Source organism: Bidens hawaiensis, unplaced genomic scaffold, assembly GCF_021521415.1.
Source record: "Bidens hawaiensis isolate Kalapana, Puna unplaced genomic scaffold, B.hawaiensis_p1.1 tig00002323_1, whole genome shotgun sequence".
Classification (NCBI taxonomy): Eukaryota; Viridiplantae; Streptophyta; class Magnoliopsida; order Asterales; family Asteraceae; genus Bidens; species Bidens hawaiensis.
Genome location: NW_027491125.1, coordinates 1,887,055 through 1,959,143, shown reverse-complemented (window position 1 = coordinate 1,959,143; position 72,089 = coordinate 1,887,055). Strand labels below are relative to the sequence as shown.

Genomic DNA, 72,089 nt, shown 5'->3' with positions numbered 1-72,089 from the left:
ATATTCATAATCATGTGATTGTTCGATCTATAAGTCTGCGATCACATTTGCATCAACACTAGCAGTGATCTGTGATACGACATTCGGTATCATCATCTGCTATCCTTGAGCAATCAACTGAATCATATCAATCTCCATCATTGAAGTTACTCATTTTATGTCATTCTGCCGTACTCATCCCGTACGCAGTAATCAATACTAATCTCACCATATAACTCGTTACCAGCTCAATCATAACAGCAGGTACACATACACACCACATATTATCATACATATTACACATACCAGTATCTAGTATATATATGTCCCACAAATATAATAACACATGGACTTAACCTGACGTCGGTTAACGTTTAAATATGTTTCATAACCCTTGTCACCAACTGACATATAGATCTTTCTCAATAAGGATTAATGTTTTAGTATGCTTGATTTCAATATCCTTCTGCATGTCAGCATAACCGATACATGCTCACCGTGAGCACCAACGATTACGTACCACGGAGTTATACTATCCGTGTCTATTTGTATAACCGGCATACACGGTATACCACCTACGAACGAACAACCAACTATGCTATAATGATTCCCACACCTCTTTGTGTATGCGTAATCATTCTATTCGAGAATACATAGGTATAGACATCTAACGGATGTAAGGATAACATAGGGAGTTACAAGGTTCAAGGTAATCGATCAACATGGGTTGCCTTCAAATATTATCAATTATTATTATGGGAAACTCTATCACTTGCTCAGTCAATGTCCTCAGGCGTTCTAGGTTTGCTAAAATTGGTAATTCTCGATCTGAAGTTGGTCTGTCTCATATGTTTGTGAGTGAGCAATACATATATATATATATTTCAATATATTATTTTATTTAATTTTATTTTATTTACTCCTTTACCTTAATGGAATAAGAATGGGTTCAGGTACGGATCCATTCGTACGTGAGGGTCGACGGTTCGGGTGAACATCTGGGGTTATTAGGATATACGGTACCGGTGTTGGTAGGGTAAGGGATTCATCAATTTTGGTTGGGAGTGACGGTTACTAGATATTTCTGGTTAATGTCAAACGGGAGATCTAACTTGGTACTATCATAATTATGACCCGATAAGTCAGACTCATCATCAACCGATGCTCTTAGAAATTTCGGCATCCTCGGTACTTTTATTATTTCATCCCCCGGTTCCTTATCCGGGCCCCATTTCTCAATACATGTACCCACAAGATATGCACGTATATATATATATATATACACATTAGCACACATAAATAATATTATATACTTTACACATATGTTGCCATTTTTACCTATTAATGTACCCCGTGACTTCCCCTGAATTCCCTCGTGCGGACAAGTCTGTTATTATGTTCCGGACCATAACAACTCACTTGTCCATCCAAGTTCATCCAGACCTCGTCACTATAAATTATTAGTTGATATTCAGATCCTATAATACTTGAGCTACTGGTTATATTTTAGGTATCTTTTAAAGACATCCTAATTCTTTATAACCAATGGCTCTGATACCAAGTTCTGTAACACCCCGTAACCGCAGCGGAAACGTAAACGGGATGCAACAGACACCTCTGATATCAACCACATTGTTTATAAAGAAAACTGAATGCATTAATATACTTCAAATTACATTAACTTGTATTCCATTACCGTCTAGGTGATACACACATCACACACTACGATGCATAATTCTATTTATTATAATGTATCCTAACATCCCGCACGCAAATCTTACACACAACAAGCACTTAGCACATAAGCAATCACTTCATCTTAGTTGTACCAGAAAAGCATGTGAGAAAACGGGTCAACTACGAATAGTTGGTGAGTTTCACAATTTTAGTAAACCATGATAAATCCATATCATAATATAATATTATCTGGGGACACTGTTAACCCAGTAACACATTTAATAACCTCTGGGGAAACTGTTAACCCAGAAACACATCTAATAACCTCTGTGGACACTGTTAACCCAGAAACACATTTAATACCCTCTGGGGACACTGTTAACCCAGAAACCCATTTAATAACCTCTGGGGACACTGTTAACCCAGAGACACTGTTTCGGGCCTTACAATGTTAGCAACTCAGACAATTACCATCTTAATACATTACCGTACGATTCCCGTACAATAAACATTATATAAATACATTCATTTCCATGCGATCAGCATGTACTTAAACATTTTGATAGAAACATGCTTCCCGCCCCGGGAAAATATTTAAAACAGTTCAGTAAAAAGGGGCTCGTGAAACTCACCTTAGCACATGCAAGCAGGTAATAACAATCATTATCAGTTAACACGTCCAATCTGTAATATGATCCCTACGATCATTACTATACACTTATCATTAATATAACTTTAACCAAGTTAACCGGTACATCTGGGGGCACTGTTAACCCAGTCCTGTACTCATTCCGGGGGCAATGTTAACCCAGAAACACTTTTCCGGACTCAGATTGTGATATCGTTTAGAGTTCCATGGTCACAATTGCAATTAGTCGTTTTTCTCGTTTTGCGTGCCTAGCACGATTATCCGTTTTTATGTTTCAAAAATGAGTTTGGTCACACACGACCCGAAAATAGTGGTTGTCTGATAATTTAATTTAAAATGTGAAATTATAGCTCGGTTTAGACGTCCCGATTGGCCGCGGGACCCGTTTCCGTCTTTGGCGTACCGGAAACTGTTAAAATAGGTTAAAATTACTCAAATCATCCGAATTATTTTCGGATGATTTATTTTTACTTGTTTAACTCATTTATATGAAAATAGTTCATTTTTAGGGTTTTTATACACCAGTCAGCTCGCTTAAGCGAACTTCACCGGTTTACGCGTTTTAACTTTAAAAGTTTGATAATTAGCACGATTAATTATCCGTTTACTCTCGGATCTTGAAATTTTGCACAAATCACTTTTTAACAGTGGGAATTTTATAAAAATATTTCCAGAATTAATTCTTATAATTAAAATTTATTTATCTATTTTTAAACACCATTTAAACACTAAATATGTCGTAAATACCAAACGATCTTAGAAAAATCCCAAATTTTTCCTGGATGTCCCCTGCCATCCACATAGTCCCCTGTAATTTTTTCAGAACCAAAATCTTCTTTTACATGCCCTTTTTACTAAAACCGAGCTAGAAATCCCTAGAACTCGTTTAACCAAAAAGCCTACTTAGACTTCTCCAACGGACCTAAAATTTTGTGTGTGACTTATACATAATATGAAAAGCTTATCTGCAATTTTCCAGAATTTTTCATGATATTTAACTATTTTTCACCATTTTTGGCCAAAACCGAGCATTCAATTCACCAAATATTCATCATTTATCCAAAAATTACCAAAAATTCACAGAACTCTTATTTTCATGTGTAGAACATCCCTGAAAAATTTCATGACCTAACTCTAAACGACCAACAATCTGTCCAAAAACATATACACCGACATAAACCGAATATACCTTTCGTTTTCCCCCACTACAAGCTACAAACTCGTCTTTCCGTCTTATCTACCACTAAATATAGAACCTACAACCAACATATCACAATACCAAGCAAGTTACACTCACGATCAAGCCTTTTACACTATAGTTTCGGTTATGATATCAAAACAAAGATTTAACCGTAAAAATTGGTTTTTGACTCGTTTAACTCCTTTCTTGGACCAAGATCCCTTGTATAACTTGTATACATCACTTGATCATGCAAGAATCGGTTTCATCTCGGGTTTTCACCCATTTTTCACTTGAAACCTCATTTCTTTGCAAATAACTCGAAAAAGGAAGATGAAAATGATTATGACTCGATCTTTACCTCGTTGTTCTTGCTAGAAAACTCGGGTTTTAGTTTGTGAACTTGAGAGAAAGGATGAAGATGGATGATTGAGTTATGAAAAAAAATAAAAAGGAAAGGGGTATAACCCCAATTTCGATCGGCTCCCATGTGGGGGTGGGGTGGGACCCACAAGTTCATTTTTGGCCACTCATTTGGATATCCGCAATCCGGATAATGTTTTGGATAATCTGGTTCAGTTCGTTTCTCGGTTAAACGTCTAATTCGGCTTAAAACGAGGCTAAACGGTCGTTTTTCGGCTTAAAAATGAAATTTATATAAAATCGATTTAAAAACCTTATAAACATAAACCATGACATTTATTATCTTAAAACATCATATTATTAATAACTGCGCATCTTTTTCGGCTTGGTCGATCGTCTCTTGCTTGGTTTGGTATTAAAGGTTTCGTTTAACGTACCGACGTACTATTAAATCGAAATCCTTTTTCTGTGCTTTAATCCACTTATCCCGAAGCTTTAATACTTCGTAACATCACTAAATATCATATATCTCGTCTATAATTGAATTCTCGATCCATTCGGGTTTCAATAACTATCGATCGTTTGATCGCATATTCAATACGGTGAATTATATATTCACGTACAATCAATACAATGAACCATGTATTCTCATATGATTACCATGGTATCTCACGTACCCGACATTACATATGTCGTAACTAACGTCTATCGGTTAGGGTATACCTGATTTCGTCGGATCGTTACAATAAATCAAACACTCGAATATTTAACATTCGAGAAGCCTTTCAAATAAATTAATACTTTATTATAAATAAAGGTTTATAAATAAACAAAAGTTTCAAAAAGATATAATAATACTTTATTATAAAAATAAAGACTTCTGCTAAACTCTTATATATTTACAAAGCAGGTACCAACTTTTGGTCACACGCCTAGGCCCTAATTCGGGGTGTGACAATATATATATATATATATATATATATATATATATATATATATAATATATATATATATATATATATATATATATGGAAGGGTTATACTAAAAAGAAGTAGTTTTCTAGGAAGACTAGGAATAAATCATAGCCATTAGATCTTGTTAATCAATGGTTGAGATTTAAAATTACCAAAAACCGACATAGTTTCCTTTAATTACTCTTTCACCACTATAACGACATAGTTTCTTAAAATTGTTCTTTCACCATATATTGTAACGCCACTTGTCAAAAATTTATTGGTTCTTACCATTCTTAGGAAAGTCTTTCTTTTTATTTGAACCATTTTCTCTCTCTCTCTCTCTCTCTCTATATATATATATATATATATATATATATATATATATCTGGAAATGGGTTATGATGTGAATTGTCTAGGTGCTAAACCTGAAAGTCCCCACAAATATGAGTGATTAATCTTGAACCGGTGGCATGTGGATAGTACTATTGGTTTGACAAACCCAATTGACATGGCCGATGGGGTATGCCGGGACATTATACAATTGCGCATGACCATATAAACTTGTAGTAACATGCTATGTGGTGTTAGACATAGTACCTTTCGGGGCATGTGGCATTTGAGGCCACGGAAGTGCGTGCGCAATGGAGGCCACAAGGTATAACACGTCAAGGGTTTACTTGTGGCTTAGCATAATTACATGATATACATACATGTTGTGAATACTACGATTACGTATATCGATTTCGTACAAACTTATGAAACTCACCAGTTGTTCGTAGTTGACCCGTTTTAACATGCTTTTCCGGTGAACCGAAGTTGGAATAACGTGCATATGTGCGTTGTGATAAAGTTTGAGACCAACACTGCGTAGATAGATGCAAGTATACTATTAAGAATAAACGGCTTGAAGAACCGGTGATATGTATTTCATTTAGTCTGTAACATAGTACAAAACGATGTATTTCACTTAGTCTGTAAAAATAAAAACTATTGATCTACAGACTTCCTTAAGCTATGCGACAATAGGGGAGGCTCCATGTCACGTGATGCGATTGGTTGAGTTACCCAAGTTTTATTTTTGTCAATATCATCCCGTGCACTTTCTCAAAATAAGATTTTAGCTCAAAATAAACAATTTTAAGGACTATTTAACATGCTTAGACAACATAAAATGAATTAAAGACAAATAAATACTAATAAATACTCGATTTCATTGACAATGGAAGATCTGAATTACGAAAACAAGTCGGGTAAACAAATGCAACCAAAACCAAAAATTGACGAATGTCACAATAGTGATGTTGAGACATTTAACATTGAAAAATGTTATCTTTTGTAGCACCTTTGTTTTCCGAATGAACACCGAAAACTGTTGTTTGGAAGGGCGCCTGTCAACTGGATGAACACTAAAGAGTACTCCATCTATCATTTGTTATCCGAATGAGCAAGTTATTCATCCATAAGTATAAATGTTAGTTAGATGGATACTAAAAGTTTCATCCAAATTTTGTTTTCCAGATGAACATTTAAGAGTGATGCATCTAGAGGTATAATCATTAGCTAGATGGAGGAATACTAAGAGGTACATCCCAACTTTTGTTATCTGGATGAACACTTAAGAGTGTTGGGCATGTCTCTTGATTGGATGGACACTAACTGTAACATTAGATGAACACTAAGTGTAAAAATATATCTATCACTTGGCACAATTGGTGTGCTTCTTATTTTTCATATTATGGAGGTAGGGTAGCAAAAACACCCAAATACCCATAAATATCATCCATGGGTGGAAGAGGACTCCCTCAACAGTCACTCACAGGACATATTAATCACCCGCATAACTTAAGTCAGAGGAAGAATAAGTTAAGAATCCAGAAACTGTCTGCGGAGTGACCCAGACGTCCTCAGAAGTCATCCACAGGGTACTGCTCTCACCCGCAAAGGAGACTAGAGAGTGACGTCAGAGGGAAAGCTGCAATTAACTAACTTCTTTCTAGAAGATTTACAAGGATCTTTCCTCGGGAAGCATGAGACGTAACAACCAATGATAGAAGGACAACTTGAAAGGTTGTTATAACGGTACACATGGCCAAATTAGCTCGTCCTATCATATGCGGACACGTGTCCAGGTTGTTACAAGAGCATCTTTTGGAAATGGACAGCTGGACCAATCACATTCCCTTACCCTTCAGCTATAAATACCTCCGTCATCTTCATAAGGTATTCATTCACTCCCAACGATTACTCTCAATACTTTGTACTTTTCTCTCAATCAGATCAGTACTTATTCTCAAGCTGGAGGGTGGTTACGGGATGAACCCCCTGGCCTTCCCATAACGAGCTCATGATGGCTGTTTTGCAGGTTTCCGTCATTGGACTTAGAAGATTGATCGTGTATCGTTAGTTTGGTAATTGTATGACCCGTACCCTATGGACTTATTGATCTAACTCCTTTGGGATTAGATATGTGTTTCTTGATTTGCGCCATCCGTATTTTGTGCTAGAATTGTAAGAGTTTTGTTGTTCCAAACGATATGAGTCAATCTCTTCAAGGGCCGACGGAGACTCCAGCGGTTACCAGGCGTTCTACTGGTGTCACAGCGCCCTGAGGTCGAACTCCAGGTGATTTGGGACACGTAACGATGGAAACTTTCCAGATGCACCCGGAACCAGATCTGGAAGACAGATCTGATAAATTTCCTCCGGTAAGACCTTATCGTCATAATCTCAGATCTGAAGGAGTCCAATCTCCTGAAGAATGGTTGCGTCTGCAACAAGAGAGTGCGTTAGCTGAGTACGAACGCATGATTCGTGAAGAACGAATTCGTGCCCATACTCTGATTTATAATGAACTTCCTCTGAGATCTCCATCTCCTCCTTCAACAGTATGGAGGAGCCAGATGCTTGAGAGTCTTCGGACTGAGAGATTCTCTGAGGAAGAAATTGGAAGAATAAGACGTGACAAATATCGTCCAGTTATGCGGGAGTCCTCCCGCAGAATTGAGTACGATCTTAGTCATGACTCCAGAGACCCGACGTACCGCCGCGACGAGGTGAGTTACTTCAGCGGTGATAGTCATATCAATGGAAGAGAGGGAACTAGTCGTCCACGAGCGATAGTTCGCCATACGGAATATTGCGATGTTGCGGAAGAGGACTTTACAAAACCATATCTGCGCGCAGCTTTTGCCGAGAAGTCAAAGTTTATTCTGCGAATTGCCATTGCTCTGTTCCCAGTAAACGTGAACCTTCCTACTACTTTGGGGAAATATAATGGAATGCCTTATCCAAGTGACCACTTGCTCAATTTTGTTGCGGTCGGAGGAGTTAGTGTATGGACTCTCCCATACTGGTGTCACATGTTTGCATTGACACTAACCGGTGTGGCTCGTGAATGGTTCAAAAAACTACCGGACGGACAGATTAAAAGTTGGGAAGATTTGGTCGCCAAGTTTTCTCAACATTTCAGTCAGCAAAAGAAGCACACTCGAGACCCATCAAAAATTTTAGATGTTGTTAGACGAGACAAATGAGTCTGTTCAAGACTTAATTTCTTGGTTTAACAATGAAAGTCTAAACATTGGTGGGATCAGTGAGGATATGCTGCGTGGAGCTTTCCGCAAGAATGTGCAGAGTAACTCCTTGATCCGCTGTTTAACTGGAAAGGATGGAATGCCCAAAGCCTGAGACGATGTAATGTTTGCCGCAAAAAAATTTTAGAGAACCGAGAAGACCTTGGGATCTGACAGCCCTAAGCAAGCAACCAAGGTAGAGTTCCAAAATGCAAGAGGAAGCAAGCCAGCTAGAGGTTCGATTTGGTCGAGACTTCAACCGTTTGTAGAAGTTTCAAAGCAGCCAGACGCAAGAACACTAATTGGTAACAAAAACAGAGCAAGTACTTTCACGCTATTTACCAATAATTGGACTCCGCTGACGAAAACTCCCTAAGAAATCTTAACCACAGAAAACATGCACTTTAGGTGTACACCCTCTAAATCCACTAACAGGGTTTTACCGTCAGAGGATGTGAACTAACAGGATCGGAATCATTAGTTATATCAAACACCATAATTAAATTTTTCAAAAACAACTAAGACATACAAGTCTTAAGTAAAAATGCGGAAGCGAAAACTGTAAAGCAAATTGTTGCGCCACACAGGTTGTCTTAAAACACAGTTATCATGATAAAATTTAAAAGAAGTTTAAAACAATAAAGTTCAGAGAATGCATGTCCTATACTGCTCGCCCGCCTTAGCTACCTGAGATAAACATACTAAAAGTGTCAACACAGGGTTGGTGAGTTCACAGGTTTAAGCAAATTAAGCGTTTCGTTTTAGCGTTACCAGATAGTGTTATGTCAATTATATATCAATAGGTAGCTAACCTATCAAGCATGTATCACTAAGTGTTCGACATCGAAGATGACTATTTATACGATTGCCTTGCTACCATGTCAACCAAGACCATGGTAATGTGTTAGCCAAAATTACACCCACTCGACCTACAGTCGAGTTTAGAGTTGAGTGGGGTTTGTCAAACCCAGTAGTACTACTCAAAGGTGACTCGCTATTATCCAATATTAAACGGTTCGATTGTTCATAAGGACTTAGTTGGTTTGTTGCCACTTAGCCTTACAAGTGATATATAAAGCAATAAACAAAATCTAATGTGTTGGAGTATGTTATCTCCCCCCTAATAAAAGCGTTAAAGAGTAAAAGGGGCTGTGAAACTCACTATTTGCGAAGTTATCAAAAATCCGAGAAAAGCGTGCGTTAAAGAAATCCTCACTAGTGCTCTAAAAACAAATGAGAATTTCTAAGTGTTTGAACTACGTGTGAGTCTCTAGACTCGACACATAAAAGTTATGCATGAGATGTGTTCATTTGTGAAACAAGCGCGACTCGAAAAACACGTTGGTGATAAGTTACATGTGTGAACAAGTATAGTGTTAATTGTTACTATGGTACATCATCAGTAAAATATCTACCACAAGGGAAAATATGTCAAACACATAGCAAACATCGGTCAAATAATCACTTTTCATGTTAAATCAAAGAATTCAGCAGCTAAGTTACCGCGATAGATTTTAATACGTCAAGATTACTCTATTTAACTAAGCATACATATAGATAAAATAACCAAAAATTCATCACAGAAGCAAAACTGAGTTAGGTTTCTAAAAATAATTTTTTTAAATTTTTATTACATACGGTTTTCTCACAATGATCAAAACAACACAGTAAGCACACAGCAGTCATTATCATGCGCAACAAAACGTTATTTACTATTCCTATTACATGGTTAATCCAATTAATGCAAGGCCAATTGGGTTAGATTCCTCACTCAAATTATTAACTTCCAGAGGTGGAATGAACTCAATTGGTCTTGTCGTTTGTCAGATATACTAATTACAAAACAGCCTAAAAGAAGGCTTCCTAAAACAGGCTCGCGCCACAGATTTGTAAATTAATAAAAACTAACTTCCACACGTCTAAAAATTACAAACACAAACTCAGACTCTCTAGAAACTAGACTCGACCTACAATATCATAGAATCAATAATCACTTCCAAACACATCATTAACATCAACTTACAGTCTTTTTAACATGCAATTATGAATTTGTCCAGCATCATTTTTCATCAAAAACTCAACAAACTACTAATTTATGAACAAAAAATCATGCATACAACCCTAGCTCATCAATAATCAACATATTTAACAATTAGGGTTTATGATCATCATGTTAATCATGCAAACAAATTGAGGGAATGGATTAAGGGAGTGTTTAATTATCTAGTTAGTAACATTGGATCTTCAAACAACTTGTAACAATTCTTGTATGTATGTGTGTGTGTATTATTGGCCGGTCAAGGAAGAGGGGAAGGGGGTAGGGCTGCCGTCCCAAGGGAGAGGGAGAGAGGGGTGAGTTAGGGTTTTGGTTTATGTTGTTTATATATTAATTAAACAAATTACAAGTTACAACTTGCACCCTCAACTTCTATTTTGTATAATTCTAGCATAACTAGTTTATTTTCTTCATGATATGAGGTTGTACATGTAAGAACCAAATTACACATAAACGTAACACATAATTATATCAAGTACTTGTTTATAATATTTATTGTTTGTTCATAAACGGTTTGAGTCGACTCGTGTGTGTTTCGTTGAAACTCCGAAAGACTACTTGTGTAATGATTGTCATGTGTCATTTAACTCTAATTAAATGCAATTTGAAATGTGTTAACTGGAGTGACATAGTTCGTGTGATCTTGTATTTGAATTAACGGAATTCGGATTATTGGAGTTAACCTGAAATTGATGAGTGTCATATTAGGAAACCTCAGTTGATCACAAAGAGAACTTTTCTCAACCCCAAGAAACACTGTACGTATCATGATGATATTGGTCACGACACAGATGATTGTGTTATGCTGAAGAATGAGATCGAAGCAGCAGTTAAATCTGGAAAGTTGGAACATTTAGTAAAAAAATGTAAGGCAAGGGAATAACAAATCTTTTGCACGAGTCAATCTTGGTCCTCCTAAAAAGCAATTCAAGGATCTGAACGTTTACATGATCTAAGGAGGACGAGTCAGCGGATACAAAAGACAACAATTTGATGAAGAATAGTGGAAAAATGAACCCGTATTTTTCCCGCGGGTAAAAGGGGGCCCATGCAATAAAAGCGCGTTGGTAGTCACTGCTCCTATTGGTCACTATCTGTCACAATATGTCTTCTTCGATACAGGAAGTACATTGGATATTATTTATGAACAGTGTTTTGAGCAACAGAATGAGGAAGACAATGCGAGGCTGAGACCCATTCATGCGCCAGTGTCTGGTTTTGGTTATGAGGTCATGCACCCGCGAAGGGTGATTTCTTTCCCGGTTACACTTAGTGATGAAGTCCACTCCAGAACTGAGGATGTTGAATTTCTAGTTTTGCCAGCCAAGTCAAAGCATGACATAATCCTTGGGAGAGAAGCAATTAGAGACTTCAATGCTCATCCGTTAACAGCTCATGGCGCAGGAGGAGTCCCAACTCGTGCTGGCATAGCAATCATCCGCGTAAACAAACATTGTTTAACGACGGACAATTCGAAACCAAGCAAGATCCCAAAACAAGAAGAAAGAACTAAACCAGAAAAAATGGTACTTAACAAAAAATTTGAAGATCAGACTATCACGATTGGCCCTGCTATCTATGATATAGTAAGGACATTTTTGAAACAATTATTAACAAGAAACATGGATGTTTTTGTCTGTCAAACCGCGGACATGGCAGGTGTTCCGAGGAAAATTGCAAAACATAAGTTGCGGGTGAATCCAGCTTTCACATCAGTTGTCCAGAAAAACGAAAGATGGGTCCGGAGCAAACTAAAGCTATGAATGAGCAAGTGCAAGACTTACTGAACGCTGGAATCATCCGCGAAATTCAATATCAAACATGGGTTGCAAATCCGGTCATAGTCCCCAAAAGTAACGGGACATGGCGGATGTGCATTGATTTTAAAGACTTAAATAAAGCTTGCCCGAAGGACTGTTATCCACTTCCAGAGATCGATTTAAAAGTCAACTCAGTAGCTCCTTTCAAATTCAAATGTTTTCTTGATGCTTACAAGGGCTATCACCGTATCCGCATGGCGTCGGGTGATGAAGACAAAATCGCATCTCGCACTGATCAAGGCACATTTTGTTACAAAATGATACCCTTTGGATTAAAGAATGCGGGTGCCACTTACCAACATCTGATGGACGAAGCTTTCAAAGATCAAATAGGACGTAATCTGGAAGTATACATGGACGATCTGGTGATAAAGAGTATTGAGGAAGATCAGATGTTGTGGGATATAGAGGAAACACTTAATACCCTGAAGAAGATTAACATGAAGCTTAATCCTAGCAAGTGTTCTTTCGGAATGGAAGAATGAAAGTTCTTGGAGGTAATTGTCATAAGCGCGGGTTTCAAGTCTAACCCTGATAAGGTTCAGGATGTTGCCCGCATGCCTTCACCTTCCTCCCTAAAGGAAGTACAAACGCTGAATGGAATATTGGTAGCCTTGAACAGATTCCTAGCCAATCATGCGGCTAAATCTTTTCCTTTCATATCTACACTGAGGAATTGTTTAAAGAAAGCACAATTCAAATAGACCGCAAAAGCGGAACAAGCGTTTTTGGAAGTCAAGAAGTGTTTAAGGGACTTGCCTACCCTGACTGCACCACAGGCGGGAGAACAACTGACGTTGTATCTGTCAGCATCAGACATCGCCATTGGGGATGTGTTATTGACGGATAGAAAAAACCTCCAGATGCCTATTTACTATGTAAGCAGAACATTAACGGATGCAGAAACCAGATATTCAATGGTTGAGAAGTTAGTGTTAGCATTGGTTTATGCGGCCAGACGTCTTCGCAGGTATTTTCAAGGACACCCGATCAACATGTTGACTAGGTACAAATTGAAGAATTTATTAAGTAAATCAGAGTTGTCCGGAAGGTTAGCTAAATGGGCTATAGAATTGAGGGAACATTCAATCGAGTAAAAACCCAGACCGGCAATCAAAGGCAGGTGCTGGCAGACTTCGTCACTGAAGTCTTGCAAGAAAAAGAAAAAGATTATTTAATTGAACAACAAACTCCAATACCCCCTGAACGTGATCAGTTCATTATTCACGGATGGGGCTTCAAGCGACAAAGGGTCATGCCCAGGTCTTATATTGGTTCATCCGGAGGGCCATGAATTCACCTATTCCATAAAATTGGACTTTAAGAGTACTAACAACGAGGCAGAATATGAAGCCTTCTTGACAGGCCTGCGGATACCCAAAAAACTCGGAGTAAAACACTAAGAAGAAAGAGTAGACACGATGTTGAGAGCAGGACATATCAACGGTACTTAAGAGGTAAAAAAATGATGTGATGGCTACTTATCTATCGCAAGCGAAAGATCTTATTCTCCAATTCTCTTCTTGCAAAGTCAACCACATCAAAAGAAGTGAAAACAAGTCCGCAGACGCATTGAGCAAGCTAGCTTCAAAAAATTTCGAACATTTTGCAAAATACATCCGCATAGACGTCCTTGATCGTCCTCCGGTGCCGCAACATCAAGTAATGGTCATTCAAATAGGAGTCGAGTCCTGGATGACACCAGTTCTTGCTTACTTGACATCTGGAATACTTCTGGAAGAAAAGGCAGTGGCCCGAAAAATCAAACATAAAGCCTTAAATTACCAGGTGCAGGACGAAATTCTGTACCGAAGATCATTCCTTGGTCCACTCTTAAGATGTGTGGACGCCGAGGACGCAAACAATTTGATAAGAGAAATTCATGAAGGCATTTGTGGTCTTCACGCGGGTCCAAGGATGGTAGTGGCCAAACTCATGAATGGGGGATATTAATGGCCGGGAATGCATATGGACGCAGTAACATTGATCAGAAAATGCGACTCACGTCAGCGCCATGCTCCCAATTCCCTCAGACCAAATAAATGAATTAGTGTCAGTGTCCGCATGGACATTCCAATAATAGGCCATTGATATCATGGGTCCATTCCCAGAAGCCCCGGGACGCATCAAGTTCTTGATTGTGGCAATTGATTACTTCACTAAATGGGTGGAGGCTAAGCCAGTAGCATCCATTACTGCAGCCAGCGTCAAAAAATTCTTATATGAGTTCATCATCTGTCGTTTCGACCTCCCGCAAGAATTGATTAGCGATAATGGGACTCAGTTTGCGGATGTGGGGCTTCAAGCGTGGTTGAAAAAACTTCAGATTATCCAAGTGTTTACATCAGTAGCCCACCTGCAGGCTAATGGCCAGGTCGAAAGAGCCAATAGAACCATCAAGGATGAAATCAAGTCAAGATTGGGTACTAAATGGACCTGATGGGTCGACGAATTACCCCATGTGCTTTGGGCTTTCCGCGCCCAGAAAAAGATGAGCAATTCAGAGACACCATTCAGTCTGACGTATGGTACTGAAGCCATGATCCCAGCCGAGATAGGGGTTCCATCCGCAAGAATGACATCTGATAAAGATAATGAAATGGAGTTGCGGATGAACCTAGACCTCCTTGAAGAAAGGAGAGAATTAGCCTTGATCCGTGAACATAACTACAAACGACAACTGCAGAAGTATTATGATTCACGGGTTCAAAAATGCAACTTCGATGCGGGGGATTTCGTCTTCCGCAATAATGAGGCGTCAGGGAAAGAACCATTAGGCAAGTTGGCCCCGACTTGGTAAGGGCCCTATCGAGTGAAAGAAGTATTGTCGAAGGACGCCTACAAGTTAGGAAAGTTGGATGGAACAGAAATTCCAAGAACCTGGAACATAGCTCAGTTAAAGAAATGATATATGTGAGCCGCATTATCGATACTTTTATTTTTCGGCCTGCGTGCCATAATAGTTAGTGCAAATGACGTCTTATGTCATCGATTGTAATATAATTAGGCATGTGTGCCACATTTATCAAAGTAATTGATTAAATTGCAACACGCTATGTGTTCAATATAAAATTAATTCCTGGCTTGCGTGCCAGAGGTGAACCGTGTGTCACTAAAATATATTCATTGCCTGCGTGCCAGAGAGGACCCGTATGCCCTTAAACTTAATTCCTGGCCTACGTGCCAGAGGTGGCCCCTGTGTCACTAAACTTTATCCCTGGCCTGAATGCCAGAAAAGACTTGCGTGTCTTTAAACTTAATTCTTGGCCTGTGTGCCAGAGGTGACCCGCGTGCCACTAAAATCTATTCCTGGCCTGCGTGCCAAAGAGGACCCGCGTGTCCTTAAACTTAATTCCTGTCCTGCGTGCCAGAGGTAACCCGCGTGTCACTAAATTTTATTCCTGGCCTGCGTGCCAGAGAAGATCCATGTATCTTTCAACTTAACTCTTGGCCTACGTGCCAGAGGTGACCCGCGTGTCACTAAACTTAAACTGATGATACCAGATAATCCTCTATTGATAAACAAGAAAATCCTAAATCTAATACTAATATTATGTATAAGACAAAGTGTAAAGGATAAAATTTTCTTGTATTAAAGATCAAAAGAGATTACAAAATGAGGATGATTACAAGAATAGATATATCTAGTCTAACTTGAGTAGCTGAGTCTTCAGGACTTTGGATCTGGGCGGAAGGAGTATCTGGCTTGGGAGAAGTTGGAGGAGTGGAAGGCGTGTCGTCTGAGGTCCCGCGTAAATATTCCTTTAAGCACTGGAATCCATCCTCCACAAACGAAAATTCGGGAAGCATAGTTTGAAGGGGAAATGACAGAGTGTCATATTCCTTCATCCGCTTGTTGTATTCTTTCTCGACGTTAAGCCCATGCAGTGGATGCTCCTCAACAGAACATTGGGCCTTCATGAACTCTACAGCTTCCTCAAAGCCAACCTTGCGGCCAACCTGAGAAGAAGTATTGAGTAAGATGGCAAGACTATCTACCAACTCAGGCCCATCCTTGATATGGTCGATAACCTATCAGCAAATATATAAAAACACAATCATTAATTAATAACAAACATGCAAAGAATGGAAAAGTGAGGAAGAAAAATGTACAAGTGCAAGGCCCTGGGACATGAGCCAGTGTCGTTCTCCCTCAGCCTTCTTGGTTCGTTTCTTCATCTCCTTATAATTCCCCACAAGCTGCACGTTATCCTTATGAAGGGTCTTGGCATGCTCCTCTAGCTTTCCGTGACCCTCCACAAGCGCAACGTACACGGCCTTAAGGTCCTCCGCCTGTTTGTCCATCTGTACAGCCTACTCCTTAAGCAGCCTAGACTCTTCCGCATATGTTTGGATCAAGTTACCTTGGTTGGTAACCTGAGTCTCCAGTGCAGCGTTAGCCTCAAGGGCTTTGGCTAGGTCTGCCTCCTTATGTTTTGTTTCTTCCCGGGCAGCCAGGAGGAGGGCATTTTAATTCCTGCACGCATCCTCCCATTGGCGAGTTGCGGCGGCTTGTATATCCTTTTCTGCCTTGGGGGCAGTCTTAGCATCCTTCAGCTTACACTGAGAAGTGTTGGCCTTCATACGTTGCTCCTCAGCAGTCTTCTTAGCCTCCTCAGCTGCCCGGGACATCTCGCCCCACGTCTCCCCCATTAAGAGCCACTCTCGCAAAATTTCTTGTATGTTGGCCACGGTGTTAGCCAAGACAAGATTAATGCTTTTGGCGAGATCATGGCAGGGGCAACCACGCTGAAAAACACGTTCAGCAGATGGGATAACACAGCTCAGAAACTCAGCACAGACATCTTGATCCGTAAACCGGGATCCCTGTGCCAAAGTCCAATGAGGTATGTGCAAATGGTCATCCTTCCCAGGATTCGCCAGTCTGTAGTAATCGGCACTTGAATGTTGGGAGTAGGAAGCCTCCCCACCACCCGCTTGATGCGATGGTGAGGAAAAAGAAAAATGAGGAGGAGACTGCGCCGGAGAAAGTGGAGTGGGGCGAGGAGACTCTTGTGCCTTTGGTCCCTCAGTGTCTTTAACCGGCTCCTTTCCTTTGGAGCCAAACACGTCATCGGGAATGATGACAGTGGGAGAGGAGATGGTGGCTTCTGCGTAGATACACCTTGATCAGGTGCATCAGACGCCCCTAAAAATGATAAGTAATAAAAAGTCAGAATATAAGCACAAAAATTAAAGGAAAAGAAGTGCGTTGTTGGAATAACTTACGCACAGAAGACTACACAAAAAGCTCCTTCACGCGGTCCGCAAGGCGGACCTTCTTAGGGCCAGCCGCCCTCTTATTCTTCTTAGCCGGTTCTTCTTCGACATTTGTGTGGCTGGCTTTCGCATCACTTGACTTAGAATATCGTTGTTTCCTCTTCCGCTCCAATTCTGCCAAAGCACGCAGGACAGCCGAGGTTTCGGGCACATCGTCAGAATAATATTCTTCGGGGGGTGACGATTCCTCACTCGAAGACAAAAGCATAATCACCCCATCCAATGTTAAAGCATTTAATGGACGAGGGTTCAAGGGAAACGCACTTATTTGAAATATCGCCTCTGAAACCACCGGCCCAGCGCGCACTTTGGTAGGAAAGAGGAAGTGATCCCGGGTCTTGTCCAAAATTGGCAGAACTTTTGCATCGCGGATGCGCTTCTGCGGACACCCCGCATTGTATAATAGGGCGTCCAGCATAGACCCCTCCTCTAAAAGAAAGAAAAAAATGATAAGTATAAACACTTCTAAAAAAATGATAGATATAAACACTTACTTTCATCCGCGTTCTGGAAGAACGGCTCCAAATCCTGGTACGGCCACAAGCGGCTCATACCTGCCCATACCAGGGCCTCTTCTGGGATGGCCCGCATCGGCGTTGGCTTCCTCATCAGGGTCTTGAACCATTCCTGCCCTTCAAAAGAAGAGATATTCATGTCCGGAAGTCATTCATTTGCCGGATGATGGACCATCGTGATCGGGACGACATCTTCCCAGAACCAGAAGAATTTGGTCCTCCATTCGTAGGCGTTGCGGGGAGGCTCTGTGCCTATTACCTTCTTGGCCACTATGGCACAGTTGTACCATCCGCCACAGTTCTGCATCTTATAAAAGACAGAGAACTTGTCAACTTTGGGTACGGTGCCGTTAGCCCGGCACTAGAATTCGAAATGATGAATCCGCATCAAGCCAAAGGGATGCACCTGCGATAGGTGTATCCCGTAGCCGGTCAACACGTTCCCAAGGAAGTTGGTTATCAAAAACCATAAATTCCTGTGGGAGAAAAAGTCGGCGTATACGGCCATCTTGTTGACCGGAGGTTTAGTGGCAACCAAGCCGGCAACCGGGAACTTGGGTTCCCACTCCGGCATTAAGCCATAGGCTGTAACGAGCTTATCGAAGTCAGATCGTTTCAAACTGACTTCGATGGTCTCTATATTAGGAGAAGATGAAGATTTCTTTTCACCGGTCATTATATCGGAATAAAGAGGAAGACAGTGAGCAATTTTGGAAAGTTGAAGGATTGAGTCGGATAATCGAGAGAATATTAAGAAGATGAACAATCAAAGGCGATAAAATAATTCAACGGGGGATAATCGCCTTATTTATACTCATCGCAATTAATGCGATGGGAGTTTCGACAGTGGAGAGAGAAAGAGAAGGGTCCACTAAGATCACGCCACGTCACGCGGGAAAATTGAAAAATGTGTACAGACGAGTACAGTTGAAAGCCGGAACAGACGTCACGTCGACTGTTCGGCGCCTGCAAGCTGTCACGTCGTCCTTTTTCATGATTATCCTCACCAGAAAAAATATCTCCACAAACATGAAAATTCAAAAATCCTCATAAAAATGATAAGTCCAAAATTTCACCCACATAAAAACTTCACGCGAAAGAAACAATGGACTGGGGGGGCTTATGGAGCTAGGGTAGCAAAAAGACCCAAATACCCATAAAGATCATCCGCGGGTGGAAGAGGACTCCCTCAACAGCCACCCGCGTGACATATTAGTCACCCGCATAACTTAAGTCAGAGGAAGAATAAGATAAGAATCTAGAGACTGTCTGCGGAGTGACTCAGAAGTCATTCGCAGGGTACTGTTCTCACCCGCAAAGGAGACTAGAGAATGACGTCAGATGGACAACTGTAATTAACTAACTTCTTTCTAGAAGATTTGCAAGGATCTTTCCTTGGGAAGCACGAGACGTAACAGCCAATGATAGAAGGACAACTGGCAAGGTTGTTATAATCGTGCACATGGCCAAATTAGCTCGTCCTATCATATGCCGACACGTGTCCAGGTTGTTACAAGAGCATCTTCTGGAAAGGGACAACTAGACCAATCACATTCCCTTACCCTTCGGCTATAAATACCTCCGCCATCTTCATAAGGTATTCATTCACTCCCAATGATTACTCTCAATACTTTGTACTTTTCTCTCAATCAGATCAGTACTTATTCTCATGCCGGATGGTGGTTACGGTGGCTGTTTTGCAGGTTTCTGTCATTGGACTTGGGAGATTGATCTTGTATCGTTAGTTTGGTAATTGTTTGACCCGTACCATGTGGACTCATTGATCTAACTCCTTTGGGATTAGATCTGTGTTTCTTCACATATAACTAAGCGTAACATTATACTCGTCTTTTGGGATCCTTTGTTCCTGCTTCGTGTTTATATATACAAGACTAAATTACAATTTTTATCTGAGTTCAAATATAAGTAATTTATGGATATGACGAAGTATCTTGTTTTTAGTCATGTTAATCAACTAACGTTAAATTTTTCGGTTAAGAGGTGGTTTAGTCAAGATTTCACCACCTAAATATTTCAATAGAATGAAAACCCAGTTTTTTTTTCATTCTAGAGTTTCATAAGAAAAAATAATAATAATAATAAAAATAAAATAAAATAAAATAAAAAATCTTGAGGAAAAGCACACATAATTGATGTTTGTGTTTGGCAAAATCAGACGTCAAATAAACACAACATAACACCCTCTTTCTTCTACTCTCTTTCAACCATCGACCACTTGTTTTCTTCTTCTTCATTTGTTTCATCGTTTTGATCAACTGTAAGTTTCTTCTACTGATTTCCCTTAATAATATATTATTTTTTTAATAATTACCAGTTTGTTGTTATTCAAAAACTTTGCATTTTTATTGTAATTACTTTCAATTTCCTGGGACTTTAATTTGATGAATTTGTTTATTTGTTTGTTGATGTTTAATAATTTCTTTCAGCTTCTTCGGGTTTGGGATTGGGGATTTTAACTTTAAACTCCAATCTGTCACGGGTTGGCTTTTACAGTAATTATTAGAAAATTAATTAATGGGTATAAGCTACAAAATTAAAACAACATCATAATTATCTTCACTATATAACCGAATAATAAACCAACATAATCCAAACAAAACAATTTCTCTGATTGTGTCCCAATCTGTTCACTGAGAAGTTTCGTGCTTAAAGTAGAACTATCACAAATTCGGCCTAGAAAAAAGAACCGACCCGTTTTACTAGGGTTCGGGTTTCGGTTATAAGTGGCAGGCCTAGCAAGTTATTGTAAGTTTAGACATTAATGCAAGGTTTCGTGTGAATCGTGATTAAGTTCTTGCAACTATGCATTGCCTATAAACCGCTGCTGCTTTTGTTTCTTATTATTCTCTTTTAATTTTTCTGCAGAGGGTGTGTATGAAGTAGGAGATATGAAGCTATCAGGCAGCGTTGTACAGACGGCCATCTGGTTATTATTATTATTAGTATTAATAGTTAACTGCAGAGGGGAATCCGATTACTTGGTTGGTCTCGGAAGCTATGACATTACAGGACCCGCTGCAGATGTGAATATGATGGGATATGCTAACGTGGAACAAACTACATCCGGTATTCATTTCCGACTGAGGGCTCGCTCGTTCATCGTCGCCGAGCCTCAAGGGAAATCCCTCGTGTTTGTCAACCTTGACGCGTGCATGGCTTCGCAGATTGTTACAATTAAAGTAATAGAAAGATTGAAGGCAAGGTTGATACTTGTTACCATACTTATAATATATAGCTGTATTATATTTTTTATATTCTTATGTTGATTGTTTGCTCATAATAAATATAGGTATGGCGACCTATACACGGAGGAGAATGTTGCCATCAGCGGGATTCACACTCATGCTGGGCCCGGAGGATATCTTCAATATATTGTGTATATTATTACGTCTCTTGGCTTTGTACGCCAATCCTTCGATGTGCTTGTGGATGGCATTGAGAAGAGCATCATCCAAGCTCATGAGAATCTTCGTCCTGGTTCCGTCTTTATAAATAAAGGTTTCCTAACCATTCCTTTTCTTGGCCTTAAGCAAACTTAACTAGGGGTGCAAACGAAGCTCGGCTCGTTTAACTTACACAGAGCTTGAGCGCGGCTCATGAGTAGTTTTTCAATATCGGGTTCGGCTAGTTTACTATTTGTTAATTAACTTTTACATATTTATAATTATTTTTATATTTTTTTTAATTTTAATTTTTATATAACGTAAAATATATTTTTTTAGTTATTTTCTCATAAAACTATATATAATATTTAATATTTATTACATATATATATATATATTATAAAATTGTCAGGCTTGTTTAGGCTCGGGCTTGGGCTCATTTATTAAACTAGCTTACTTTTAGGCTCGGGCTTGGGCTCGTTTATTAAACGAGCTTACTTTAGGCTCGAGCAGGCTCGGGCTCGTTTAAGCTCTGCTCGATCGAGCTTTCTCAAAAGCCAATCTTAGCTCGTGGCGGCTCGGCTCGTTTGCACTTCTAGACATAACTATTTCTTGGCTCATTCGGTGGTCTAACCATGTAAGTTGACTTTTGCTGGTTGCAGGAGAGATCTTAGATGCTGGTATAAACCGTAGCCCAAGTGGATATCTGAATAATCCCGAAGAAGAAAGGAGGAAATATAAATACGACACTGATAAAGAGATGACACTCTTGAAGTTTGTAGATGACGAGTGGGGTCCAGTGGGAAGCTTTAATTGGTTTGCCACCCATGGAACGTCTATGAGCCGTACAAATTCGCTCATTAGTGGCGACAACAAAGGTGCAGCCGCACGGTTTATGGAGGACTGGTATAATAAAGGATCCGTTAGCGGTTCACTTATCAAATCTAGAGCTGGTTATTATAAACGTCCTCCTCGAAGAATCTCAAACATGATTCATCCAGATTTTCATGAACACCGTAAGTATTAGTGCTGTTCAAAAAGTTTGTGGCTCCCGGCTCACTCGAAAATAGCTAGGCTCGAAAGAAGCTCGAATCTGAACAAGCCGAGCCTGAGCCAGGGTTACCTCGTCTATATTAAACCCTAAATTTTAATATATAATAATAATAGCATACCAAAATAAGAAAAATAAATAAAAAACATATTTTATGCCACTCCAGTTTTAAAACATTATAAAAAAGGAACAAAAATAAAACATATAATGTTATAAAATCTCTAGCTTATCAATTTTATATAAATTGATGCAAAAAAATTATATTTTTGTCATTTATATATCAATATTTGTAAAAAATATAAATTAATAAAAATTTAAAAAATAAATTTATAAATGAGCCGAGCTCAAGCTTGATTTTTCAGCTTGATAAGTTAACTAGCCTGGCTTGAGCCCTGGCTTGGCTCGAATGCTCGATTACAGCCCTAAGTATAGTATTTTGTTTGACCCGTAAAGTTGTAAATTCATGTTTGATGTTAATATCTACAGGTAGAGAGTTGATGGAAATTGCTTCTACCATCGGATCTTCTCGAGGAAGAAATATTACACGTGTTGCAAAACGAGTGAGGAGGCAGGAGGAGGAGGCTGCTGAAAGGCCTCAATTCATCTCTGCATTTTGTCAGTCAAATTGTGGTGATGTAAGCCCTAATGTGTTGGGCGCGTTTTGCATAGATACCGGATTGCCCTGTGATTTTAATCAAAGTACATGCAATGGTAAAAACGAAATGTGCTATGGACGGGGTCCAGGGTATGTAACATGTTCATGTTCCTTCCCTCATGATAATAATAATAATAATAATAATAATAATAATAATAATATGAGTATGTGGTTATAATAATTAATATCATATTATTTTCGACATGCAGTTATCCAGATGAATTTGAGAGCACACGTATTATCGGTGAACGACAATTTAGAAAAGCTGTGGAGCTGTTCCAAAACGCATCCGAGCAACTAAAAGGGGAAGTTAGGTACCGACACGCGTATATTGATTTCTCTAACCATTCGGTCCAACTGTCAGAAACTGGAGTCTGTCACTACATGTCCTGCTGCAATGGGCTTTTCTTTTGCTGCTGGAACCACTGACGGGCCTGGAGCGTTTGACTTCAAGCAGGGCGATGACAAGGTTATTATTATTATTATTATGACCTTACATTATACTTACTTGCGGTATCAATTTTTTATTTTTTTAATTTCTGTAATATAATGATCATTAGAGAAATGCCTTTTGGAGGCTTGTTGGAGGCTTACTGAAAAATCCGGATGAGGAGCAGGTCAGTTGTCAGGATCCGAAACCCATTCTCATCGACACTGGCGAAATGCATGAACCGTATGACTGGGCGGTACACTCTCATCTTTCATTACTTTGTTTCTTAGTTTTAAATTTGTATATAAAAAGATTACATATGGAAGATAAAAGGATTAATTTCGCAATAATTGTTACGCTCATGGGTCGTCTCCAAACTATATACCAAACCACAGGTCCATGACTACCATCTCTTTTGTTGTTTTGCATTCTTCGTCTCCCTTTTGGTCCCTGAGGACTAATATACTGGAAGACTGATACATGATACACATATATCTTACATATTTTACGTTTAGGGGTATTTTGGTCTTTTCTATCTTTTTAATTAATTATTAAACCCATCGAATCCCTACTATTCATCTTATGCTCATCTTTATCATTTTTTTTTTCCAATGAAGGTTAGATTAGAAATCCAAATAATAAAATGCCAAAAATACTAAAGTCGAACTCCAACTAATAATCTTATTTATCGAATCGTTTTAGTGGAAACTTTTTAGTTTACCTTTTTGACTTTTGATATAAAAAGATAGTAATAGGACTAATACAAAGATATAGAAAAGAATAAATGGACATATAAAAGTTGTGCTGTGCAGATGAATTGGCTTTAATAGATTGTCATCAGTGAAATTAGTCTCACAAAGTGAGTATTTGTGAACCAGAAGAGAATAGGTAAAAAAGAAAAGAAGTCAATGGACTGAACTCGTAAATTGGTATATAATCCTTACAATGATTATGACCACCCATGATCCGTAGGTTCGGTTACCTGCAACATGAGTCTACAGGGGATTTTATATGTTTGTTTAATTTATGTACTGTAAATGTTATTAGACTAATTAATATGATAATGTCTAACCCTACTAATTAAGGTCAGCTTTATAAGTAGATTCATGTCCATTTACTCTTTTTATTATAGTTTACGAGTGGCCTCTCATTTATGTTTCTCATCATTATTTATGCAGCCGTCCATACTTCCACTTCAGATATTTAAAATCGGACAGCTTGTTATTCTCAATGTTCCAGGAGGTAATTATTGTTTGTTAATGATATGCCTTTTGATTCGTACATATAACATCGCTTATTTATGGTATATGTAGAATTCACGACTATGGCAGGGAGGCGCCTCCGTGATGCTGTCAAGGAAGTTATGGCATCGGGAGACAACAGCGATGTCCATGTTGTGATTGCCGGACTCACCAACACTTACTCTCAGTATGTGACTACATTTGAAGAATATCAGATTCAGAGATATGAGGTCTATACTTGTATATGCATATATACATATATATTTTCTTGTCATTTTAAAAAAACATTTTACAAATGATTTTTGTTAAAAAAAAAATAAAAATACAGGGGGCTTTGACACTGTATGGCCCGCATACCCTGAGTGCCTACATTCAAGAATTCAAGAAATTAGCATCTGCTCTCATCAACGACCAACCAGTCGAAGCGTGCCCACAACCACCTGACCTACTCGAGAAGCAAATCAGCCTTCTGACTCCAGTTTTATTGGACGCAACGCCTCTTGGTTCGAGCTTTGGCGATTGCACGTCAGACGTTCCTTCTGGGTCAACGTTCAAACAGGGTGAAGTTGTTAATGTCACCTTCCGGTCAGCCTGCCCGAGGAATGATCTCATGACCGAAGGCACATTCGCACTGGTGGAGATTTTTGTACAATCCACTAACGAGTGGGAAGCGGTTTATGACGATGACGACTGGTGCCTAAAATTCAAGTGGTCGAGGCCTTCAAAGCTGAGTACACGGAGCTATGCTACTATAGAGTGGCAGATACCGGATGAGGCTGTTTCGGGTGTTTACAGAATAACACATTATGGTGCATCGAAATCGCTTTTGGGCTCAACTAAGCATTTCACCGGCTCTTCTTCTGCCTTTGCTGTAACATAAGATTAAGAAAAAAGCTATTGAAAATTCGGAAGTGCCACGTGTCGGCTTCTTAGGAGTTTGGGACTTTTTAGTGGACCCCATTCTGTCTGTCTATGTATGTGTGTGTAATATCGTATGTAACTGAGAATAAATTAAGTAAATAAGGATGTTACTTAAATATTTATAAGTGGTTTAAAAAATTCTAAATCAGCCACTTGCCAGCTTAACTTATCAAAATCATCACAGTTGAATTATGTGTTATCATTTATATTATTTATAGGAAAATTGGTTTTAAATAATCTTAATTATGTCATATTGGCAAATGACAGCCATAACTTTATATTTGGTTGGTGGCGGTCCTAACTAAAGGTGTATTTGTTTTTAATGATCCACGACTAACGGATGGTTAACTATGTTTACGTGGCACGCCTAGCTGTCAAAAAAAATCCTTTATAAGCATCTTTTTAAGTATCACATAAACAAAAGGTGGAAAACTACTATCGAGTGGTGGTGTTGATGGCCGAAAGACAAAGTTAAATGCACCAATCGGCGGGTGTCCCAATGGTTGAGTCATTGAGTGTTGTGTGCCTTATGTCCAAGGCTTAATGCAAAACTACTATCGAGTCTGGGTATCACTGGAAGCAGCCTCTCTATCCCTATGGGATAGAGGTAATGTTGTTTACATCTTACCCTCCTCAAACCCTACCATAACTTTGCTATTTGTGTGATTTACTTAGTATGATTATGATGATAAACAAAAGGTGGAACTCCATCTCTTCATTCAGTTTGTAATCGTGTTAGTGAATGAAGAGATGAGGTTCATTTTTTTTTGTTTGTAGCATACTTAAAAGATGTTTATAAAGAGTCCATGCCACGTAATCGTGTCAAATAAGATTTTGTTTTACAGGTGTGTCATGTAAGCTACAAACTAACAAAGTTAACCATCCGTTAGTCGCAGACCACTGAAAACAAATATACCTTTACTCGGGATCGCCACTAGTCAAGTATAAAGTTGACATGTTATTTGCCAATAGGACATAGTTATTTGAAACCTGTATACCTATATTATATGTTATGAATTGAAGGATTAATAAATTGGGATAATGCAGACAAAGGGGAGCATCTCATGTTTAAGTAGATAGATTCTGACACAGAAAAGACAAAAAATTGTTTCATAAGACGAAAAACAAAAATGGTTACATGTCTCTTAAACAATATTTTGAAACTTACATTACGTTATTATAATTAATAATTTAATACACAAAAAAAAGGAACAGCCTCCATATGGAGCTATCTCAATATATAATTAATTAATCATGCATTTTGCATCATATTAATAGCCGGCTAAATGACATATACTACTATGTTTTTCACATATAAACCACAAAATGCCATGTTACAACCAACCAAATCCGGTTCATATAATGACATCAACGTTGGCGGATCTAGACAAAAATCTCAAGTCTCAAAGCAGTGTCGTTTCGACAACTTCTCTAAAAAGAAGACCAATAGTGTATCTTAAGGCCGGAAAGATGAAGGCCAAACAGAAGCCGCAGATCGATGAATCAGCAAGTGGTCTCATGATTAGTAACAAGTATCAGCCAAGGCACTTCCAAGATATTGTGGGCCAAAATATTGTCGTCAAGACCCTCTCGAACGCAGTCTGCAAGAAAAAGATCGCTCCTCTTTACCTCTTCCATGGCCCCAACGGGACAGGGAAGACGTCCATTGCCAGAGTATTCGCAATGGCGATAAACTGCGAGTCAACTTATGATAATAAACCTTGTTGTACTTGTAAAGGCTGTAATAGAAGCATGTATACCATGGAGTTGTGCTCGGGTTCCGGGTTTGAAAAGATCAAAACGCTCCTACGAAACACCGCATTCGCTAAGACAATTCCGGGATTCAAGGTGGTTCTTATCATTGAAGAGTGTCATCTTTTAACTTTGGATGCATGGGATGAGGTCATGAGTTTATTGGACGCTTCGTCAAATCTTGTATTTGTGCTCATAACTCATGTAGATGTAAGCGCCATCACGGCAAATATCTCGTCAAGATGTCATAAATTCTACTTCACAAAGCTAAACGACGATGATATCGCTGACAAGCTATCAAGCATTGTTGCCAGTGAAGGTATGGTGATCGAAAACGAAGCACTGAAACTCATAGTTGCCAAATCACAAGGTTCACTGAGAGATGCTGAAAACATATTGGATCAGCTCGCGTTATTGGGGCCGACCATCGATACGTCAGCAGCCAAACAGCTCGTGGGTTTGATTCCACAAAGCGAGCTACTTGATTTGCTAGCAATGGCTGTCTCGGGTGACACCATAAACACGATCAGAAACGCGAAGAAACTGATGAGTGAATGTGTTGTTGAACCAGCATCCTTTGTATCTCAGCTGGTAAATCTCATCACGGACGTGCTCTCGGGTGATTTATCGTCTTCACCGCATACAAATATAAGTAAGATGTTACAATATTTGGATTAAATTATTTCACTTGCTATTTACATGTTAATTGTGGTGTGCAGGCAAAGCAAGACTATGCAACATACTTAAGTTGCTTGTTGACACAGAAAGCTCCTCAATTACAAACATAATAGAAGTTTTTCTAGATATTACAACCCAACATTCATCATCTTTTAGTGAAATAACACCAACACCAACTCAGGATTCAGGTAAGCTTGCGTTAGGTGAAAAAAGAGCCGAACCACTCGGGAGCTGCTCGAGATCGGCTCGTGAAAAGCTCGATAGCTTAAACGAGCCCGAGCTTCACTTATCAAGCTCGAGCCGTCTCGCTAGCGTAAACGAACCAGACATTTATAAAATTTATATATATATATATAATTGAAAATATATATATATATATATAATTATAAATATATAAAAATGAATTGATATTTAGTAAACGAGCCGAGCTCAAGCTTGAAAAACTACTCACGAGCCGAGCACAAGCTTTAGAAATAGAGATCGAAACGAGCCAAGCCCGAGCTCTGTGTAAGTTAAACGACCCAAGCTCGAGCCTAATCGAGCTCGGGCTCGGCTCATTTGCACCCCTACTGGCATAGAGACATCATTAGATAATACATACTTGCTCATTCTATATGTAATAAATATGTATAGATGTCAAGAGAGGAAGCTTAAGTGACATGGAACGACTATGGAAAGATGTGCTCGAAGGAATACAGAGCTCTCACACGCAACAATTCCTTCGTCGTCAAGCAAAACTAGCATTATTGTCCATCTCCAACAGTAATTCATGCAAATCTAAGTCTAAGTTAAAACTTAAAACTACGGTCTATGTATGTATATACTTTGCGCTAACATTATGCATGTTTCTATGAACAGCCAATACAATTGTACATTTGACATTCGCAAGACAACAAGATAAGACAGCGGCAGAGATTTCGCAACAAAGCTTAGCCAAGGAACTTGGAGTTGCCATTGGCTGTCCGGTTGCTCTCCATATTAGCCTTGATGAAACAAACAAGAACAAGAACGATGAATCATCATCGCAGGGTTCAAGACTCGCAAAATCAAAATCATGCTCAACATCTCAACAAAGATATTCAACAAAAGAACAAGGAGTTGACTCCAAACAAAGTAATAAGCAGCCACTGAAGCATAGATGGGGGTCTTTATCTTCAATCCCATATAGCGATGCGAGTGTTGAGCCTTACAGTCAAGATGTGATATATGCAAACTTAATAAAAGCAGGTGTTGACTCCAAACATGCTGCAACACAAGAGCCTCCAAGACATAGAAGGCTGTCTGTATCTTCAATACCACAGAGCAATGCAAGTGTTGAGCCTTACAGTCAAGATATGATATACGCGAACTTTAACAATGATACACTGAGGAACAAAGGTTTCTCAAAGAGTTCGCGTTCACGAGATCAGTTGTAAGTTTTTAGTATCTTAATCTTTCATTAGAAACAAATTCATTAAGAATAAGATTTGTTTGATGTCTTATGTGCAGACAATCAAAACCCGCATGGTGCTGTTGAACAAGTGTAGCATTGGTTCTTAGTATAACAAGATTCCAAGTTTTTGGTTAGTTTGGCATTTTGGATTGAAAATGTGTTGTGAAAGAAATAGGAAGTGTGTCGCGAGTGATTACTTTCATCTGTAACGATAAATAAATAAGTTGGAAAAAAAACAGTTGAATGGATATGGATATTATAGTCATAAACATTATATATTGCTAGAAACAGTAAACATGTATTTCAACCTTAAAACATGTTTAGCATTTAAGACTTGACAGTCCTCCCATTATTCATATTACATCAACCCGAACACATGAAGGGGTCACACTCCATACTGCTCTCATCTTCATTCACACAAATCTGCAATCACAAACAAAAGGATATTATCAATTTTCATAGTGTCATAAAGATCAAACTGAAGGTTATAAGTATCACTAGGCATTAAGTATGTAGTAAGTATCATCACTTTTTATATTTTAGCTAAATAACAAGTACAAAGTGACTGAGTTATTTTTAAAAGACTTATCATATGCCCTTTTCTTTGTAAGTCTTCTATCCGGATAGCATATCGTCACGATCCACCTAAAACTAGGTTATTTTTTCGAGATCTGGAACTTTCTAGATCAATATAGAAGTATCTAGGACAGCCTGGAACACTCTAGAACCTTCCGGAACTGCCCGTACATGCTGGAACAGCCCCAAAAACTCAGCATCAGACCTGCCACCATGACGGAAGGCTCTAGACCAGCCATGAACCATCATCTAAAAGCCAAGATATTTACATAGGATGGCTTTAAAAAAGCTGTTGGAACAGGAGGTTCTAGAACAGCCCAAATGATCACAAGTTGCTGGATATTTTATTAAGAATTTCCTAGATATAAAGCTGGATAATTTTGTATAGAATTTTCCAGATAGAGAAGAATCTAGATTCCAGATCAGGTCATAAGTAGTATAAATAGAAGGTTAGGGCCTCAGTTGTAATCACCTCCCAGAAGAACCACCTTGTAAAGACCTTGTAACCTTTTATCTTTGGATCTACAAGTCTTCTTGTAACGACCCGCCTACAGCTTGTTTTTCCGGAGTTTTCTAGCTGAATCAAGAGCCAAGTTACATGGAAAATATCTTGGATATTTTCCTTGGAAAATCCTGGATTTTTCCTTAGAAAAATATGGATGTAAAGCTCTAGAATTCTCTTTGTAAATATCTTGGATATTTATGTAATATTTTATTATTAGAAGGACCTAGAAAGAAAGTCCTACAACTTGAGGGGGAGTAGTACAAATACTTGTAACCAACCATTTGTAAATCACCTTTCAAAAGTGCAATACAAAGTTTCCTTTACAAACAACTCTTGAGCCATCTAAGTTCCCTTAAGCATTCTCAAACAATCTTGTGTTCCCTTTTTAAGTCTTAGAATCGTTGTTGCGTTTGGTGATCCAGGCTGATCTTAGAAGGTGTCTAAGAGCTGCACGTGAGTCTAAGGGTTAACTCCGTGACAAGTGGTATCAGAGCATGTCGATTCGATTCGGAAATGGCTGATTCGGGAAAGGGTGTAGGCTTGTGAATTGCTGCTGGTGAAGGAGAACGTGGTCGAGATGAGAGCTCGCACCATGGAAGTAAGAAAGGTCGTGGTTCATCCAAGGATAAGTCCATGGACAAACAGGTGACTGAATTGGAGAATTCAGCATCTGGGCTGGAGGCTAAGTTCGATGACGTTGTCCAACGAGTGGAAGCGTTGGAGACTGATCTAAGTGACCTTCGGGTGAACATGAAGGCCACTTTCGATGCCATGAGGGAGGAGATGCAGCTGATGATCAAGGATGCTATCATTCAGGTGCGTCAAGACATGGATGTTCATCGAACTATTCTTGGGCTGCAGACCAAGATCAACAATTGCACCAATGCCATGGTGAACACTATTGCAGGTGAAAACATCTTAACCTTAGCACCAAAGGTAGACGTTCCTAAACCATCTCCATTCATGGGTAAACGAGAAGCAAAGGTTGTGGAGAACTTCTTGTGGGAGATGGAGCAATACTTCAAAGGGATCGGTATCATAGATGACCAAGGGAAGATCAATACGGCTTAGGTCTACTTGAAGGATACCACGGCGTATGGTAGAGACGTAAGACGGTGGAGATCGATGAAGGTACGTGTCTTATGAATACTTTGGCTGATTTTATTCGAGATATCAAGAAGCAATTCTATCCGGAGAATGCTGAAGATGAAGCAAGGCTTCGTCTCCGGAACATAAGACACTCCGGTTCTCTAAAGGACTACATTAATGAATACACTTCAATTATCCTTGAGATACCCGACCTGGTGGAGAAGGACCATCTCTTCAACTTTCTCGCTGGCTTACAAGCTTGGGCTAGAGTGGAGATCAAACGAAGGGGTGTCCAAGATCTCTCTTCAGCCATTTCAATAGCTGAAGGGCTCAACGACTACCCCCGAAGAGACGTGGAGAATAAAAAGCCCAAGGATCGGAAGCCTAGCCACGAGAAAGGTGGGGGAGTTAAACCAATCAGCCCAACGAACATAAGACCACGCCGCAATGGAGTTCCCGTGATAAAAGGCCCATGAAGGGAGATGACTGTTTCTTTATTTGCGATGGACTTGGACATCAAGCTCGGGAAAATGTCCAAAGAGGGCCAGCCTACATGCCATGATCGCTCGTGAAGAATGTTTTAAGGAGGACAACGATGCTTGCATGGGGTCGATGCAAGTACTTAATGCGATCAAGGCACAAGTTGAATGCCGATCCACGCCGAACAAAGGGATGCAATTTGTTCGTGCGAGTATAAGGGGAAATCAAGTCCGTGCCATGGTTGACACGGGTGCTACTCATAATTTCATGGCTGTTGAAAAGGCTAAACGACTTGGTGTTAACATAATTCAAGGGAATGGGGCCATCAAGACCGTTAACACCAATGCTAAGCCAATACGTGGGGAAGCCAACAAACGTTCATGTTCATATTGGATATTGGGCTGGACAAATTAACTTCACCATTGTTGAAATGGATGACTTCAAGGTGATGCTTGGCATGGAGTTCTTTGATCAAGTGCGAGCCATTCTCTTGCCATCCGCCAACTTTATTTGCATTCCTTGTGAGGTGAAGACTTGTATGGTGAACACAGAATGTGATTCGAAGGAAGGGCCGAAGACCATTTCAACCATACAATTCAGAAAAGGATGCAACAAAAAGGAGCTATGCTGTAGCAAAGGTGGAAGATCAAGGAGACAAGCCGGTTGGCGTGCCAACCGTGATCAAAGAAGTTCAGGAGGAGTCAGTGACGTTATGCCCGCTGAGCTGCCCAAGAGGCTTCCTCCACGAAGGGAAGTCGATCATGAGATCAAGCTAGAACCAGGTTCTGAGCCCCCGTCCAAGGCTCCCTATCGCATGCCACCACCCGAGTTGGAGGAGTTACGGAAACAACTTAAAGAGTTGCTAGATGCCGGGTACATAAGTCCCTCCAAAGCCCCATATGGTGCCCCGGTTCTGTTCCAAAAGAAGGATGGATCGCTGCGCATGGTATTGACTACTGTTGGGTTCGTAGGCCTTGTTGGCCCGGTTTATTATATGAAGTCAAAAGAGGAGACGGGTGTGGGCGGTCGGGCCCAAGCCCGGCCCGGTTTAGATTTCTTGCATAATAATTTACTAACCCTAGTTCAGTCTCTATATAAACAACATTATGTACTTGTAATATTTGTCACTCAATAAAGATATACCTAGTTGCCACCCGTGGACGTAGGTCAGTTTAGACCGAACCACGTTAAATCCTCGTGTTCGTTTATTGCTTTCGTGTCGTGTTCGGTTTCGTGTGTGCGTTTAATCCTAACAAGTGGTATCTAGAGCTTAGGTTCAGATCACGCGAAGAACACGTTGAACCAGCCGAGTCGCCGCCAAACCATCCAGCCGCCGCCACCCTACTGCGCTAGGGTTCCGCCGCCGCCTACGGTTTTCCGATCGCCGTTAGGGTTTCCGCCGTCGTTTCGCCGCTACTAAACCCAGCCCGCGCGATCTGCGTTTTTTTGTTGGTTCCGTTTGAAAGCTGTAAGCAACGTATTGTTCGATTCCAGGTTGTCTCTTTTGTTTCCGCTAGTGGCGTTTGAACAGAGAAGAAAAGAAGGGTTTGTATTATTATTTTTCTCTTGAGATTCATGCCAGACTAGGAAAAGACAAGGAAAAACAATATTATTTTGTTGACAAGGGAGTTCAATGGCCACCAACTTTATCCAGATTGTTTAATTTTTTTAGAGGGTCTAGCTTGTTTATTTTGTTGGGCCCGAGATCCATTTAAGCAAAGGTCGAGTCAAGAACGAGCGAATCAAGATCCTATTTTTGAAGAACAGTTGTTAAGTCAGAAGAAGCGTTAAAGAAACTTAGAACCAGTGCCAACCGCGTTTGTCAGGTTTATCGTTTCAGTTTAAAGTTTCGGTTTCTGATTTACAGTTCGTTATTCCGCTGCACGTATAAATAGGTTGATTTTTTTAACAGAGTTTAGTAGAACAGTTGTTAAGTTCAGGCTCGTGCCATTGTTGTATATGTCTCTGTTTTTTATCCAGTTTTTCGTTTTAGTCATTGTTATGGCAGAAGACGGAAAGTTTTCGATACAGAAGTTTGACGGACAGAAGTTTGGTTGGTGGAAGATGCAGATTGAGGCACTACTTTGTCAGAAAGACTTGGATGTAGTGTTTGAGGATGAAAAACCAGAAAAGTTGTCAGAAGCAGATTGGAAGAAGTTAGACAAGAAAGCTAGGGCTTGTATTACATTGTCGTTGTCGGAAGATGTGGCGTTTAACGTCATGAAAGAAACCACAGCCCGTGGTATGATGGACGCACTATCCAACATGTATGAGAAGCCTTCGGCAGCGAATAAGGTCTATCTTATCCGAGAGCTAGTGACAACAAGAATGAAAGAGGGTGGGTCAGTTACAACTCATATCAATAATCTTAATTCGATCTTGTCCCGCTTAGTGTCAGTTGACATTAAGTTTGATGATGAAGTTCAAGGCCTCTTGTTATTATCCTCTTTGCCCGACAGTTGGTCGCAAACAGTGACTGCAGTTTGTAGTTCGTCTACAAATATTACTTTCGATGGGATTCGAGATCTGATTCTGGGAGAAGATTCAAGACGCAGAAGTTCAGGTGAATCATCAGGCAATATGCTAGTCACAGAAGGTAGAGGTAGGGGAAAACAGCGAGGCAGTGGGAGCAGGAAGAGGAGTCAGTCTAAGACTCGTAAGGATATTGAATGTTGGGGTTGTAAAGAGAAAGGACACTTCAGGAATCAGTGTCCGAATGGTAAGAAAGAGGTGAACGTTACAGAAGACGACACAGATGACGGGGTCAGTAGTGATGAGGCTTTGGTTTGTAGTGTTGAGAGTAGCGTTGATGCTTGGGTGATGGATTCTGGTGCATCGTTTCATGCCACTCACTGTAGTGAAACGATGAAGAATCTTAAATTTGGGGATTTTGGAAAGGTTCGACTAGCGAATGATGATATTTTAGAGGTTACGGGTATGGGAGACGTTGATTTGATAACTTCAGCCGGTACTTCTTGGACTTTGAAAGACGTGAGGGTTATTCCAAGTTTGAAGAAACGTTTGATATCAGTTGGGCAATTGGATGACCAGGGGCACGATGTTAAGTTCGGGAATGGGCAGTGGAAAGTAGTCAAAGGGAATCTCGTGGTTGCTCGTGGCAAGAAAATGGGTTCGTTGTATATGGTCGATATGTCATCGAAAGGAGTGGATCCAGTTTTGGTGAAAGACAAAATCCGGTTCACAGAATCTCGTGGGCAGAAGAAGGTTCGTTTTGCAAGTAACAAACCCAGAGCCAAAGTGAAGATTCAGGATGAACGAGCTAGGAAGGTTAAATCAGTTGGGGGACATCGTGACAGTGGGAGCACAGGTCGTGTTTCAGTTACAGTTCCAGGTCGACAGTGGATTAAGAAAACCAGTATTCCAGCTGTAAAAGTCTCTCCAATGAATTACTTGCTGAATATGGAGATTGTTTGTTCTCAGGTTATCTCAGGATCCGGTAGTTCGTTACAGTGGGAGCCGGTAGGGACAGAGAATGGGTCAGGGGCAGTTTCAGCCGTGACTGACGTGTTGGAGCTCCGGGGAGCTTCAACGGGCCTTCTGGTTAATTGATGAGAAGGCGGTGGCAACTAGAAGAAGTTTAATGTTCAGATTACAGAAGTACAATCAGGAGTGCAGACGAGAGTACTCAAGGCCTCCGAGTGGGAGATTGTTGGGTTCGTAGGCCTTGTTGGCCCGGTTTATTATATGAAGTCAAAAGAGGAGACGGGTGTGGGCGGCCGGGCTTGGGTTTAGATTTCTTGCATAATAATTTACTAACCCTAGTTCAGTCTCTATATAAACAACATTATGTACTTGTAATATTTGTCACTCAATAAAGATATACCTAGTTGCCACCCGTGGACGTAGGTCAGTTTAGACCGAACCACGTTAAATCCTCGTGTTCGTTTATTGCTTTCGTGTCGTGTTCGGTTTCGTGTGTGCGTTTAATCCTAACAACTACCGGGCGCTCAACAAAATAACAGTGAAAAACAAGTACCCTATACCGCTAATTGCTGATTTGTTCGATCAACTTGGCAATGCTAAGTACTTTTCAAAGCTGGATTTGCGGTCGGCTACTATCAAGAATTGCCGAAGGGGACGAGGCCAAGACAACTTGCATCACAAGGTATGGATCGTATGAATTTCTTGTGATGCTGTTTGGCCTTACAAATACACCAGCAACGTTTTGTACTTTGATGAACAAGCTCTTCCATCCATTTTTGGATAAGTTTGTGGTGGTGTACTTGGACGATATCGTAGTATATAGCCGCACCATGGAGGATCATGTGGCGCACTTGCGGCAAGTTTTCCAAGTACTACGAGAGAACGAGTTGTATGTCAAGTTAGAGAAATGCGCATTCTCCCAAGAAGAGGTGGAATTCTTGGGCCACAAGATCAAGGAATGTGACCTCCATTTGCGGCAAGTTTTCCTTAACTTGGTCTTGGATATCAAATGTGGGTCTAGTGATGGCAGCAAGTTTAGCTTTCCGACTTAGTGCATCGGCTACCACATTTGCTTTTCCCAGCTTTTACTCCAAGACATAGTCAAATTCCGCAAGGAAGTCTTGCCATCTAGCTTGTTTGGGACTTAACTTCTTTTGTGACTGAAAATAGCTAGTGGCAACATTATCAGTTTTGATAACGAACCTGGACCCGAGAAGATAATGCCTCCAAGTACGCAAGCAGTGTACTACGACAGTCATCTCCTTTCCTTGCACCATATATTTCTTCTCGATGTCATTAAGCTTCCGGCTTTCGAACGCGATCGGATGTCCTTGTTGCATAAGGACTCCTCCAATGGCAAAATCCGATGCGTCAGTGTGTAACTCGAACGGTTTTGTAATGTCAGGGAGTGCTAAGACAGGTTTCGACATAACCGCTTCCTTTAACGCCTTGAAAGCTACCTCGCAATGTTCGTCCCATACCCACGGCTTGTTTTTCTTGAGCAAATCCGTCAACAGAGCAGCCTTCGCGGAATAACCCATGATGAAGCGACGATAATAGTTAACCAACCCAAGGAATGATCGTAACTCCGAAACCTTGGTTGGTGCCTCCCATTCTTGAATAGCTTTAATCTTCGCTTCATCCATCATGAGTTTACCTTCCTTGATCGTATGGCCCAAGAATTCGACCTCTTCTTGGGAGAATGAGCATTTCTCCAACTTGACATACAGCTCGTTCTACTTGGAAAACTTGCCGCAAGTGCGCCACATGATCCTCCATGGTGCGGCTATATACTACGATGTCATTCGAGTACACCACCACAAACTTATCCAAAAATGGATGGAAGAGCTTGTTCATCAAAGTACAAAACGTTGTTGGTGCATTTGTAAGGCCAAACGGCATCACGAGAAATTCATACGATCCATACCTTGTGATGCAAGTTGTCTTGGCCTCGTCCCCTTCGGCAATTCTTACTTGATAGTAGCCCGACCGCAAATCCAGCTTTGAAAAGTACTTATCATTGCCAAGTTGATCGAACAAATCAGCAATTAGAGGTATAGGGTACTTGTTTTTCACCGTTATTTTGTTGAGCGCCCGGTAGTCAATACCATGCGCAGCGATCCATCCTTCTTCTTTTGGAACAGAACCGGGGCACCATATGGGGCTTTGGAGGGACGTATGTACCCGGCATCTAGCAACTCTTTAAGTTGTTTCCGTAACTCCTCCAACTCGGGTGGTGGCATGCGATAGGGAGCCTTGGACGGGGGCTCAGAACCTGGTTCTAGCTTGATCTCATGATCGACTTCCCTTCGTGGAGGAAGCCTCTTGGGCAGCTCAGCGGGCATAACGTCACTGACTCCTCCTGAACTTCTTTGATCACGGTTGGCACGCCAACCGGCTTGTCTCCTTGATCTTCCACCTTTGCTACAGCATAGCTCCTTTTTGTTGCATCCTTTTCTGAATTGTATGGCTGAAATGGTCTTCGGCCCTTCCTTCGAATCACGTTCTGTGTTCACCATACAAGTCTTCCCCTCACAAGGAATGCAAATAGAGTTAGCGGATGGCAAGAGAATGGCTCGCACTTGATCAAAGAACTCCATGCCAAGCACCACCTTGAAGTCATCCATTTCAACAATGGTGAAGTTAATTTGTCCAGCCCAATATCCAATATGAACATGAACGTTTGTTGGCTTCCCCACGTATTGGCTTAGCATTGGTGTTAACGGTCTTGATGGCCCCATTCCCTTGAATTATGTTAACACCAAGTCGTTTAGCCTTTTCAACAGCCATGAAATTATGAGTAGCACCCGTGTCAACCATGGCACGGACTTGATTTCCCCTTATACTCGCAAGAACAAATTGCAGCCCTTTGTTCGGCGTATATCGGCATTCAATTTGTGCATTGATCGCATTAAGTACTTGCATCGACCCCATGCAAGCATCATTGTCCTCCTTACAACATTCATCACGAGCGATCATGGCATGTAGGCTGGCCCTCTTTGGACATTTTCCCGAGCTCGATGTCCAAGTCCATCGCAAATAAAGCAACGGTCATCTCCCTTCATGGGCCTTTTATCACAGGACCTCCATTGCGGCGTGGTCTTACATTCGTTGGGCTGATGTGGTTTAGCTCCCCCAAAAATGAGTTGTTTTGCCTTCCTTTTCTAAAGTGAAGAGATGGGGTGATGATAAACATAGGCACGTGGAGTTCCAGATTGGTGACCAAGTAATGGTGAAACTTGCGCCAAACCAATTCAAGTCCCTAAGGAGTGTGCACAAAGGACTTGTTCGAGTTCGAAGATACAAGGGGCCGTTTCCAGTAATTGCTAGAGTTGGCAAAGTTTCCTATAAACTTCAACTGCCTCCGAAGTTAAAGATTCATCCATTCTTTCATGTAAGTTTCCTTAAGCCTTATCATGCAAACATGGAAGACTTGGACCGGGGAGTGTCCAAATGGGCACCAACTGTTGTTGTAACTTCGTTCGATCAAGAGGTTTATGAGATTCTGTCTGATCGAACTGTTAGCCGGAAAGGCGTGCCAAAGCATAAGGAATACTTGGTCAAGTGGAAGAATTTGCGAGACACCTAAGCAAGCTGGGAAGCCGAGGATACGTTGTGGCAGTTCAAAAACAAGATCAATGAGTACCACGAGGCAGGCACGACAAGGACGTCGCGAGTTTAGGTGGGGGAGAATGTAACGACCCACCTAAAATCAGACCGCAACAGCTCGTTTTTCCGAAGTTTTCTAGCTGAATCAAGAGCTACATGGAAAATATCTTGGATGTAAAGCTCTAGAATTCTCTTTGTAAATATCATGGATATTTATGTAATATTTTATTATTAGAATGACCTAGAAATAAAGTCCTAGAACTTGAGGAGGAGTAGTACAAATACTTGTAACTAGCCATTTGTAAATCACCTTTCAAAAGTGCAATACAAAGTTTCCTTTACAAAACACTCTTGAGCCATCCAAGTTTCCTTAAGCATTCTCAAACAATCTTGTGTTCCCTTTTCAAGTCTTAGAATCGTTGCTGTGTTTTGGTGATCCAGGCTTATCTTAGAAGGTGTCTAAGAGCCGCACGTGAGTGTAAGGGTTAACTCCGTGACATTCTGCTGCTTAACACAATTTGACCCGACACTTTTAGCTTACTAACATCACACATCAAAGACCACACGCGAGTTTAGAAGATAGCTTTGTGACAAGTTGTATCAAAGCCCAACGATTCTCGGATGGCATCAAAAAGTGACGACGGTGTTGCTTCAGAAAGTATCGAGAAAAGAGCAAAGAATGGTCGAGGTAAGTCCAAAGACATGCACATTTCTTTGAATGGAAGAGTTACGGAGCCGGAATCATCCATAACCGAGTTGAAGGCAGAAGTCAATAAAACCCACAAGGTACCAAGCGACGAGTTCAAAGCTACTATCAATGTACTAGGTGATTACTTCATAAAACTAGTCATGAACGAGATTGTGAAGGTACGCCATGAAGTGAAGACGGAGGTATATGCTATCCGCAAATGCCTCAATGATTTAGAAGTGGATGTGGGCCTGTTGAAGAAGGCGGTGGGTAGCGGATCTGGTGTCACTAGACTGATGATCGATGTCCCAGGACCAACACCGTTTCTTGGCAAACGAGAAGCCAGGGCAGTTGACGACTTCATTTAGGAAATAGAACGGCACCATGATGCCTTGCAAATCACAGACGATGCACGAAAAATTAATATAGCTACAATGTTCCTAAAGGAAACTGCAGCATTGTGGTGGAGCGTCGACATACGTGCACTATAAACACCAGGGATGAGTTTGTAGCTGATCTAAAAAGACAATTTTATCCGACAAACGCGGAGGCTGAAGCTAGGAGTCGGCTACGTTGGCTAAGACATGAAGGAACAATCCGACAATACATCGACGAGTTCACAATCTTAACCCTCCAAATCGATAATATGGAAGACAAAGATTTGTTATTGTACTTCCTTGACGGATTGCAACCATGGGCAAAGATGGAGCTTAAACGACATAACGTTCAGGACCTGACCTCGGCCATTGCCATAGCTGAACGTTTGGTCGCTAAACGAGAAACATCCAAGAAAACCCAAAAGTCTAGGAGAGCCCGGAACTGCCCAGTACAGTCCATACCTGCGGGAACAGCCCCAAAAACTCAGCATTAGACCTGCCACAATGGAAGGCTCTAGACTAGCCATGAACCGTCATCTAAAAGCCAAGATATTTTCATAGAATAGCCTAGAGAGAGCTGGTCAAACGCTGCTGGAACAGGAGGCGCTAGAACTGCCCAAATGATAACAAGTTGTCGGATATTTTTCTATAAAATTATCTAGATAGAGTTATAGAGATATCATAAGTAGTATAAATATTCTTAGTTCCGTGAAAAAAGGAAGATAATGACAGGCACATAAAACAACTCCAAGAGGTGGTTGATAAGTATCCAGAGGGTCGGGTCAACCCATCTGTTACCCATGTAACAAGTCAACTCTGGATAAATTATAGGCAGTCAAAGTCAAGAGCTAAATTAGTGGAAGTCAAAGCAAAGAGTTCACTGGGAAGTCAATGCAGAGGTGAGTTTAGTGGAAGAGTTTGTGAAGGAGCTAAACTAGTGGAGCAGTTATTTTCATTATGTATGCTGGAGATGTTAGGGTTTGAGTTCATGTTTTTTATTATCAGTGTTTTCTTTGTAATCGAGACTAGCCCCTGTCGGCCAGCTATCTTTCCTATTTTCAGTGAAATCAATCATCTATTTACAGTATCTATCATAGGCTTTGGTAGAAATAGTAGCTCCAGCAGTCAAAGAAAATAAATAAATAATTTGCAAAAGTAAAGTTATAATAAAGTGATAAACGAAAAGCATGCAGATGCATACATACATATATAGATATACCCCAACACTTGCACCTTACCTTAAACTCCATTTAGGGTAACCACAACTTTACGTGCAGTTGGCTCATCACGATGCTCACACAGCCATATGCCCTGCAGCGGCCGTACAGAAATTGCATTAAAAAATGGAAGATAAATCTACAATAAGAACATGAATCACACAGCAAGACAAGTGCTGAAAAAAAAGGTTCATCCGAAGCATAAGTATTATCTTACTATTTTAATGTTTATGTTTGATAAAAATAGCCTAACCTATATAATATCCATTTGAGTAAAGTGCCAAAATCGTCCCTGAGATTTAATCGTTTTTGCGAGTTTAGTCTAAAAAGTTTTTTTTTGTGCATCTGGACCCTTGTGGTTTACCAATCGTTGCCAATGTCGTCCAAATAGTTAACTCCGTTAATTTTTACCATTAACTTAGGGGCAATATTGTATTTTCAGTATTATGGTACATTTTAATGTTTCACAAAGTTTAGGTGGTTAAAATTAAATGTTTTACAAAGCTAAGGGGGTAAATGAAATGTTTTTTTGTCTTTCTTGTTTTCCCAACCTCGTATTTCCGACACCAACTCCGGCCACCGTCCCGCAACTCCGGCCAGCCTTACACTCATATCAAAACCCGATATCGATCAACTAACTACACCTACACCTTTTGACTCAAAACTAGAAACCGAACGAGATGAAAGTGATTTGAACCTTCAAACGTATTATTATTGTTACAATTAATCAAACAGAAGTTAAGGAAAATCAGGAAACCATGTTGAGCCTATAAATATCAACTCTCCACACACGTTTTGAGATACCCCTCACTCGTACCCTGTTATCGGCTTTTGTTCGCAACTACCAGCTTTCCGGCCAAGCCCGTCGGAAATCGAGTCCAACACCGTTTGGAGGTAAGTTTAATATCGAATTGCTCGTTTCCATTTACTGATTCAAAGCCCTATGATCTTGACCATCCTATGTTACTCTTTTTTTTTCCTATAAATATGAACCCTTTTTATCACTGTATACTTTATTTTTCAAAAACTTGGTGAGTTGACCGGACAAGGTGGTGGTGGTGATGCCCAAAGAAGGTTGTGGCCGTTTGATTTATGAATTTTTATGTAAATAACAAATAGTAGTAATAATATAGCAACAACAACAATAATAATAATAATAATAATAATAATTTTTATTTAGGCTTTTTATTTTTTTTATTTTGTTTAAATAACATATATGTAAAAATACAATATTGCCCCTAAGTTAACGGTAAAAATTAACGGAGTTAACTAATTGGACGACATTGGCAACGACTGGTAAACCACAAGGGTCCAGATGCACAAAAAAACCTTTTTGGACTGAAATCGCAAAAACGATCAAACCTTAGGGACGGTTTTGACACTTTACTCTATCCATTTTATTCTCAGTACAGCATCATTTTCTTTGCTCTAAAGTTTGATGGCATCACAGGCTTATTCTAATTCCAAATGCTTCCAAACTATGGATCATGTATTCATGTCTTTTTGAAATGAACAGACAACTGATTGTGTATGATGTAAGTTACAAATTATTAATCCATTGCGATGGCATCAATGTATATTAGAAAGATATATGTATATTATAGTTTCTCTTTCCAATTACATCATCTGTCAATTTGTAGTTTTGTACATATACGTACAAGTTAACAAATTATGTAATTGGAGAGGGAAATGATCATGTACATATGTGTATAAATTATGAAACTGGGAGAGAAATAATCATGTACATATGTCTACACATTAATAAGTTAGGGAAATAATCATGTACATATATGCAGAAATTATGTAACTGAAAATAAATGCTAATGTACAATGTAAAAAATAAAATTAAAAAGATAACTTGGAAAAAAAAGCTGTTTTTTCTAAAGTAAAAAATAAATAAAAATAAAAATTGCTCTAAGAGAAATGAGTGGTCCACAATGGTTTCCAAGTGTTTCTCTTAGGATCTCTACCCTTGTATGTAGTATATGTGCATCATGTAACACCAAATGTATTTATTTGAGAAAGGCATTATTACTTACCTGCCAAGTTCCCATGTTAAGCTTTCCATTGGTTATTGGTATCCTGTGATGAGCGTTGTCAGCACAACTGGCACACCATAGTATGTATATACAAGAAAAACATATACAAACTTACGTAAGAGCACACCCAAACATTGACGACTTGATGTGTGCTGGCATGTCATCTGGACCTGCATATACACAACCAAATAAGTAAAATCAACCAACAAAACTTACAGCTAATTATCTGAATAGATAACATGTATGTATGTGAAATTCTAACCTTCCAGAGTATGTCTCCATGGTGCAGATCTTCCCTGAAAAAAACAACCTAGGTTAAAGATAAAATTTTTCATATAAAATAAAGAAGGAAAACAACAAACCAACCTCAGGGACGATTTTGTTAAGAAAAGTCTCGGTGTCAGCTCGAACATCTGAATCATAATTTTCATTGATAGTCAACGAGGCACTAGTATGCTGCACTGTTACACATAAATATGCATTAATATTCATATGGGCAAAAGCCAGTTTCCAAATTAACTTGTAAAGAATTAACTTACAGAAAACATTTGCTAGACCGCATTGAAATCCAGACAAATCTTCCCCAATTTCCTTCAATATCTGGTGAATGAGTTAAAAAGCAAATCATGAGATGTAAATCAGTAACACTTGAAGAGGTGTGTGGTTTTATGATCAGAGATGTTTCTAATGATGAAATTAAAGGTGTTAATGAGTACAGGCCTATTGCTTGTTGCAATGTGCTCCATAAGTGCATTAGCAAGATTATCTGTAACAGAATCAAAGGGTGTTTAAGCTCTATTATTACTTTATTAGTGAGAACCAGAGTGCTTTTATTTAAGGTAGGCTTATAACTAGTGACAATATTCTGATCTCCCAAGAGCTATTACGTGAGTATCATCTTTTGAAAGGTAAGCCTAGGGTTGCTTTTTAAATTGATATTCAAAAAGCCTATGATTCAGTGGATCACAGTTTTATAGAGAGTTATCTGATCAATGGATTATGGTTTGTCTTACAACTGCATCTTATTCCATTAATATTAATGGAAATTTACACGGATACTTTCAAGGGTGTAAAGAGTTTAATGATCAAAAGGCAAATTGATATCAACAGTAGTCAGTTTCAATATCATGGACCGTGTGAAGGGTTGAAGTTAACTAATTTATGTTTTGCAGATGATTTTATTTTTGGTGCTACGAATTGCAAGTCCGTTGAGACTTCTAAAATGGCTTTGGATGAATTCAGTGGTGTTTCTGGCCTTGTTCCTGATAGATCAAAGAGTAATATATTATCTTTGGTAATCTGAATCAGTATTCAGTAGCTGCAAGGTGAAATTATGTATATAATGCCTTTTAGAGTGGAGAGTTCACCTATGAAATATTTCGGTGCTCCTCTTATTTCCAAAAGAATGTATTTAAGGGATTGCAAGGTGTTGATTGACAATGTAAAGAAAAGAATCAAGGATTGGACGGACAAGGTAAAATCTGTCCTTTGCTCTATTTCTGTTTATTAGGCTTCAGTTTTTATTCTTCCTAGTAATATTCACGATGATATTGAAAGATTACTCAGAGACGTGTTCTTGCTGCATCTGTGTACTTTATTTGGCAAGAAAGGAACGATAGAACGTTCACTCAAGAAAGTAAACCGGCTGCTGGCTTGATTAAGTGCATTGTTGACTGTATGAGAAATAGGCTGTTGGGTCTTAATATTAGAGCTTCTAAAAACTCTTTGGAGGCTGCTAAGGTATGAAACTTTTGTTTGGTTTATAAAGATAAGGTTAATAGTCATCCTTATAGTTGCTAATTTTGTATTTTGGGTGGCTATGGTTACATGTTATAAGTCTTGTGTATGGTGTATGTTTTATTGGTGGTTTGAAATTGATAGTGTAACTACTGATCAGACTGGTATGTCAGATAAAGTGAACGGTGATGTTGATGGTTTGAAGAATTGTGATTATTGGGATAGAAGATTTGAAGCTGCTTAGTCTTGTGTATCTTATGTTATCTGTATTAAACTCTTGTTGGATGTTAGTTTGGATGATCTTTTAGGCTCAACTTTGGCTACGCATAAAGGTGTGGTGTGGTTTGGTTTGGTTTGGTTGGTGATGTTGGGCGATGGGCCTTGGAATTGTGGATAACTCGGCTGCTGTTGAAGATGTATGATTCAGCTTTGGTGATTTTGTGATTTGTATTGAGCTTGATTGCTTAAATTGTAATAGCCGCTTATGTTTTTGTTTGTGACGCGGTTATAGTTGTGTGTCTTGATCCGGATTGTGGTTTAAGTGTGGAGTGTAGAGTGTTTGGTTGTCAGTTAGTTGGGTTTGGGTTTTGTCCTGATTGTATTGATTTTGGTTGGGTTTAAGGTGTTCCCTTGGGGTATGTCCCAGGGCGCCTTATTCTCTTTTTTGTACAGTTTATTTTAATTATGAAATTTTGCCAGGGTTCCGTTCCCCTCTAACCAAAAAAAATAGTCAATTTTGTATATATCGGTATCAGACGCCGATTAGTCGGTAGTCGGCGACTGTGAGTGACTAATAGATACTAGATTAGGAAGTATAGAAAAGATGAAATCAAAAGTGTAGACTATATTGAATAGAAGAAGATGATCTCGACGGATCTACAATTGGATAGTTAACCACCGAAGTGGTCCAGGGCTATGCCCTTCTCATGCTACTCCAATGAGCCTAACAACTATGTAATATCTCTCCTTACACCCCCCCCCCTAAATGACTATTGATTATTTTTTATAGAAATAGAAATTACACTTACCCCCTCCCACAATTACAATAGACTATTAAGTAACAAACTAGCATAAGATCTCTATCAGTGACCGATTCAATTTCAACTACTCAGACCTAATAATTGGTAGTCGGTCAAAGCCACTCCAAATTGGCCCAAAAAATCATTCGAATTTCAGTAAAAAGTCAGTTAAATTTTGGTCAAAATCTTTGAAGTTTTTAAAATTTGAAAAATCATCATCATCATCATCATCGTACTCAGTATATCCCACCAATAGCAAAGCTATGGTAGGGTCTGAGGAGGGTAAGATGTAGACAGCCTTACCTCTACCCCATGGGGATAGAGAGGTTGCTTCCGGTGAGACCCCCGGCTCGATAGTAGTTTTGCATCAAGCCTTGGACATATTACATAAGGCACATAGCACTCAATCATCGGGACGCCGGCTGATTGGTGCATGTACCCTTGTCTTTCGGCTATCAACGCCACCACATGATGCCTGATTAACCTTCCATCACTTTTAACGTTATTTTCACAAAATTAGTAAAATAACGTCAAAATTAGTGCAATTTTACTTTTGCCCACCCGAGGGTTCACACATATATACATTATATGCGCGCACCGCAAGCAGGGCACTAAAATTTGAAAAATCATACTTATCAAACTGATCCGATTAATAAGTTTGAAGAATTATATATAAAATTCTGAACTTTTTTTGTGTACGTATGACATTGATAATTTTGAGAGCTCACTTGAGTTGGGAGGGCTCAAAAGAGCTCCATATAACAATAAATTTTATAAAAAAAATTTCAATTGCTCGTGCAGAAATTGCTCAAAAAATGCTCTTTCAATTTCGGCTTGGTTCGGTTTGAAAACGAGCAAAGCCTCGCTCTGTTTGTTTATTTTGTTCGAATTATTTGTTAGTTTATTACTTTTATATATATGTACTTTATGTATATACATAACAGTATACGATATTTTAAAAGTTTTAAAGTTTCCCTTTTTTGTGTTGACTTCAAAGTTCAAATTTAAACCCTAGCCGCTCATTTTATACATGTTTTCCTATTAAGTATAAGTTTTAGACATTTTGGAGTTATAGAAATTTTAAATCAAAAACTTTGTAAGAAACCAAGCAAAACCAAGTTCAAGCATAGTCGTTCCTTTAAATTCAATTGGTTGGGTTCAACTCACTTTCAAAACGAAGCAAGTTGTAAAAATCGCGACTAGTCGTAGATCAATCCCCAATTAATCACTACCTCAGCCCCATTTGTTGAAAATTAAGATATAAATTCCAATTCGATTTATCCGGATTAACCACTCCACCGTAGCGATTTCTACAACACTGGCAAGTATGATTAATAATCCCTAGTAATGGCCAGTTTATAGTTGAAGAGCCCCAAAATTAGGGTGGCAGTTTTGATGTACAACAGTATAATAATAATAATAATAATAATAATAATAATCTATGATTCCTAATTAATTAATTAATAAGATAAGTAAGTAACCTTAGGAGTGATTAGGTGGCAGCCACGGTTGTGAGGAGGAAGAGTTATAGTCTTCTGAGCCCATTTTGGTGCGGCCATGGTAGAAGGATCGCTAGTAGTAGTAGTAGTTACGTTGGTAGTACGCACAGAAGATGATTTCACCGGAAATGAAGAAGCAGCTGCTTTTAGTTTTTTAATTGTAATACCACCCACTGCTGCTACCGGTGGTTGTATTGACTGCAATGTTATTGAACAAGAGGATTGCATTTTTTTAGTTTTTTTTCAAGCACTCGCTCGTTAGACCACCCGAAATGTGTTGCGTCAAGGAGGAAAACACGGGGTACACCGACCCCCTGCCTTATGCAATTTTTTTTTTTAGCTACGTTGTATACAAACGCGAAATAAGGGCACAAATCAAAAAGGTAGCTGTTGTTGGGTGGGTTTGGAGCCGTTGGGCTTTTTTTTAAAAAAAATTATATTAATTATATTTATACTATATAAACAAACCAAACTCATATTTTTCTACACATTCCTTCCAATCTATATCAATTTACACAAATATTTATATCTTTTACACTAACATTTCTACCATCATGTTTCCAAACAACAGCCAAAATATTATCGGTTTCGGCCAATATGCCCGTCAAGGCAACCAAAATCCACAACCGAACCAATCTACCGCCCCGACGCCAACTGTACCCGTCCCGCAAATGGCCGCCTACTTTCAATATCTACAAAACTCTATGCCAAACGCGGTGCCCGGTTTCCAAAACCCGACGGCGAACATTTTTGCCGGTCAGGGTTCCCAACCCACCCCGGAGACCCAACCCGAGGTCGAGTTCGTGCCGGAGACACAACCCGTCCCGGAGACCGTAGGCGGTTCAAGCCAACGCGGACGTTCGAAAAAACACGCAAAGAAGCCCGCCGGCGAACATCGGGTTAAAAAGACGGTGATAGCGTGGAGTATCGACGAGTGCGTACTATGTGCTCGTGCTTGGTGCCAGATATCGGAAGATGCCAAATGCGGTAGGTTTTTAAAATGCATATATATTTTTTTTAATTTCTTATAACAAACATTAAACTTGTAATGTTTTTATTTTTTTAGCGAACTATCAAAAAATGGGGGTATTTTGGCACAAAATTATAGAGAGGTTTCACAACCTTGGCGGGGACTCGCGTCGAGAAAAAGATTCGTTACTGTCGAAATGGGGCGACATAAACAACAAATGCTCGGCTTTCCATACGGTTTTCTCTCGGATGAATCAAACTAGGAGTAGCGGTGTCTCGGACGCGGAAGTCATGGAAAACGCGTTGGTTGAGTTTCAACATAAGGTCGGCGGGACCTTCAACTACTTTGACATTTGGAAAGGCCTATTGAGGTTTCACCCAAAATGGGGCTTGGTGTTGGATGCCGAAGCCGAAGCCGACGGTGGCCCGAGTAAAAAAAAGTCTAAAACATCGTCTTCGGTTGATCCAGACACGCCCCGTTCCGACGCTCGAAACTTCAACTTAAGCGATAATGACCCCGTTAATACTACCAACATGCCTCGGCTGGGGGTAGAAGAACCAAAGGCAAAGGAAAGGGGAAAGGGGCCGGTTCGTCGTCGGCAACGGGTTTGAATCCCGAATTGGAAAGACAATTCCAATTAATGAACTCTCGACTTCAAGATTTACACCAACTTGGAACCCAACGACTTCAAGTAAATTTGGACGCCGTCGACCTACTTCGAAGGAATGAGATGGACAAAGACATCGAGATTTTATCAAACGAGCTATCCGAAAACGACCCGATAGTCCAATCTCTAAAAGCCACTCGACAAGCGAAAATTTTAGAAAAATATAAATGAGTTTTAGTTTTATTAATATTATTTGTGTTTTTTTTATTTTTAATTTGATGTATTTTTTTTAATTTAGTTTAATGTATTTTTTATTTGGAAGTTTAATGTCATTTTTAATTTTATGTTAATTTATTTAAATGATTTAGTATTTAAAAAAACAAATAAAATTAATAATGACTGGGCGTCACGTGACGCATAATCCCTGGTAGTGGAGAGTTATGACTACAACATGTTTTTGCACAAAACCATAACTCTGACTGGGCGCCACGTAGCGCATAACCCCTGGTAGTGGAGCTTTATGACTACACATAGTCTTAGTGGTCACTAATTTCATTTGGGCTTTAATAATAAACCACTTTGTTTGTTTTGTTTCTTCTTTACCACATAAATAAATAAAAACCCACCTCCATCCTCCTCCATTTATTAAGTTGAAGATATATGATAAAGTTGTAAAGACTGAGATGAGACAAATTTTCAAATTTTATTTATGTTAGGTAACGATAAATAATGATAGGTAATGAGTTGTAAAAGAAATATCATATCGTTATTATATTTATGTTAGGTGAATAACAATCCTCCAAAATAAGGGAAAAACTCTAAAGTGTTTAATTTAACACTTAAGTATAAACGATTATTAATTTGACAAAAAGTTCCTAAAATGTCCATCTTAAAACAGCCGGACCTGATGGTTTAAATAAGACAAGTGACTAAACAAAATACATTACTTGTGAAATCACTAAATATCGTCGAATCTCACAATAAATATAACGCCTTCTCACAATGAACAGAATTGGCCTCACAAGATGCTAGTGTCACCCCACAATGAATATCGTCAGACCTCACATGATAATAACACCGTCTCACAATAAATACCGTCAGATCGACGATACTTGTTACTCGTGGCATGATATACTTGTTAAAAGAAACTAGTGCATGAAGTATATACTATAGCCCTTAATTTTTCAGGTCTATATGCTATTTTCATTTTCACTTTCAATCCAACTTCCCTCACGAAATTTTAACGGTCATAACTATTTTGTACATTAATATTTTTTATAAAGCATTTCATCATGAAAACGAGCATTTTATTATCTTTAATTTGAGTATCATATTACTATACTTTATTCAGTTAAAAAACAACATTTTATGTATGGGCGTTTGCGGTATGGTTTTGATGGTTTTTAAAATTAACCGTGAGCCAAACCATTCGTAACGTTTTATTTTATTGTTGTCGAAAACCAAAACCACCCCGTTGAAAACTGAAATCGGCTTGCCAAAATTAAAGAAAAAAAAGTCAATCGTGAAATCAAACCAACGACCGGTTTGAACGTTTCAATCTGACCAATGAACACACATAAACTTGTAATGTGATTACCAAAATCCGTATTTCTCGCGCGAGCGGTAACAAGATAAAGAAAGTGTATGGTACAGCAATGAAGTGACATATGTCGTTGCGTGAAACATCAAATTGCATTAACGAGGGTATTGCTTTTGGCATTATATATATATATATAGGCGGTGCAATTATTTTAACATTTTTTATTTAGGAAAAAAAGAAGAAACATTTGAATTTTCAGTTATCCATCAACACATTAACCGTCTGGTCTGGTCTGGTCTGGTCTGGTCTGGTCTGTGTTGAATACAAAACCAAACCCCTTTTATTGCAGATCGCTCATCATCAATTAATTCATTCAGTTTTGATTTGATTTGATTTGGATCAATGATTGCAATTGCGTTATTAGTATTCAGTCACAGTGTCACCGCTGCCGACGAACAGCCTCTCGTCGTCTCAAGAATCGCCTTCGGCTCCTGCGCTAATCAAACCTCTCCACAGGTATTCTCATAATTATTATTGCTTCATGTACATGTCATTTTTCTCAAACACAAACCTCTTAAAACTATATGTTTTACTTGGAACAACAATCTCTAATTTATAAAATCATAACATCCACTAAGACTAGGACTAAGCTTTGTTTTTTTTTTAGAATAGTAAATTTACTCGTTTTCGTCCAAATATTTTTATCTACATGTTTTAACAAAAAACACTGAACATGCCCCGTGCACGTTTATGAACATTTCTATACGTATTAGACCGCATGTGGGGGGGTGGCAAAAGGGGCAAGAACGCCAACAAAATGGTGGGCGTGAGGGCTTGGTTGTGGGGCCAGGTCTTTTATTAATCAATCAAACCATTTCCACACTTTTTATATAAAAAAAATATTAAGTAATAATTGTGTTGTTAGTCACACCATTACACGCATTTGATGATTTAGTTAGTCATCCCCCCCCCCCCCCCACCTATGTGGCAGTGACATAAAATTACATTTTGTTAGTGAATGCCAGATCTAAGTAAAGAATATATTTTACTTTCTTAAAAAGGTTAAAAAATATGAACAAGTTTAGACAGGCCATACACATGTGTTTAACCTATTTAAGACACAAAACTTGTTAAACCCAAAAATTGTTTAGCTCCGTGTTGTGCATGTCCGTGTCAGAAATTGCTAGCCGTTTAGTTTTCAAACATAAATTAATGACTCAACAAAAAAATAAAAAATGGTATAATAGAACGATGCGCGCAGCGAAAATTTTATACTATTAGTTTTTAGATTCAAAATCATGGTATAATTCTTACACTATATGTGCAAGTGCCAGTATTTCTAATTCAGATTTGAACATGTTATTTGCAGCCTATATGGGATGCTATAGTAAATTTCAAACCACAAGTTTTCATTTGGCTCGGGGATAATATATACGGAGATATCAGGCGGCCTTTCAAATTGTTTGGTAACGAGAGAACCATAGGGCCATGGAAGAATGTCCCGAGGTTTGTTCCTTCATCAGAGGATGAAATGCAGTCCAAATACAGGATTGCTAAGAGCAATCACGGTTATTCGCGTCTACGTCAGATTGCCAAGGTGATTGGCACTTGGGATGATCATGATTATGGTTTAAATGATGCTGGGAAAGAATTCAAAGGGAAAGATACCAACCAAAGGCTTATGTTGGATTTCTTGGACGAGCCCCATGATAGTCCACGGTAATATTTACATTATTAAAACTTACATTTACATGATGCTTTAATGTTGGTCTTATATGTTACATTGATAAAGACGCAAGCAGGCTGGGGTTTATACATCCTACACATTTGGTCCTGAGGGCAGGCGGATCAAGGTATTATTATTTGTTGTTGTAATAATAATAAATGTCTCTCGTGTGAAGATGAGTCTTGTTTAGTTGATTGAGACTACTACTATTGGTTTTAGGTGATTCTTTTAGATACCAGATACCACAGAGACCCCCTGCGCAGTGATGGAACCATTTTGGGAAGTGCACAATGGGCTTGGTTACAGAAGGAGTTGAATGGTCAACCATCAGAATTAACTATAATTGCTTCATCTATTCAGGTATATATGGATCTACTTTCTCATCCTGCAAAATCATCAATTATGCCATCAATTATATTTTGCGAAAAACAGCGGTTGTTATAATTGAAGAAGGTGTATGTTCTAAAGTAGGGGTGTGCACGGTTCGGTTTGATTACTAGCCTCAACCAAATTATCCAATCGGTTTTTAGTTAATCGGTTTAGTTTTATTCGGTCAGTTTTTTGGTTTTTGGTTCATTTAATTTCTGTTAATAACCAAAATCAAATTTGGGCTAAAATTTTTTACTTAGAAGTTAGAAATACATGAAATGGATGCATATATTCATAAAATGAAGGTACAAATTCACGAAATGGAAATATAAATACATGAAAGAAGGTATAGTAGATACATGAAACGGTTATATACAACATGAAATACATGAAATGGCGGTATAAAACATGAAAGACATGAACTGGAGGTATAAAGGCTAGAAATATATGAAAATATGAAAGGCTCGGTTCGGTTAACCGAGGGTACAAAAAATTAACCAATAACCAATTTTCGGTTTAATCGGTTTTCAGTTAATTTCGGTTTGGTTTCGTCGGTTTTCGGTTTGGTTCGGTTGCTGCCTACCCCTATTTTTAAGTGAAATGCTTCTTTATTATGTTTTGTAGTACCACATCATGTTTCTTAAAACCAGTTAGTTATGCTTTAAACTGCCTTGTTTTATGGATGATATGCAGCACCCCAAAATGTGGTTTTCACCGAGCTAGAGCTTTTAATATTCAAGTTATTGTCCTGTTAGTGAAGTCAGATGTTACTTTCTGGAAAGAAATAAATAAATAGATGACTTTTATTGTGTCGTTCAGGTTGTATCAAATCTTTCAGCATGTACCGGTCCTTTATTCTACATGGAAAGTTGGGGACGTTTCCCAAAAGAAAGAAAACGTCTTTTTAACTTGATATCAAACAGCAAGGTAAATCTGGTATTGAATGCCATGATCTGATTACTTGTAGTGTGAACTTAAGAAATTTGGTTTTTGTGCATAGAGAGATGGGGTGTTCTTCATAAGTGGAGATGTGCATTTTGGAGAAATAACACGATATGATTGTGGCACCGGGTATCCCCTGTATGACATCACCTCGAGTGGTCTTACACAAGCAGTTGAGAAGGTAATTCCTTCATTTACACATTTTGTGCTGAGATTCTTGGCATGGGTGACACCGACTACTATGAGAGTTATCAACAACAACTGCAAACACAGATCATGCACATATGGTATGTTTCCTCCTATTCCCATTTCTCGTAATGCCTATAGGATGATGAGATAATATATAAGGGGCAGCAATTGTTGACGTTACCCGAAACACGACCTGAACCTGACACGAAAAAAATAACAGGTCATGGGTCCACTAACACAGCCCGTTTAAAAAAAGGGGGGCGGGTTCGGGTCGAGTAACACAATCCGTTTAAAAACAGGTCAGGTTCGGGTTGACCCGTATAAAAACGGTTTGACCCGTTAATCCGTTTAACTATTAAAACAGCCATTTGTAATTATATTTTTATTTGTGTTTTTTTCGGTTTTCCATTTCTTGAAAATACACTTGTAAGTTCCAATTCATTTTCAAGATTTTTAATAATTTTAAAAAATATTAACAACTCACCGACTCTAAATTATATCAATTTTTAATTTTTTTTTTGATAAATGGGTTAAACGGGTCGTTGAATTTAGATGTGTACGGGTACCCGCCAACCCGACACGATTGACACCCTTAAATATATGTATATACTGTTGTGTAGGACAACCTAATTTTGGAGTGATAGAAGTAAATTGGGATGCAAATCCAGTGAGTTTGAGATTTGAAGTGAGAGGTGTAAGTGGGGAGGCGGTTAATAGTGTGACTACCTCATTGCGAGAGCTTCAAGACAGCAGCACGAAGAAGATGAACGTGAAACAACAATGCTGCTCCCTTGAAGTTGACTTACCGTGGCTCGTGAGGCATCGCTTGGCTATCCTGTTCTCTTTTTCGGTAGCTGGTATGCTTTGTTCATGCCTTCTCTTAATTATATGTATGAACACATGCATAGTGAAACTAAAATGGTTATGCTTGTTTGTTTGTTTGTTTGTTTGTTTGCAGTGATGATTGTTGTGCAGATAGGTATTTTGTATATGGCGATAACGCTGATGGTTAAATGTCTGCGGAAGTGCAAGCTTGATTAGATCATGCCTTGTGATCGGAACAAGAGATTTGGTTATTATTATTTCTTGGCTCTGGTATACTTTTGTTGTGTGGTTCACCCTGCAATGAATCAAGGAACTAATGAAATGAAGGTTGAAGACTAGTTAGTTGGCTGGCTCAGTTTGTTTCTTTAAATGATCCTTCTTAAAAACAAAACTAACTCTTTGTCAAGTCTCTTCCTTCACCTTTTAAGAACCAACACTGCTGCTGATGTACTTTTAACTTACATGTAAGATAATAAAGTATGATATGAAACTTCCATAAATAGAAATAGATAGTTTACATATGAGCAACAAGTTGGGTTGCCAAGCCTTGATTGGGAAGTTCTCATCAAGGCTTCAAAAGGGGAAACTTCCTATACCGGAGTGTCCAATATCAAAATTACAATTGTGGTTAAAAGTGAGTAAAAACCTAACACACGGAAACTTTTGGAATACCGATAATATTAGTTTACTAGGCCGTATGGTAGAATGGGCTTGCGCTTCTCGTTTGTGGACCATGGGTGTGGAGGAAGGCTGTGGAGAATTCCACATGGGCGGAAACAAAGAAACAACGATAACCAGGGCCGTCTCCGAGGACTTAAATACCTTGGCCGAGCCGAAATAAAAAGGCCCGTAGGCCTTAACGAATGACAAAATATATAAGCTAATTTTTATAAACAACGATTAATGTTATAACAAAAATATAATATGAATGTAACACCCAAATTTCAAAACCTAAAACTTAATACTTATACGAGTTATTAATATAAGACCAGAATTCTTTTGCGTGATACATGATGAAACGAAACCTGATTAGACTCGGGATTCTAACTGAAAACCTTAATGAAGAATGACTTTTAACAATATGTTTTTAATAATACTAATTTTCGTATTCAAAGTAATAACCTGTGCATGATAAATAATAAGTAAAATATAATAACTCTTTCATATAATATAGGTGATGCAATATAATTAACATATGAACAACAAACAATAATTCGTATTCAATGAATAGAAGACTAGAAAGTAAAAATAATTAAATGGACGCCTTCTTTATTCTCTGTCCCAAAAATAGTGTGACCAAAATTTAAATATTATATTGACACACAAAACAAAGTTAGTATCTTCTTCCTTCTTCACGTTTTCAGAAGCCTAATTACCAAAACTCACCGGAAAAAACTCCGACACCAATATTTTTCATCTTCTTTCAATTAGAATACTTCAGGAGTGACTATTTAAAGGGTCAAACTTCCAGAAAGCTACTCTGTGGAATTTTCAGATTAGCATAAAATCCGGTGACCGGAGGGTTTTAAACATCAAAATTAACTACCGATTCGACTAATTAACGATGTCGTTTGACTCAATATCTTTTATATATCAAACATATATATGTATAAAAAAGTTTGGGCCCCCGAAATCAACGTGCCCCAGCCGGGGGTGCGGCTCGCACACCCCCCGAGCCGGCCCTGACGATAACGTGGCCAGTAACGACTATATATATATATAGAGAGAGAGAAAATGGTTCAAATAAGAATAAGGAGTTTCCTAGGAATGGTAAGAACCAATAAACTTTTGACATTTGGCACTTTTAAATGATGGTGAAAGAACAAATCTAGAAAACTATGTCGGTTATTGGTAATTTTAAATATCAACCATTGATTAACATGATCCAATGGCTATGATTTATTCCTAGTCTTCCTAGAAAATTATTTCTTTTTAAAATAACCCTCCCATATATATATATATATATATATATATATATATATATATACACACATAGAAAAGGGTTCAAATAAAAAAAGAGTTTCCTAAGAATGGTAAGAACCAATAGATTTTTGACAAGTGACATTACAAACAATGGTGAAAGAACAATTTTAAAAAACTATGTCTTTTTTAGTGGTGAAAGAGTAATTATAGGAAACTATGTTGGTTTTTGGTAATTTTAAATCTCAACCATTGATTAGCATGATCCAATGGCTATGATTTATTCCTAGTCTTTCTAGAAAACTACTTCTTTTTAGTATAACTCTCCCCTATATATATATATATATATTAAAAAAATAAACTTATTAGTTCAACGCCATTTTTACACACTTTCAGCATTCCAACCATTTAAACTGTTCATTGATTTTTTTAACGGATGCCCTAATTTCACCTTTTTCATCACTGGATGGTGTAGTGCATTGGGTTTTAGATTTATGGATTTTGATATCAAGCTAAAGCAAAAACTAGGAATAACAACTTGTAAAGTGAAAACCTGAATTTAAGCGAGAATTACGAGTTAACTGGATTAAGTGAGAACTACAATGATGTAAAATCTGAGAGGAGTTTTCACTACAGAATGAGTTTTTGCAAGGATTAAAGTTTTAGCAGAAAGCTAGTTAGTATATATAGGATTTCACTTTGTAGAATTAGTTATGTATGCTCATTTAAATGAGACCAATGAACACCACCCCCAACCCCATTTCAGTAGTGTGACCTGAGGCCAGTGACCATGGTCATGCGGGTCAGTGGCCAATCAGATTTATTTTATTTTTTTTCGTTTTCAACTCTTTATAATATTAAATAATGAAATTGTAGAGAATGAGGGAAACGATCCATACCCCAAGTTGAAGGGCGATGTAGAATGATGGAAGAAAAGTTGACGTGACGAATGAAAAGAGATGGCTAAAATGGGTGTAGATAAAAGGCCACTAATAGCCTAATAGGTGCACACCTTAGTGGCGTGAGACTCAAATTTGTATGTATGATTGTAATCTATAGAGGTAGGGTACCAAAAAGACCCAAATACCCTTAAGTATTACCCGCGGGTCAATTAGAAATCCCTTATAAGTGTAACACCCCGACCAAAGGCGGATTATACATCGGGGCGCCACATATTGTTTCATTACTCGTGACACTATTGGGTGTCAATATTTAATAAATACATTCATTCGCGCACGCGCAGGGTAAAAGTAGATAACATAAATCATCATAAATCAATATATTATAAATCATAATATTCGAACAGCAATAACTTGTCTTGATACATTTTAATCTAGGTCCAAAATAAAGAAAACTTCCTATGTGTCCACAAGCTCCAAAACAGCTACTGCAAACCTGAACATGTGTTAAAATAAACGTCAAACACTTGCGTGTTGGTGAGAAATCAAGTTTAATACAATACATAGATAACAATAAAATCTGCGCGCAACATGTGTATGTCTGGTTTTCAACAAGGGTGTAATCTGATCGGGACCAACTCTAAGATTCATAAGACTGCCAGTGCTCACAATTGAGCTCACAAACAAGACTAACTGTGCATGTGTAAACAAAAGAGAAAATCATAAACGATAGTTCTCCCGTGTTCATCTAATGGTACCATGAAAACTGCGGAATAGACCGACAAGACGGTTAATGATCCACACATACAAATAAACAGCCAAGTCTACGTCCTCAACACATGGGATACTGCGCGACTAAAGTTCATAAACAAGTTTAAGACTCTAAGTTTGTATGAACACATGAACATCCCAAAACATTAAAAGCAAAAAGGGATTAGGTACGAGATTACTCACATGATAAACGATGCGGTGTAAGATAAAGCAAGAACCAACTTTAAACAAGCACAAGTTAACCTATAAATAAGATTATTGTTTTAATGATTTGTTTCAAGTCTTGATTATAAGTTAGCATAATTAATAAGTAAATTATTATATATAATATATATTACCGGAAAAGCAGGGCAGAACAGGGAGGAAGACGGAGGCAGAGAGGAAGACGATAGAGAGAGCAAGGAGCAAGAGAACAGGAGAGATTAAGTGTTTGTGTGTGATGTGTTAGGAAAAATAATACTATTATTTATAGAGAAACCCTAGGAGACACAATCCCTAGAAAAAGGGGAAAAGATCTCAAAAAGCAAAAGATTCCAAAAGCGAAAGATATGGAAAGATATGGCAGCTGCAGGGGGCAAAGGAAAAGCTGTCAGGGAACAGTAAAAAGCATGGGCGGGTCAGATAAAGGTACAGGTCAAGCATGGCAAAAGCAGATCTCAAAAGATTATGTCAGTCACTTTATCTGTCAACCAATGGGGTTGGTGCGCATGCTGCGCCGAAAGTAACTTTTCAGACATAAAGCAGATTAGGTCAACAGCTCAAAAGATAAGATAACTCAAAAGCAACGGCTAGCTTAAACAGAAGAAAACTCAAAGGGTTTGACGCGAGAAGGCTGACACAGAAGGTCAAGAGAGCGCGAGCGCGAAGGCAGACAGAACTAACCTTAACGCGTCGCGGAAAGAACTACCATTTCTAAGCGCGCCGCGGGAAGAGTCACATTTCTTAGCGCGCCGCGGGAGGAACTAAAATTCCTAGCGCGCCGCGGGAAGAACTATAATTCTTCGCGCGTCGAGGGATGAACTACGATTCTTAGCGCGCTGCGAGAAGAACTACAAATCCTTAGCGCGTCGCGGGAAGAACTTCCGTCCTTCGCGCACTGCGAGAAGAATTACAATTCTTAACGCGCTGCGAGAAGAGTTCGTCTCGCGTATCGCTGAAACAGGTGGTCTTCACGCAGGATTCCTTGTAAGGGGTCTGGCGCGTAGAGCTGCGCAGACAACCTTAGGCGGGAAGGAACAAAGGACAAGCAAAGAGTTAGAAGAAAAAGAGGGAAACAAGGCGTAAGGGCGGGACGGCGACAAGAGGGAAAAGAAGGCGGAAAGAGAGGAGAGGGACGGGACGGCGGAAAGAAAGAGAGAGAAAGAGGCGGGAAGGAAAAGTATATTATTATTATTAAAAGTAAAATATAAGTATAAATAAATATTAAATCATAAAAGAAAGAGTTCGGGTCAGAGAAACGGGTACCTGGGTCGGGTCGGATCGGGGCAGATGTCACAGTCTCCCCTACTTTAAGAAATTTCGTCCCGAAATTTATCTCGAAGTAGGTTGCGCAGAGAACAGGTGCGGGTACTTGATCTTCATTTGATCTTCCCTTTCCCATGTAAACTCGGCTCCGCGCTTGGACTCCCAACGAACTTTCACGATAGGGATACGACTGCGCTTGGTTTGCTTTACCTCGCGATCCATAATCTCAACAGGCTTCTCAACGAAATGCATAGTTTCATCAACTTGAACTTCATCAAGTGGAACGTGAAGGTTCTCGTCGGCTAAACACTTCTTGAGATTGGATACATGGAACGTTGGATGCACATTACTGAGCGCGGGCGGCAGGTCAAGTCTGTAGGCAACTTTTCCCACACGCGCAAGAATCTTAAATGGTCCAACATATCGAGGGGCAAGCTTACCTTTCTTCCCAAAGCGGGCAACACCTTTCCAAGGCGACACCTTGAGGAGAACAAGATCACCAACTTGAAATTCGAGAGGCTTTCGCCTGCGATCTGCGTAACTCTTCTGTCGGCTTCTGGCAGTCAGCAGATGATCACGGATCTTGGCGATTTTATCGGTTGTCTCTTGAACAAGTTCGGGTCCTGTGATTTGAGTTTCACCCACTTCGCTCCAACAAATCGGGGAGCGGCACTTACGACCGTAAAGTGCTTCAAATGGGGCCATACCAATACTGGAATGATAGCTGTTATTATAAGAGAACTCGATCAAAGGTAGGTGCGAATCCCAATTACCTCCAAAATCAAGAACACAAGATCGGAGCATATCCTCAAGAGTTTGAATAGTTCGCTCAGACTGACCGTCAGTCTGAGGATGATATGCCGTACTCATGTCCAAGCGAGTTCCTAGCGCAGATTGGAGAGATTTCCAAAAGCGAGATATAAAACGGCCATCGCGATCGGATATGATGCTCAAAGGAGTACCATGACGGCAGACAATCTCTTTGACATAAAGCTGCGCGAGTTGCTCAACACGGTAGTTTTCACGAATGGGCAGAAAGTGAGCAGACTTAGTCAAACGATCCACTATTACCCAAATGCTATCATGTTTGCTTGCTGTCAAAGGTAACTTGGTAATAAAGTCCATCGCTATACCTTCCCATTTCCACGTAGGAATTTCTGGTTGTTCGAGCAAACCAGATGGGCGTTGGTGTTCAGCTTTTACTTTAGAACAAGTCAGGCATCTAGCTACGAACACAGCAATATCCTTTTTCATACCGGGCCACCAATAAGTAATGCGCAAATCCTTGTACATCTTATCAGTGCCAGGATGAATAGAATACCGAGATTTGTGCGCTTCACTCAGGATATCAGCGCGAAGATTCTCATCAAAGGGAATCCAGATGCGATTAAGATAGCAGAGAATTCCACTCAGATTAGGGACAAAGAGTGCTTTCGCGCCACACGCTAGCTCGGCGCGAAGGTTACCATTACTGATGGATGCGCGCTGCGCGTCACGAATACGCGATTCAAGGTTGCTTTGAATCGGCGCGAAGTGAAGCTGGGTGCGCGGCAAGATACAGTTAAGTTGGCAGGGTTTTCGGCTGAGCGCATCGGCTACCACATTAGCCTTACCAGGATGATACCGGATCTCACAATCGTAATCGCTGATGAGTTCGTTCCATCGGCGTTGCCTCATGTTGAGTTCCTTTTGATCAAAGATATGCTGAAGGCTTTTATGGTCAGTGTAAAGGATACACTTAGTACCATAAAGGTAGTGTCTCCAGATCTTCAAGGCAAAAACAACTGCACCAAGCTCGAGGTCGTGAGTTGTATAATTCTTTTCATGAACCTTAAGTTGCCTTGATGCGTAAGCGATAACCTTGCCTCGTTGCATAAGAACACAACCGAGACCTTGGTTGGATGCATCGCAATACACGACAAAATCATCATTACCCTCAGGTAGCGCAAGAACAGGAGCTTCACACAACAAACGCTTGAGCGTTAGAAAGGCTTCTTCTTGCTTCGAGCCCCAAATATACGGTTTACCTTTGTGCGTCAGAGCTGTTAAAGGCAAAGCGATCTTCGAGAAGTTCGAAATGAAGCGCCGGTAATAACCAGCTAAGCCCAGAAAGGAACGGATCTCGGAAGGAGAGGATGGCGTAATCCAGTTCTTGATTGCTTCAATCTTGGATGGGTCGACATGAATACCCATCTTGTTTACAACATGACCAAGAAACTGTACTTCATCCGACCAAAATTCACACTTGGAAAGCTTAGCATAAAGCTGCTCAGCTCTAAGCTTTTGCAATACCAATCGGAGATGTTGCTCATGCTCGGCCTTGGTCTTAGAATACACCAGAACATCATCGATAAACACAATCACGAATTTATCCAAGAAAGGCCTACACACCCGGTTCATTAGATCCATGAAAACAGCGGGTGCGTTGGTTAAACCGAAGGACATGACCAAGAATTCAAAATGGCCATAACGAGTTCGAAAAGCAGTCTTCGGAACATCTTCATCGCGGATACGCAACTGATGATAACCAGAACGGAGATCGATCTTCGAGAAACAGGAGGCACCTTGGAGTTGATCAAAGAGGTCGTCAATACGCGGTAAGGGATACCGGTTTTTAATGGTGAGTTTGTTCAACTCGCGGTAATCAATACACATGCGAAACGATCCATCTTTCTTTTTAACGAACAACACCGGAGCACCCCAGGGCGAAGAGCTAGGGCGAATGAATCCTTTAGCAGTCAACTCTTGAAGTTGGCTTGCCAATTCTTGCATCTCAGCGGGTGCAAGACGGTAAGGAGATTTAGCTACGGGGGAAGCACCAGGGACAAGATCAACACGAAACTCGACTTCACGAGCGGGAGGGATACCAGGAAGATCATCAGGAAAAACTTCAGGGAAATCACGCACAACAGGGATATCGCGAAGCTTCTCTTCTTTAGCAGGTTTAACCACATGAGCTAAGAATGCAATACACTTCTTCCGCAAGAGTCTTTGGGCTTCGGCGCAAGACATAAGTTTAAGACCGCGGGAGGGTTTTTCGCCGTAAATATGAAGATCACCATTTTCTCGAGGAATGCGAATCAACTTCTTGGCGCAAATAACTTCGGCGCGATTCTGCGAGAGCCAGTCCATACCAATGATAACATCAAAGCTTCCAAGAGGCATGGGGATGAGGTCAATCAGAAAATCGTTTTCGTTAAGATTAAGCGTGCAATTTTTAATCACTGAGTTAATTAAAACAGTTTCGCCATTAGCCAATTCAACTGAAAAATTTTCTTTTAAATCGCTGCGCGGTCGCGCAAGCTTCTGCTCAAACGCGCGAGAAATAAAACTTCGATCGGCGCCAGTATCAAAAAGTACAGAAGCATAAAATCCGTTAAGCAAAAATGTACCATTAACTACGTCATTATTCGCTTGCGCTTGGTGCGCGGTTATGTTAAAAGCTCGTCCGCGCGTCACTTGGTTCGAAATCTGGTTCACCGGATTCGCTTGTGTGATTTGCACTTGTAGCCTTGGGCACGCGTTCCGGAAATGACTGGGATCGCCGCAGTTAAAGCACGATCTGGGTCGTGGGTTTTGGTAGGTTAGTTGTGGATTCTGCGGGTAGACTGGTGGTGTTTGCGCAATTGGGTTGGCGGGAAGTACTCTACAGTTCTCAGCAGTGTGACCAGTACGGCCACATCGGGTACAAAGTCGACACGGGGTTTGGGTTGGGTGGTGAAATCTACAGGTTGGGCAAAAGGGATGGTTTCCTGTGTAAGGTTTCTTAGTTGGCGGGGCAGGGAGTGCTGGATTGGTTAAGGCATAGTTGTGGACTACAGGAGGTGTTGGGTAGGCTGACAGAGGGTTAGGCGCGTAAACTGGGGGTTGGTAGATGGGTTGCTGGACAATGGGCGGGTTGGTAAGCGCATAGGCCTTGCGCCTGCGCTTGAGGTTGTTACGGTTTGAGGGTTCTGGTTTGGTTTCTGTTGGTTCAGGGGCAGTCTTGGTGAGTTTGGTCTTCTCAGCTCCCCGCAGGAACAGGGTTCCTGCTCTGACATGGTTGTCGCTGAGCACAGCGGCCAACTCAATGGCGTCAGAGAGGGTAACTGGGTTTCTGGCCCATACAGAATCTTGAATTTCCATGGGGAGACCCCCAAGGAATTTCTCGATTGCTCGGCGTGAAGGGGTAACAAGGTGAGGGACCAGTAAGCTTAGCTCGTGGAAGCGCGTCGCGTACTCGCGCGCTTCGCTACTGTATTGCTTTAAGTTCCAGAATTCTTCCTCCAGGCGCTTCACTTCGTTGGGAGGGCAGAATTCTCGCGTAAGAATTTCCTTGAATTCCTCCCATGTCATGCTAGAAGCAGCCTCTGCGCCACGCGCATGAGCTACTCCATTCCACCATGTAAGCGCTCTGGATTCCAGGACACTGGAAGCATATAGGGTTCGTCTGTCTGAGGGGCATTGGGTGTGGAGGAAAGTGTTTTCTATTTTCTCAAGCCATTGGAGCATCACGGTGGCTCCTTCAAGACCTGTGAACTTTGGAGGGTTACCCGCGTTAAAGGATTAATGTTGTAACCAGAGGTGTTGGTATTGTTTTGGCTCAAAGCTTGGGCTATCGCGGCGGCCATTTCCTGGGAACGTTGCTGTCTACGCATGCGCGAGGCTTCTCTTCTCTGAAATCGGCGAGATAGCGGAGGCATTCTATAAAAGTTTTAATTTTAGTTAACATCTTGGTTTTTATCGCAAAGTTTTAATCTTATAAAGCTTGGTTTCACGGAGTTAGATGCTATCAAAAGTTAAAGTAAAATAAATGACCCTAATTGCAGACTTAATAAAGGTAACAAATTCGAATCAGAAATCGACAATTCATGTATCACCATGACTTTCCGAATTCCCAATTTAAAATATACGAGTAAACGAGTATTGGAGATTGACGATTCATGTATCACCATGACTTTCCAATCTTCAATATAAAATATACAAGAAAATGAGTATTGGAGGTTGACAATTCATGTATCACCATGACTTTTCAAGTCTCCAACCTCAGAAAATAATCGTAAATGGAAATTGAAAATCAACTATTCATGTATCACCATGACTTTTCGGATTTTCAAATCCCACAAACGAATATGTAAGTAAAATCAATAAAAATCGAAATTCAACAAAAATCGAAATATCGCGAAATAAAACATAAAATCATATACTGCGCAAGCGCGAGCATATTCATAAATAACGAGTAATTAACAATAAGCGCGCAAACATGAGATTTCTCTCATGCGCGAGAAGGGACTCTTAGGTATTCTAGGCCGTTACGTCTAACCACCTATCCTAAAGTCAACGAGCTCTGATACCAATCTGTAACACCCCGACCAAAGGCGGATTATACATCGGGGCGCCACATATTGTTTCATTACTCGTGACACTATTGGGTGTCAATATTTAATAAATACATTCATTCGCGCACGCGCAGGGTAAAAGTAGATAACATAAATCATCATAAATCAATATATTATAAATCATAATATTCGAACAGCAATAACTTGTCTTGATACATTTTAATCTAGGTCCAAAATAAAGAAAACTTCCTATGTGTCCACAAGCTCCAAAACAGCTACTGCAAACCTGAACATGTGTTAAAATAAACGTCAAACACTTGCGTGTTGGTGAGAAATCAAGTTTAATACAATACATAGATAACAATAAAATCTGCGCGCAACATGTGTATGTCTGGTTTTCAACAAGGGTGTAATCTGATCGGGACCAACTCTAAGATTCATAAGACTGCCAGTGCTCACAATTGAGCTCACAAACAAGACTAACTGTGCATGTGTAAACAAAAGAGAAAATCATAAACGATAGTTCTCCCGTGTTCATCTAATGGTACCATGAAAACTGCGGAATAGACCGACAAGACGGTTAATGATCCACACATACAAATAAACAGCCAAGTCTACGTCCTCAACACATGGGATACTACGCGACTAAAGTTCATAAACAAGTTTAAGACTCTAAGTTTGTATGAACACATGAACATCCCAAAACATTAAAAGCAAAAAGGGATTAGGTACGAGATTACTCACATGATAAACGATGCGGTGTAAGATAAAGCAAGAACCAACTTTAAACAAGCACAAGTTAACCTATAAATAAGATTATTGTTTTAATGATTTGTTTCAAGTCTTGATTATAAGTTAGCATAATTAATAAGTAAATTATTATATATAATATATATTACCGGAAAAGCAGGGCAGAACAGGGAGGAAGACGGAGGCAGAGAGGAAGACGGCAGAGAGAGCAAGGAGCAAGAGAACAGGAGAGATTAAGTGTTTGTGTGTGATGTGTTAGGAAAAATAATACTATTATTTATAGAGAAACCCTAGGAGACACAATCCCTAGAAAAAGGGGAAAAGATCTCAAAAAGCAAAAGATTCCAAAAGCGAAAGATATGGAAAGATATGGCAGCTGCAGGGGGCAAAGGAAAAGCTGTCAGGGAACAGTAAAAAGCATGGGCGGGTCAGATAAAGGTACAGGTCAAGCATGGCAAAAGCAGATCTCAAAAGATTATGTCAGTCACTTTATCTGTCAACCAATGGGGTTGGTGCGCATGCTGCGCCGAAAGTAACTTTTCAGACATAAAGCAGATTAGGTCAACAGCTCAAAAGATAAGATAACTCAAAAGCAACGGCTAGCTTAAACAGAAGAAAACTCAAAGGGTTTGACGCGAGAAGGCTGACACAGAAGGTCAAGAGAGCGCGAGCGCGAAGGCAGACAGAACTAACCTTAACGCGTCGCGGAAAGAACTACCATTTCTAAGCGCGCCGCGGGAAGAGTCACATTTCTTAGCGCGCCGCGGGAGGAACTAAAATTCCTAGCGCGCCGCGGGAAGAACTATAATTCTTCGCGCGTCGAGGGATGAACTACGATTCTTAGCGCACTGCGAGAAGAACTACAAATCCTTAGCGCGTCGCGGGAAGAACTTCCGTCCTTCGCGCACTGCGAGAAGAATTACAATTCTTAACGCGCTGCGAGAAGAGTTCGTCTCGCGTATCGCTGAAACAGGTGGTCTTCACGCAGGATTCCTTGTAAGGGGTCTGGCGCGTAGAGCTGCGCAGACAACCTTAGGCGGGAAGGAACAAAGGACAAGCAAAGAGTTAGAAGAAAAAGAGGGAAACAAGGCGTAAGGGCGGGACGGCGACAAGAGGGAAAAGAAGGCGGAAAGAGAGGAGAGGGACGGGACGGCGGAAAGAAAGAGAGAGAAAGAGGCGGGAAGGAAAAGTATATTATTATTATTAAAAGTAAAATATAAGTATAAATAAATATTAAATCATAAAAGAAAGAGTTCGGGTCAGAGAAACGGGTACCTGGGTCGGGTCGGATCGGGGCAGATGTCACAATAAGGCACCCGCGGGACATATGGACCACCCGCATAATTATTGGAGGAGGAAACACCCTCACAAGGCATGCAGAAGCATCCTGGCACCCTCAGAAGTCATCCGCAAGACGGAACATTCGTCCGCGTAAATAACCATGAGGTAATGTCCCGGGACAGCTTTCATTAACCGATAACATTTTAGAAGATCTACCAAGATGCTTTCTTGAGCAGTACGTGATCCCTCAACCAACCAGAAAAGGACACCTGGCAAGGCCGTTATAATCGTGCACATGGCCAGGGTTGTATAAAAAAGTTATAAGATTATAAAATAAGGAGTCCCAAACAACCCCTAAAACATTATCTAAGGTGTCAAAATTAGGCTTTTGGCATCATTTTAAAATTTCCACTTAAAAGTCATTGTAAATTTCTCCTCAATCCACACAAAAAATTAATAAAGAACTAGAAATCGAATGTGAAATTGTATGATGTAAGATGGTAGAATCAAATGATTTCCCATTTACCAAAAGATTAGGAAGAAACACGGATCTACTCTCCTTGATGGGTCTTAGATCCAATGAGTCCACAGGGTAAAAAAATGGTTAACTGCCAATACGATATGAACTCAATTCCCAAAGTCTAGTGACGTGAACCTGCAAAACAGACACCGTGAGCTCGTTACAGGAAGGACAAGAGGGGGGGGGTCTTCCCGTAACCACCCTCCGGCGTGAGAATAAGTACAATTCCGATGAAGATAAAGTACTTAGGTAAATAGTGAGAGTACAGTGGGAGTGAACATGAATACCTTATGATGGTTGAGAATGTATTTATAGCCGAAGGGTGTGGGAAGGTAATTGGGCCAGCTGTCCTTTCGGAAGATGCTCTTATAACCACCTGGACACGTATCCTCATATGATAGGTTCAATTTATACGTTGCATGTGCATGTATAACAACATGGACACGTGTCTTCATTCATAAGTTAATAAGTTACAACTCTGTAACTTATTAACTTATCCCCTCACAATAACACACAATACCAAACACCTTTTAACTTTTTCAAAAGATAATAAGTCATAAGTTGCTTAAAATAAGCAATCCCAAACACCCCGTTAGTAGATATTTTAACCGATGATGCCGAAAGCTCAATTATTCCAAAGGATAGCCAACGATGTGAAACACGAGGTGTCGTATTTCATATTAAGTGTTGACATATAATGCTAGAGGTGAAAGAGGATTTAGTACTTTACAAAGATTATCATCGCACTTTGTCAATTGGCTTATGCAACCTTAGTACCTAACACTACCCATTAAATGCATACTTGAAGATGTCTAAGAAAACCACTAGGGTTAGCTTCTAAAAATTGTGTAAGGCGATCATCAATATTTACATGCCCAAATATTTATGCCAACTATTAACCGCGAGCAACGTTAAACAATTGTACAATTGGTACGGATCAATACATTAACATGGATTTCCCCACATGCTTGGTAGTGTAGATTGTGTGCATTGGGAGTAGAGTACTTGCCCAATGGCTTGATATGACTAGAGATGTTCAACGAAACCGGTTCCTGGAACCGAACCGGTGGACCCGAACCGGTTCCTACCCGTTTTTTGTAGGAACCGAACCCTATCTGATTCAACCCGATGATCCGTGACCGGTTCTTGCATTTCTGAGTGGGGGCGGGTAGGAACCGGAACCGAACCGGAACCGGTTCTGGAACCGAACCATCAGGAACCGGTTCCTAACCGGTTCTAGCCGTTGGATCGAATATAGCCGTTGGAAATCGTTTTTTGGCCGTTTTTTGACCGTTGGGGTCAAAAATAGCCGTTTTTTGGCTCCCCCAAGCACCCCACTACTAGTATAAATAGGTATTTGGTGTCATGGGTTCATCACAACACTCAAAACGCAAACCCGAACGCAAAAAAATACAAAAAAACGCTATTACAACGTTTTGAGTTCTCTAATATCTTGTTTTCTCTTCTTCTATATTTATATTTGTTGTTATGGCTGCCTCACAATCATCGGTTGGTTAAGGTTCCAACGCCGAACCAAGTTTCGTTCGTATTGTACCTCATAATCGTAATCAAGAGATTTGGTGCAATTGGGATTTGGTTGAATTGAGTGACCATTCATTGAAGGCTCGATGCAAGTTTTGTGGGATTTATTTAAACCCACTTTCGAATTCAAATTTGAAGAAACACATCGAAAAACCGTATTGCAAGGCGTTGAAAAAGAACGTCGATTCGCAACAAACGCAAATGGATAGTGAAGGCGGAATATTTACATACCAAATTGATCGAGTTCAAGATCGTATGGCGAAGTTTGTGATTCAAGAAGCTTTGCCGTTTAGCCACTTCGACAACCCTCGCTTAACCGCCATGATTCGAGATACGCTTCAACAACAATACACTCACGTAAGTCGTCATACTCTTAAACGTTATTGTTTAAAATTATGGAAGAAGGCCAAAGAGGTACTAATTGCATATTTTGAAAATATAAATACGGGAATAAACTTAACTAGTGATGTTTGGTCGGCTCCACATGGTCTACCCGAATCTTATCTTTGTGTCACCGCTCATTGGGTAGACCCGTCATCGTGGGAAATAATGAAACGCACCATTGCTTTCGAACTCTTTGAGTATCCACATACGGGAGATAATTTGTTTGAAATTTTAGATTATGTTATAAAAACTTATAAACTAGAAAATAAAATATTTTCAATGGCATTTGATAACACGTCGAATAATACATCGGCGGTTGATAAATTAAAATTAAAATATACGCCGATTTGCAATGGTGTATTTTTTCACTCAAGGTGTGTTGCACATATCATTAATTTAATCGTGCAAGACGGACTTGCTTCGGATGAGGTTACATCGGTTATAAACGATTTTAGACTAATGATACATGAAGTTTTTAAGAAAAGTAAAAAAAGACAAATGGAATATAGAAAATTTTGTAAAGATACGGGAAGAAAAGCCTTGGGAGCTAATTGGGATGTACCTCATCGATGGAATTCCACTTGCATAATGTTTCAAAGTGCTTTGAAACAAAGAGAAACTTTACAAATGTTTCATTCTAGTCTTGCCGAGGATGATTTGGCAATCCCCTTTTCAAATGAGAAATGGGAAATTATCAATGACTTATCGACTTTTCTTGAAGTTTTTAAAACATCAACTACGAAACTATCGGGAACGTATTATCCGACAAGTCCCTTGGTTCTTTCGGAGTTATTTTTAATCGTTAACAATCTTAAAGAATTTGAAAATAAAAGTCCAATTTTTTCAAACATCATATTACCAATGAAGTTTAAATTAAAAAAATACTTTCTTGAATTGCCACCGGTTTTTACTTGCGCCGCCGCTTTAAACCCAATGTTAAATGTTACGGGGGTTGAATGTGTGATAGACGAAATTTTTTCAGCCTTAGATATGCATGAAATTGACCCAAACTTTTCAACAGAGGCAAAAAATGATTTTAACTTGAATTTTAAATTTATGTATGACTTTTATTTAAATAAATATGGGTCAAACATACACATGCCTATGCCGGGGGGGTCTTCATCAAGTTCAAGTGCTACTAGAGTACGAGATCCCGTGATTAGCCTTATGAACACCGTTCGCAACGTAACGGCTAAAAAACAAAGGGGTAACACCCCTTCAAGCGAACTAGGGAGGTATAGTGCAAATGATTACTCTACCGGTTTATCCGAAGAGGAATATGACACTTTTGATGTTTTGGCTTGGTGGAAGGTAAAGGAAACCGAGTTTCCGATTCTTGCCACAATGGCCCGTGATTTACTAACCGTCCATGCTTCTACGGTAGCTTCGGAATCCGCTTTTTCTCTTAGTGGCAGGGTAATATCGGTGAGAAGAACAAGACTAAATTCGGAGTCGGTGGAGATGTGCATTTGCTTAAAGGATCACTTGGACTCAATCGATCGTATTCAACACGTAACCACTCTCGAAGATGAAACACCACTTGATGTTCGAGTGCACGACGAACAAGAAGGCATTTCTACAAGTAATTCCGAGGAAGAAGTCGCAACTGATGAATGTTCCCACTGATGAGTATTCCTCATCAGTGGCAACCTTCAGTAGTTGTCATCAGTGGCAGCTTTCCCACTGATTCAACTGATGACTGTTCCCACTGATGAGTATTCCTCATCAGTGGCAGCTTTCCCACTGATGAGTATTCCTCATCAGTGGCAGTCTTCAGTAGTTGTGATCAGTGGCAACCTTCAGTAGTTGTCATCAGTGGCAACCTTCAGTAGTTATCATCAGTGGCAACCTTCAGTAGTTGTCAACTTGTCATCAGTGGCAACCTTCAGTAGTTGTCTTCAGTGGCAACCTTCAGTAGTTGTCTTCAGTGGCAAACATCTTCAGTAGTTGTCTTTTCTTCATCAGTTAATTGTTTATTTTTATGTTAATTGTTTTTTTTTATTTTTCATGTTATACAAATACGAATCGTAGTTTAGAATCCAAATCGCAAACGAAAAACGAAAAAAAAAAAATTTTTTTTACACTGTAACCAGTTGGAACCGGTTACGGTACAGGAACCGGGTTAGGAACCGGTAAGAACCGGTTAGATAGGTTAGGGGTCCGAGGGTGGGAGAACCGGTT

General features: G+C 39.7%; 2 protein-coding genes, 1 long non-coding RNA gene and 1 pseudogene across 4 annotated transcripts; 3 read left to right on the top strand and 1 right to left on the bottom strand.

The window, feature by feature from the left end:
* Nucleotides 1-20,194: 20,194 nt before the first annotated feature.
* On the top strand, nt 20,195-25,868 carry LOC143617786 (neutral ceramidase 2-like; annotated as a pseudogene). Its single transcript, XR_013150886.1, has 10 exons — nt 20,195-20,326; nt 20,935-21,271; nt 21,359-21,567; nt 22,115-22,468; nt 22,990-23,248; nt 23,368-23,627; nt 23,719-23,844; nt 24,767-24,830; nt 24,902-25,059; nt 25,158-25,868. The product of XR_013150886.1 is annotated as a neutral ceramidase 2-like (transcript).
* A 1,834-nt stretch (nt 25,869-27,702) lies between these two features.
* On the top strand, nt 27,703-29,172 carry LOC143617781 (uncharacterized). The gene is made up of 3 exons (XR_013150885.1): nt 27,703-28,368; nt 28,814-28,942; nt 29,039-29,172. It is a non-coding gene; the product is annotated as an uncharacterized LOC143617781 (long non-coding RNA).
* A 679-nt stretch (nt 29,173-29,851) lies between these two features.
* On the bottom strand, nt 29,852-48,129 carry LOC143617773 (UPF0047 protein C4A8.02c). The gene is made up of 8 exons (XM_077090235.1): nt 47,874-48,129; nt 44,176-44,236; nt 44,003-44,097; nt 43,899-43,932; nt 43,752-43,806; nt 43,637-43,679; nt 41,619-41,691; nt 29,852-30,035 (listed from the first exon to the last, which is right to left on the bottom strand). Exons 1-7 carry the CDS (start codon nt 48,117-48,119, stop codon nt 41,620-41,622), a joined length of 606 nt encoding a protein of 201 aa, XP_076946350.1. The 5' UTR covers nt 48,120-48,129; the 3' UTR covers nt 29,852-30,035; nt 41,619.
* A 3,281-nt stretch (nt 48,130-51,410) lies between these two features.
* Nucleotides 51,411-55,530, top strand: LOC143617534 (uncharacterized). The gene is made up of 8 exons (XM_077090063.1): nt 51,411-51,524; nt 52,378-52,727; nt 52,801-52,861; nt 52,954-53,094; nt 53,923-54,030; nt 54,104-54,332; nt 54,855-55,091; nt 55,193-55,530. The coding sequence occupies exons 1-8, from the start codon at nt 51,411-51,413 to the stop codon at nt 55,273-55,275; spliced, it is 1,323 nt and encodes a 440-aa protein (XP_076946178.1). The 3' UTR covers nt 55,276-55,530.
* The last annotated feature ends 16,559 nt before the right edge of the window (nt 55,531-72,089 follow it).

Coding starts and splice junctions, on each gene's coding strand:
- LOC143617773 (XM_077090235.1), bottom strand. CDS start 48,119: ATGCAATCCTCTTGTTCAATAACATTGCAGTCAATACAACCACCGGTA. Junction 44,237..47,873: donor GCCACCTAATCACTCCTAAG/GTTACTTACTTA, acceptor CTCATTCACCAG/ATATTGAAGGAAATTGGGGA. Junction 43,933..44,002: donor TTAACAAAATCGTCCCTGAG/GTTGGTTTGTTG, acceptor TGTTTTTTTCAG/GGAAGATCTGCACCATGGAG.
- LOC143617534 (XM_077090063.1), top strand. CDS start 51,411: ATGATTGCAATTGCGTTATTAGTATTCAGTCACAGTGTCACCGCTGCC. Junction 52,862..52,953: donor CTGAGGGCAGGCGGATCAAG/GTATTATTATTT, acceptor TATTGGTTTTAG/GTGATTCTTTTAGATACCAG. Junction 54,031..54,103: donor ACTTGATATCAAACAGCAAG/GTAAATCTGGTA, acceptor TTTTGTGCATAG/AGAGATGGGGTGTTCTTCAT.